This window comes from Dendronephthya gigantea, unplaced genomic scaffold (assembly GCF_004324835.1).
Source record: "Dendronephthya gigantea isolate DGI-Jeju-01 unplaced genomic scaffold, DenGig_1.0 000003F, whole genome shotgun sequence".
NCBI lineage: Eukaryota > Metazoa > Cnidaria > Anthozoa > Malacalcyonacea > Nephtheidae > Dendronephthya > Dendronephthya gigantea.
In genome coordinates this window covers 3,921,260-3,993,348 of record NW_021163013.1, presented here as the reverse complement: position 1 = coordinate 3,993,348, position 72,089 = coordinate 3,921,260, and the positions used below count along the sequence as shown (strand labels likewise).

Here is a 72,089-nt window from a genome sequence, read left to right as displayed (position 1 = left end):
TAGCAAAGATGAACCATGATACAGTCAAGACAAAGCCGTGTAAGAGGAATAATTCATAATCTGCACGCTTATAAATGCTTTCAAAGGGTACGTGCACGCGGTAAGGATGAGCCGCATGTAGTTGTACAATTTTCAGCTTTGTATTCCGTTTATTTGTTTAATTTTCAGCTTTGTATAATTTTCGGCTTTTTATACAAACGCATAAACCTGTGAAAGGCTATTACACCTTTGCTTTAGCGTCAAAAAGTGTTTTTGAAAGTGCAATTTGAATTTTGATATTAAAAATACACACTATACTAAAGTATAAAACAAATTACAGAATAAAAAAACCTTTTGAGGCGGGGTTTTTCTTTGTCTAGGAAGATTTTGTACTGTTTTAATCGTTTGAGACTTGAATCGGTTAAAACTTGAATCGATTTAAAACCGTTACTTAATAGCTGCCATAGTATAATGCAGCAAAATTGAACGGGCAATGTTTACACTAGCTTTATGATTATTTTTGTATTGAATATACTCGTAAAATATAATAAGACTGAGTTGAGTTTTGTCTCATTTCATAATATAAGTTTAGGTCAGGTTAGCTCAGGAAATTGTGTAATTGCGAGGGGGTTGCTGCATGGATGTATTTCTAGTAAAGTGACTTTTAATTTAAACATTTTACGAAGAGAGTCCTATATAATGCAGCGCAGAATAACAGTCATATCATCCTTCAATCAGTATGTGGGAGCTAGAACAGCTTATCGTGGAAAAAATGGTAAACAACCCTGCTTGATACAATCAGAAAACTGATCTTTGCATACGTGAAGACTATTAATTTATTGCATCGAATATAGACATGATATAGTTATGACGTGATTTTGTTCAGTCCGAAATAAAAACCCTTTTTCTTGCAATTCTAAAGTATAGAAACTATTCGCTTCTTATTTGCCTCTTGGGATTCCCAAGAGAACAATGTGAACTTTGGTTACAGCAAAAAACACATGTTTCATACAGAGGATGACTTACTTTGCCTTAATCCTCAACTGCAAAGGACAACAGGCATCGTTTTTAAATTCAACAGTTTTTTCGCGGCGACGTACAGAAACTTCAAGTTTAAAGGTTTTTCCTTGAAGATTGGTAGCCTAGAGAGATCCAAACATGTCATGCTATATAAAGGCCTATTTAGACCACAAGAAAAGTTTTATGCAATTGTCATTCTGACGAATGCAAAAGGGTGCCTATGCTACTATCTTCATTCAATTTTGTTCAGGTTAGAATTCAAAGTGTCACATTTGTACGTGTGTTCAGACATTCACATACGCCAGGGTACGAATATAATCGTATGCGAGAAATCGCATGGTGTAAATGGAGCTTAATATACCCAATATGGCACTCAGGGGGGGGGGGGGTAATTGTGGCAAGTTTTACGTTGATGTTCATAATTTTCCCTAAAGCCCGCAAGTTGGTCTTGCGAACCTTTCATCAGGTAAACGTGTGCAAGTATTTTGTTACTGGGGATGATTAAACTGCGGGTGGGCTGGAAATATAACTGTTATAATTATCTCACCCAACCTGATAAAAGGTCCATTCTCCATTTTGCACCATATCACTGTCTGGAGTTTTGTTACTGGTTTGACAATTCACTGCGTGTTTGTTGGCTCTGTAGTTGTATCCTAAACATGTTGGTTCATCAAGACAATTCCAGGAACACTCAATCTCCGAATGGACAGTATGATTGAATATAATATCTTTATATGCCAATGAGTTGCCTGAAGAATAGAAAAAGTATTTGTTTACATAGATGGCTTGTTTTCGGGGACGTTTTTATAGGTCGTATAAACGTTTTTAAAAATTGGCATTTCCTGTAAGTAACATTCTGGCCATTAGCAGCACTTCAAGGAATTACCTGGCTTCCTTGAGATCAGTGAATTATCGTCCCTTATTTACCGAGGACTTTCCCTCCTTTTTTAATACTTGGCATTACTACCACTTCTTCACAAGGGATTACTACAACTTCTTCACAGGTGATTACTGCCACTAGCTGCTTCACAGGGGATTACTACCACTTCTCCACAGGGGATACCACATCTTCTTGAGAAAGGATGCTGTCACTTCTCCACATGGGGGTTATTCTCACTTCTTTACACGGCATTACAAGCACTTCTTCGCAGAGGATAACTATCACTTCTTCAGACGGATTACCTCCACTTCTTCATAGGGGGATTAGTAACACTTCTTCACAGAGGACTACAACCACTTCTCCATAAAGGATACCACATCTTCTTCAGAAAGGATAACTTCTCCACGTGGGGGTTACTCTCACTTCTTCATACGGGATTACCATCACTTCTTCACAGGGGATTACTAAAATTTCTCAACAGGAGATTACAACCACTTCTTCACAGGAAGTTACTCTCACTTCTTTACAGGGGATGACGAACACTTTTTCACAGGAGATTACCTACGCTTCTTCACAAGGGATAACTATCACTCCATCACAGGGATTACTACAACTTACAATTCGCAGGGGATTACAATAATCCCTAAGGCCCATTAAATTAAGTGGGATTACAATGTCAACATTGATTATATATACTTTTGGAAATATCTATGACTGAAATATTCGAAGATTTTTTTACCAACAACCCAAAGTTTGTTAAGGGTTCTTTTACCCTTGTTTTATTTTTAACGTCTTTCTAGCACGAAAAATCATTGCTAAATTTATGGGAGAAAATATAAAGGGAAAATGCTGGTCTGAAAACTAAAGTGGAATTTATTACTGCTATATTCTTGTTATAAAGATTTAAATACACTAACAGCTACAGGACTACAAGACTATTATTGAATTTCCGAACAGTTGTTATATATGTTATTGTGTCCAGCGGTGTTCATTGCAGACAGAACTATGAGTGGTACTTCATATTATAACACCTCTTCTGGTTCAATTTACAGTCCGTTCCAAGTCTAATAATTTTGATTGTTCTTTAAATATTCTAACCATAATAAATTAACTGTTAACCATTCTACAAGAATAACACACTATATTTCCTAGATTAATCTCTTTGATTGTTTGATCGTTCTATTTGAACCTCGCAAACTAATGGTAGGGGCCTTGATACTATCAGAAGCCTTGATACTATAAGAGCCATGTTCTCTGACTTTGAAGCGCTGTTGAAGGAGTACATCTTCTCTAACTTTGGCTGTAGATGGAGATAGCTATTCTTTAACTTTCGTTGTAGATAAAGTAGGCGCCATAGTACAAGAGGGAATAGAAGTTACTTCTGCTTTACAGTTGATCAACATGACCACTCCACACTCTAACATCTGGTAACACTACCGCGTAAGAATACGGGCCATTTCTGTCAGAAACAGATACCGATTGCTATTTAGTCTGTGGTAGATTATCACGTGCAAGGACAGACTACCCCACTTCAAATTCTCTAAATTTAGCGTGTTGATCACGATAGCTCTTCATTCGTGTTTGGTTTGCTTACACCATACATGCGGTGTCGAGTTTTCCCAATGACAATCTTATTCTTACTTCTCGCTAGAAGAAGAGTTTGGCAGAAGAACATCCTGTAGTAGTGTGGGAGGTGCTTCGGTAAGTCAGAAGGAAGAATTGGAACTTTTGAAGTAAACAAGTTGGAGAATTATCCGTGTTCAGGAAGTTCTTAAATGTCTGCACAAATGTCTCAGCTTGACCGTTAGATGCTAGATGGTATGGAGAGACTAGGACTCATTTTATACCATTTTGTTTTAGGAAGTTATCATACTTGGCGGATTGAAACCTAGGACAATTGTAACTCACGATTTGCTCTGGTAGACCATATCGACCAAAGACGCACCTCAACGCATTGTAGCTAGCTTCAGCTGTTGTTATCTTCATAGGACCGATTACACTTGGGGTGTGCATCTGCCACTACCAAGTAATGATTTCCCCCATGACTTGCAAAGTCAAAATGGATCTTTTTGCACGGGTGGGGTGGCTATTCCCTTTAACTGGAGGTGATGCTTTGCTACTTGCGCACTGTTGGCATGCGTTGACGGTCTCTTGGTGCCATCGTGACTTCATTCTGACGATTCCTGAATGCGCTTCGTGTAATACGTTTAATATATACATTTCCAGCTGATCTGGGTATAAAAATCACCCAATCAGAAGCCAGATCTTCGACAAAACTGAATTATCATTTCCTTCATTGCATATGACTTCGACACTCAAAAATATCAAGCAATTTTATTATATTTATGTAAAAACACGTTTATTTTTTACCACCTGTAAATTAGAATTATTAATTTTTCACCCTTTATACTATTAGTTAGAAGAATAAGGAGAAGTAACACCAGGCGCATGATAACTCAGTTTTGTTGAGACGCTTTATGACGTCATGATCTCAGATCAGCTGGTTGTTTGGAACATTGAAGGAATGATCACGCGTATCTCCCAAAGTAGACATTTTGTTCAATGGAATTCTCGCTTCTTCGCAGGAAGTAGGGTTTGAGTTCCGGGTCATCATATGCTTGGCTCCATCCCTTCCGATGTAAAAACAAACACTTTCGCTAGTATTCTGTCCCGTGCTTTTTCTCTTGCTATTTCCTTAGGGCCTGTTTATATGATCCTGTCTAGCCGGGACGGGATGTTTTCATCCCGCTTAGTCGGGAAACTCGCCTAGGCGGGATAGCGTTACTAAATGTCATACTATACCATAGCCATAATATACTAAATAAAATATAATATAGACTGATTTGAGTTTTGCGTCATTTCATAATATACGTTTAGTTCAGGTTGGGTCAAGAAATTGTGCACTTGGTTTGAAATAGCGATGGGTTGCTGCATGTATGTATTTCTAGTAAGGGAATTATTATCATTTATAGACCTGGAGCGAGGGGAATTCGACGAAATATTACCCCCAAGGGAAGATATTTCCCGAGGGCTTCGCCCGAGGGATATATCTTCCCGAGGGAGTAATATTTCGTCAAATTGCCCGAGTGGAAGGTCTATAATTCATATATCATATCGAAACAACGTGTAGGCAGCGCAAAAGCTGGGTGAAATGGCTTCTTTTGCCTCCATTTTGAAATTGTTGAAAACCTCGAGTCATATGCGAGGCATCCACGCGGGGTATTCGACTTTTATAGCATAATGTGAAAAAATTCGATGGAACTCCATGATTAATTTACTGATCACGTGGTACAAATCGAGCTTTCTGATTGGATGATTTACAGTTGAGATATAATATTTAATAATTCCGTATATGTAAAATAAAAGTACAGACATGCATGTCGGTGTTACGCTGTTATAAAATTTGTCAAAGGTAAGATGTAGACAAACAATATAGCATCAAATGTGGTATAACAACTGCCTAAATAGACAAAACACTTCTCGACGTTTCGATCTAAGGGCCTTCGTCAGGAGAGTTAGTATGAAAATAAACAAGGGAGAATACATGTTTTGTTTGGGGGCAAAACACGTAATAAAAATGGGCAAATTGATTGGAATACGTTACATTGCCAAAGAGACGCCGGGCTGTAGGCTAAGAATAGCCTGCAATGAGGGAAGCCTGATCAGCAAAGCAATGGTAGCCATATTCCTATGGGTGCATGAAGTACCTTAAATGAAAGAGGGTCTTTCATTTGTGCCAGAGAGATGGAGAGTGCCAAGACTGTAGACGAGTCGCATTTCTTGTCGTTTGCGGCTATCGTTAGTACCGGAAATGGGGCAGAGGGCTCTAATTTTCTTGTCCGTGACACAAGTTAAAGTGTCTGGCAACAGGCTTGGTGTTATCGTGGTTGTTAACCGACCTACGGTGTTCGCCAAACCTTACCCTTAGAGATCTTCCAGTTTTGCCGATATATAGTAAACCACATTTTGTTACATAAGATGCAATAAAATGATGTTGGAGGAGAGGCATGTGAAATCGTGCCCGATGAAAAACTGTGATTTGGGAACCGAAATAACAGTGCTGGAATCGGCAAATGAGCATGTTTAACATTGGCCAATGCCACATGGGAATGTGCCATTGGGCTCTGAAGAGTTTTGCCGTGGAGAGCTGTAAACCAATGTGTCTTGTCAAATTCCAATCAATTTATCAACTGTCATGTCTTATAAGAAATACTCCCTGCTATTGCTCAGTCGTACCATATGTCAATTCTTTTAAGTCCGTCTAATTATCACCAACGTCTTAATACTATTACCAAATCTTGGAATAGAAAGCGGAAGCCATCCAATATGCAAGCGTTCGGCCGATTCCTCTTGGACCTTAATTGGAACTTCTTTCCTATTTACCTTCATGCCAGGAGATGTTTGACCTATTTTACGATATCATCCTCATGGGTTTGGACACTATATTTCCCAGAGAAGCTGTGAAGATGCACTGTAGAGACAAAGCGTGGCTTACCCCAGAGATTAAATCTCTCATTTCCCAAAGACAAAAGGCTTTTGCCTTGAGAAATAAAGCTGAATACAATAAATTGCGAAAAAAATAATTTACACTGTGAAGCAAGCTAAACCAAATTTTTTTCAATCCCAGGTAAACTAATTGATGAGTTCAAGACCTAAGAAATGGTGGAACGCTATTAAAAACCTCACTGGTTATTCTTTAAAGCCTTCCTTCTATTCTGTTGAAGTTAAAGGGAGATATTTGGAGGGAAGGAATTTAGCAGCTGCTATTAATACTTACTTTCTTGAGGCCAGCAAATCCTTACCACCACTTTCATCGAGTGTTAAATTACCTACCGAAGATCGTACTGCTCCATTATGTGTCTCCAGTGTTGACATTGAAACTCGTTTAAAAGCAGTTCAAACCAACAAAGCCTCAGGTCCTCCTCACTTCCAAATTAGATCCTCAATAGTTTTTTAATTGAGTTGGCGGAGCCAGCTACAACAATCTTTAACGCTTCCATCAGACAAGCACAAGTCCCTAAACAGTGGAAGGATACAAATGTGAACCCCGTTCCGTAGTCATCTCTAGTTAATGACCTAAACGCCGACCTGCGACCTATATCATTAACAATAAGTCTGTCCAAGATTCTTGAATCCTTTATAAACCAATGGATTATGAATGACATTTATTCTAAATTGGACCCAAGGCAATTTGGTTCGTTGAAAGGTAGTTCGACAACTGATGCTCTGATTAGCATGCTCCACTGTTGGTACTCAAAAACAGATGGTAATGGTGAGGCCGTTCGTGTCTTTCGCCTGGACTTTAGTAAGGCCTTCGATAAAATCAACCATAAAATCCTAATTGAAAAGATTCTGCTGCTTAATGTCGATAATCTTTTAATAAACTGGGTCATCGATTTTTTAACACAAAGAAGGCAGAAGGTAAAGCTGGGCACTAAACTATCCGATTGGTCCTCGGTCAATGGAGGAGTCCCACAAGGTACAATCCTCGGACCCCTCCTCTTCCTCTTCATGGTTAATAATGATCTAGCCTCAAACTATAAAGAAAGATGGTAGTATGTCGACGATACTAGTCTCTCTGAATCAATTGAGCAAGGTGGTCAAAGTAATATGCAGTCTATTGTCGACAAAATCGATGAGTGGTGCACTGAAAATGGTATGGTCCTGAATCACTCCAAATGTGAAGACCTAATCATCTCATTTGCTAATGACGCGCCGAATTTCCAGCATTTGCTTATCGAGGATCAATGTGTATATGCACAGGATTGAAGATTTAATTTAAGCACGAGATTCAAAGTGTAAGACAAAGCAGACAAAGTGAACGTATCACGCGGTTTGTCATAGTTGTCATATGATAATTTGTATAACAATCATAAGGTTAATATATTAGCATATGTAAATTTGTATATATATCCGTATCCATATAAAAGCATGTTCTTTTCCTAGTTTATTACATTTTACGATATAACCGTCTGGTGAGTTAGTCGTTATTATATTTATATTCATTCGAATTATAACATGGTGTCAGGTGTGGGATATAAAGTTGCTCACTCAGTCGGTGTCACTTTATAAGTCCCTGTATATAGTGTTTTTAAAACATATATATTCGCACGCCACCCAAGCGATAACAGAAGTCACAAAAACGTTCGAAAGCCATGGCCGAGTTAGCGGGTTTACCCGTTCCAAAGATGGATTGGCATTCATCGGACGCGCCTCAAGCCTTTAAGAAGTTTAAAGCACTTTGTGAGTTGTATTTCGCCGGTCCACGTAAGGGTAAAAGCGAAGCAGAGCAAATCAGCTATTTGTTGATTTGGTCGGGCGAAGAAGGCATTGAACTCGTCTCAACGTGGTCTCTTTCTGAAGACGAAAAGAAGAAAATAGACACATACTGGACAAGATTTGAGAGCTATGTATCTCTGAAGAGCAATTTTCGATTGGCAAGATATAAGCTATTAAGAGTTATGATGCAAGAAAAAGATGGAACTGTTGATGCGTTTCTTAAAAGAATACGAATCGTGGTTAGTGAGTGCAAATTTGCCAACACTGATGAACAGATTTTTGATGCCCTCGTGTTTGGATCTAACGGTCAGCGTGTTCAATCAAAGCTACTTGAATATGATGAGACACTTGCTCTCAATAAGGCTATCGATATCGCGAGAACCGAGGAGGCAACGTCTTCACAACTTCAAGATATCAGAGGAGAAAAGTCAGTAAACGCGTTACAGCAGAATAATAATAACAAGCGATTTATACAGAATAAGCGTAGGCAGTGGAAAGATGTCTGTGGCAACTGTGGAGGCAAGCATGACCTATCGCGAAAGTCATCGTGTCCAGCTCAAGGAACTAAATGTCGAGAGTGCGGCATGTTAAATCATTGGCGGGAAATGTGTCGTTCCAGTAAGCCATCGGACTCAAAAGACAAACAAGAACGTAAAAATCAGGACGATCTGACCGATCTGTTAATGCTATCAAGGAAGAAGAGGTAGATGAACCTGCTCAAGATGCATCGCAGTTGTATTTTCATTCACTTTCCATTAACAACGTCAACGAGAGTAAAAATCAGTCTATGCTCAAGGTTCAAGTCGATGTGGATCACATCAAGAAGTCATTGCAATGCAAAGTGGACACTGGAGCCGAAGAAAATGTTATTCCTGTGGGTACCTACAAGCAATTATTTCCTAAGTCGCCTTACGATTTCAGTGGTGTGCCTATTGGTTTGGTCTCGTCATCCACGAGAATTACTGCTTTTGGTCAGGGCCGTAACAAGAACGATAATTGGGGGGGGTGTTTATTCATATATTCAGTTTTGCCCGACGGATTTCCATTGTGAGCTATTGCACTTACAAAAGAAATCCACAGGGCAGAACTGAATATATGAATAAACACCCCCCAATTATCGTTCTAGTTACGGCCCTGCTTTTGGTGGTCAGGCAATAGAGCACTTTGGAACATGCAAGCTCGCTTTGTCACACAACGATCGTTCCGGTTTGTATTCATTCCATGTTGTGAACACTACTGGTCCTACGATACTTGGGTTATCAACCTGCACTGATATGAAGCTAGTGACCCTGAACTACAGCCTACAATGTGCATCTACTGGCAATGCAAGCCACGGTGGCAATTCGGAGGCCAAAGCAAATCTACTAACGCAGTATGCGGATTGTTTTGAAGGGATCGGTTGTTTTCAAGGAGAATATCACATCACCCTAGGTCCAGCAGTTTGTCTAGTTATCTATCCTCCAAGACGGGTGCCAGAAGCGTTACGAGAGCCCTTAAAGAAAGAGCTTGAATCACTCGTAAGTCAAGGAATCATAGCCAGAGTCGATGAACCAACTGATTGGGTGAATTCTTTGGTGTGCGTGACGAAAAGTAATGATTCCCTGCGATTGTGCCTGGACCCCAAGGATCTCAACTGTGCGACCAAGCGACCACATCATTGTACGCCTACACTTGATGAAATATTACTAAAGTTGAATGGTGCAAAGTACTTCTCCATAGTTGACGCTCGTAGCGGATATTGGAACATTCAACTTGATCATGAAAGTTCGGTATACACTACGTTTTATACACCCCATGGGAGATATCGGTTTCTGAGATTACCATTTGGATTGATCTGCGCCCAGGACATTTTCCAGAAGAAAGTTGATGAAGCGTTTGGTGATCTACCTGGAGTTGCTGGTATAGCGGATGACATTATCGTATTTGGTTTTAAGGAAGATCGTAGTGATCATGATTCCAATCTAAAAGCTGTTATGAAGCAAGCTCGGGAAACTGGTGTCAAGTTTAATCCAGAGAAGTGTAAGATAGGATGCACTGAACTGCCTTTTTTTGGGCATATCATCTGCGCTGATGGTCTAAAGATGGACCCTAGAAAGACACAAGCATTTGTCAATATGGATCCTTCAAAAAGCTTAGCAGACCTCCAGACCTTTCTTGGCATGATCCAGTATCTTAGTCGTTTCATTCCAAACCTGGCCTCAGTTTCAGCTAATCTTTAAGACTTGACCAAGAAGAACAACCACTTCATTTGGGGCCCGGAACATCAATCTGCTGTTGAGAAGATTAAGGTTATGATCACGTCACCTAGATATCTTCAGTACTTCGACGGTAGTCAACCAGTCACTATCCAAGTCGTTGCTTCTCAGCGTGGTCTTGACGCAACCTTGATTCAAGAAAATGGGCCGGTAGAATATCGTAGCAAGCTTCTTACGGACACAGAAACCCGATACTCCAATATTGAGAGAGAGATGCTAGCAGTCGTTTATGGGCTGGAAAAATTTTATTATTATGCATATGGCCGTAATGTTGTTGTGACAACAGACCATAAGCCACTTGAAACCATCTTCAAGAAGCATTTGTCCACTACACCACCTCGGATTGCAAGGATGATGCTACGTATTATGATGTCGATATAAAGTATTTTCCAGGCTAGAATGTACCTATGGCAGACGCCCTTTCACGGCTTGACCCTTGCGAAGGTGACACAATTGAAGGGGTCGATGTATCCATCCACGAGTTCCAAGTTCACCTGAATGCAAGTCCAACTAGAGTTAAGCAGATCAAGAATGAAACCGCTAAAGACCCAGAACTTCATTCTCTCAAGGCGTTTGTCACCCAAGGATGGCCTGAGAAGAGAGTGGAATGTCCCAGCCATTTGCATCCGTGTTGGAACTATCGTGATGAGTTAACAGTTTTTGATGGAATGATTCTAAAGGGCACTAGGATCTTGATTCCTAAGAGTTTACAAACTGAAGTGTTGGATCAGCTCCACTACGCTCACCAAGGAATCCAGAAATGTAAGCTCAGAGCTAAGGGGTGAGTCTTCTGGGTGAATATAAACGCTGATCTAGAAGAAATGGTAAAAGGTTGCAGTCCATGTCAACATAACCAAAGGATGAATGTTAGAGAACCTTTTACGCCGCATGACGTCCCACAAAAACCGTGGCACACCCTTGGATGTGACTTATTCTTTTGGAATAATTCGTCGTACTTGCTGATTTGTGATTGTTTCAGTAAATTTCCGTTGGTGCGAAAACTCAGCAATTTGGAGTCGTCCACAACAATTGCACACTTGAAAAGGATCTTTGAAGAACATGGAATCACTGATACCTGGATCACAGGAGATGATACGCACTTTATGTCTGCAGCGTTCCAGGAATTCTGTCGTGTCTATGGGTTTGCTCATGTTGCTACCAGTCCGTATTATCCTCAGTCAAATGGTTTTATTGAACGAACTGGGCAAACGGTGAAGAACCTGTTTCAGAAGTGTAAAGAATCTGGTGCAGATCCTCAATTGGCTATGCTATGTCTTCGCACCACACCAGTAGATCATTCCATTCCTTCACCTACGGAGTTGCTCAACTCGAGAGCATACCAATCGAATCTTCCCGCTATATCCAGATCACAATTGTCTTCATCAGTTGACATCGATGTGGCTGTAAAGCTACAGGAGCGACAAGATCGACAGAAATTACACAATGATAAGTCCTCGAAGTCTCTTCCACCAGTGTATCCGAAGGATTCGGTTCGTGTGCTCAACCCTCAAAAACAAAGAAGTGGGAGCCAGCAGTGGTCCAGAGCGCCAGGGAGACCCCAAAGTCTTATGTTGTGAAATTAACCAATGACACTGAAAAGAAATCACCGGCACATTCGTCCAACAGGGAAAAATTTTGGAACAAGGTAATTAAACATGCCCTCATCATCGTTGCCTGACCTTGTAAGCCCTTCTGATGTTGATAACAGTACAGCCAATGGACCTAAAGAACCTTCATCTCCACCTAAACCACAGGAAGATCCAAGGACCCCACCACTTCGACGTTCATCCGGGATGGTTAAGCCCCCAGAGAGACCTAATTTATGAACTGTTTGTTTTCTTTTATAGAAATTAAGGAAAGACACTTTTTTTAAGAAAACAGAGATTACCAAGAAAAAAAAGTTATAGAGTTCATAATCTAATGACGATTAACAATATTTTAATAATCGTAGATTTGCTTAGTTAAAATAACTATGACATAGCACCACTTACTAATATAGTAATATATATATATATATATATATATATATATATATATATATATATATATATATATATATAATATATATATATATATATAATATATATATATATACAGTAGGAGGCAAAAGTTTGAGTCCAGTGACTGTATTTCATTGTTTTAGCAGCATATATTAATATTCTACAGAAAACCTTACCGATAAGTGAACTACAAAAAAGTACACGAGTAAACAGAAAAATACATGCTGTACAACAACTATGAGACGTTATGATATTCATTTTACGTATGTTAATGTGCAAAAATGCATTTCATGTCAATGCTTAGTGTCCCTCTTTTTGCTCTTGAAATGACGTTTATTCTTGCTGGCATAGACTCCATAGGTTTCTTAATGTCGCACGTTTAATACCTTGCCAGAATTCGTTGACCACTTGCCTCAAGTCATTCTGGCTGGCGGGTCGTGCCTCGCCCTTTTCCGGTTAAAACGGTCCTACAAGTACTCGATAGGTTCAGATCTGGAATTTGAGGTGGAAAGCCATGAGAACGAGATCACCAAAACGAGTTTGCTTCTAAACGATTTCTGGCACATAGAAGATGTGCAGGTGTTTATGGGGATTATCATGTAGTTACACACGCGATCATCCTTGTACCAGATGAAATTCCATGTCCTTGAAGAATTGGATGATACTTTACTTAATTAGGATCCTATTATATCTTTCAATATTGCCAAACCGAGCATGACGGAAGAAGCTAAAAGTTTGCTTGAGTAGGATTTAGTTTCTTCGAACCTCTCCAAGGTTAGTGCATACCACCTTTTAAATTCTCACTTTTTTCTGCGATCTTACGAGGAAAGAATCCCTCAATACTTAATGCAAACTATTTGTCCTTGTGCACCATCACTTTGCCCTTTTTCCCACCAATCTTGGGCAGTGTAAAGGAATAAGAACTTTATTTTGTTATAATTTAGATCATTAGGACCAAAACAGTGTGTAATTAATATGGTTTACAGTACTGAAACACTAATACGCATGTCTTACTCGAATACACTGCCAGGGTTTAATACTGGAATTCTACAACGACTGGACTCAAACTTTGCCTCCTACTGTATATATATATATTATTATATATATATATATATATATATATATATTATATATATATATATATATATATATATATATATATATATATATATATATATATATAATATATATTATATATATATATAAAATACAGTTCATACTCATTTAGATAATTACGGAACCTAAATGTTGTTGATCGCGACATTGAGAAGCACATAGTACCGTTTAAAAAGTAGAGAAGTTCAATTGTTTAAAAATGTAAATAAACCGTGTTATATTTCAAACAAATTTAAATATAGTAACGACTAACTCACCAGATGGTTATATATGACATCCCTTCTTTTTTTTAAAATATATATATATATATATATATATATATATATATATATATATATATTTATATATATATATATATATATATATATGTATATATATATATATATATATATATATATATATATATATATATATATATATATATATATATATATATATATATATATATATTTTAAAAAAAAGAAGGGATGTCATATATAACCATCTGGTGAGTTAGTCGTTACTATATGCTTATCCCAGCTCATCTTTCCGTCTAGTTCTACTCCCAAACAACGAAAAGAGGAGTAGCGAGTAACAGGTTTATCACTAATCATTACTGGATCATTCCCAACTTTGAGTCTCAAATTATAAAAAGATCCTATAAACATTGCTTTTGTCTTTTTTGTATGAACCTGTAATTTGTTTTGGGGGGCTAGTTGGTCTTAAAATTTTTACTAAACCCACACCTTGCAAACCACAACCAACACACTCTGTAATCAGATCAAAATTTAGCCTTGGAAAAAGAGCAAAATGCCAAGTGTTTTAGAAAACGGGCCGTTTATTGAAAAATCATGGGTGGGGCCTAGTAATTTCCCAAGGGGTAAGCAAAAGTGTCATTTTTTTAACAAATATGTTAGAGGGTTTAGCATTTTGCTCACTTTGAGAAAATTTTGGAATGTTTTAATAAAGAGTCTTAAAAGACTCTCGGAAACACATTTACTGCCTCATTTTGCCAATTTTCCACTAATTGAACCTACTTATTTGCTGACAAAATATCAATTTTATCTCGACAAAGGGATTGGACCTCAGTTCTAATTAAATTTAACATAGTAATTTCAAATCAATCACTTTCGGAGTAACTAACACAGCAAGTAATTTTAAGGGTGCTGAGGCAGCGGGGAAGCTTGCCCTATATATGCTCATGGAAATTGAATGTATCTTACAAGTCTAACTTTTCCAAGTCTAACTTTTCCAAGTTATCTTACAAGTCTAACTTTTCCAAGTTAAGATTGTCTAGTTTGTTGATATTTGTTTTGTTCATATAATTTTCAATAATTGAATAAAAACAGACTTTGTAAGCTAAAGTGCCTTACCTGTTATGCTACCCCCCGCCTGTCCTTGATTGCTTCCGGTGCCTATAAGTAATTTCTGGCAGATATGCTAATAGTGCCTAGGCTGGCAAGCCAGGGTGCATTTGAAGAGCGTTACGCCGAAGATCTTCGGCGTGGACGCAAAAAAATCCTGGCAAAGATCGTTTTAGCGTTCTGGCATATAATAAAATATCGATACTCGATAAAATGGCGTAATTTGGCGTCACAGCATCCTCAACAAACATAACAAACGTAAATTTACGCCAAAAGTCGGTAAATAAACACCGTTCTTGTGTAATAAAGCACCAATTTGGTGTAAGCATTATCACTATAATTTTGTGTTGAATGAGAGCTTGGGCGTGCATGCATTGAAAGCTTTTGTCGGAAAAAAATTGCAAATGGATTATCTTTTTTTATATTCCTAAATAACTGGGCAAAGAGTCCCAAGTCAGGAGCAAAAAGCAATTGCTTTCTTAAAATAAGTAAAGCCCCATCCAAAGTCTTGGAAAAAAAATTTGTTCTTTGTTTATATCTTTCTTTTCAAACGCGACGGTTTTGACGGTCTTATTTCAACATTCTGGAAAAAAAATCCCGTAACGCTGTAACTCGCGCAGAGATATGTTGATAGGATTGCACCACGCTTTCGATGCATGCCGGGATAGCATCGCTTCGCAGATCACACGACGCACGTTGTTGTTTGTTGTTTTGCAAAGTATAAATCGACTGTATTTCAATCGACTGTATTTTGCAAAGTATAAATCGAAGTATTTTGAATTTATATTAAATTATGAACCATTTTTTTACTTTCACAGAAGACTGAAAAGAGACAAACTCTAGCCATGCTAAATTTGCCTATTACATGAAGTTTTTCATCCATCAACTTTTAGTCGCACACGGGCCTCGCCTCTTTTGGCTTTCCCTTCGTGAAACACCAAACTCCCAATTTTTTTTAGTCCCAGATGAGTCAGATTTCAGTCAATGATCTTGTTCTCAGGTCAGTCTGTATATTATATTATATATATTATATATATATATATATGTATATATATATATATATATATATATATATATATATATATATATATATATATATATATAATATATATATATATATATATATATATATATATAGTCTATATATTATATATATATATATATAAATATATATATATATATATATATATATATATATATATATATATATATATATTATTTATATTTATATATATATATAGACACATATTTTAAATAAAAGATTCAAGAAATTTAAAGTTCGTCTCCATGAGCAAAGTGTCTATCAGTCGTTCTTTTCGAGTTGTTACAGTGCGATGAGAGTACAACAGCAATCTGGAGGACAGGCAAATGAAACTCTTGCAAGGACAACAAAACTTTATTGGTGTTTGCCATCTGTTAAGAACTGTGAAGCCATTATCAAGGAGAGTTTCCAACTGTACCTAAAAGGGGTGAGGACATGAAACCACACAGGCAGCGTGCTTTTTTTTCCGAAAAGTACTGCGTTTCTAAAGTTGTTGATAGGGTGGACTCCGATGTTGGCCGTTGTCCAATTCTTCTGAATGCTGATCATTGCTGATTATTGATTAAACATAGATAAATGAAAGCACACGAGGGCCGCCCTTAGAAGCTTAATTTGGAGAAATGCATATTCCTATACTTATGTTTAAATAATCTTAAAAACAACCGCTTTCAAAAGAAAACAGTCGGAATAAGACGTCGGAATAAATGAAAGAACACACCCCAAATTAAGCTTCTAGCGCTGGTTTTGCGCTGGCTGCGCATGATACAATCTTGAATTAAATACTTCACCTTGCCTAAGGCTAAGAGTTCTATTTTTCTATCATTTATATTCTGTTCTTGTTTGCAATATTATTTGCATCATTTTTCATTACAGACTTACTATAAATAATTTTAATCTCCGATTTACAAAACAATGTGCCTGGCGTTTCATATATTAATTTTTTTTTAATATTTGACAACATGGCATGTTAGCGTGAAGCTTATATGCTACTAGTGTATCTTCGGCGTAGGTTTAAAATAGAATGCGCCCTGGCTGGCAAGTGACAGCAGGAACTGTAAGTTAATCCTTATATTCTATTATGCACAATAATGTACTTGTATTGTATTAATTATTCTAAAATGAATTTTATTGTAAAAAAAAATTAAACTACAAAGTCTACGCATATATACTGAATGTGCATGTAAACTTAACGTATTTTTAAAATATACACTCCTTATGTTTGGTCGCCATATTGGATACTGTGGCCACGTACGAGTTGGAGGCCTGGGGACGAGGTGCTCTGCCATATCTGAAATAGCCTTCAACCCCAAACTCACATCGCACATTAAAAGTTAAAATTAGATTAAAAATTACCGACAACACCTTTTTCAGGGGCGGATCTAGGGGTAATCACACCAATCACGCGACTAACGTAAAAATTCCGCACTAATTTAATTCAAGTGAAATATATGAAAGAGAAATAATATTTATTTTTCCGATAATATTTATTTTTCCGAACGCAGTCCAGTTGTAAATTTGCAGCGGCATAATTAATTTTCTGGCCGAATGAATTAAATTAACACTGATCTCTCTTCATTTCTCCGCTCTGAATTCAAATTTTAAACTGCACAATTGTGATCGTTCTGGAGGTTGGTTAGGGGCGTTTCTGGTCAATCTGATTGGCCCATTCGGTGGTTTCCAAGGAGACAAAAATGGTGATCGTTTTGGAGGTTTGGTCTGATCGTTTTAGAGGTTGGTTATGGGCGTTTTTCATCAATCTGATCGGTCAGATCGATAGTTTTCATGGCGACACAAATTGTGATCGTTTTGGAGGTTGGTCTGATCTTCATTTCTTAATTCTTATTGGCTGTTTAATTCCTTACCGATCACGACCGATCAAGCGATCAGAGTCAGAGACTAGCCTCCTCCGCAGGCATCTCTTATGTATTTATATTATGCATTTATATTTGACCGTGAATAATATCACCGATCATGACCGATCAGAGCCCGTGTTTTGCAGTCGAATGTATAGTTCTTTGTAAGGGAATTCAAGGAAAAACCGGTATAGAGCAGTTTTAATGGGGGCGCTATATTCATGACACTATTAAATAACATGTCGTCGAGAGATGGATGTTTTCGTATTAAATATACTCGCATGTGTTCGACGAATTGAGAAGTGTACTGTTACAAGGTAAATTATCCAATGTTGATGTTTATGTAAACTATACTCTGATAATACTATAAGTTCATATAAACAATGGTCCGATAATTTAACTATGTTATTGTTAGCTTATATATTTTACCTAGGCTTCGAGGCTGCTGTTATTAGCATATATTTGCATTCGCCCGTCGCCCGTCAAATCGATTTAGAATTTCGAGCTTATTCATATTCTCATTAATTTTGTTGTATTGATTATTCGCATTACCCAGATTCTTCTTGCTGGCATTGTATAGATTGTGAGCTAGTGTAATAATCTGTAATTTGCAGTTAGAGATTTAGATTTAGAAAGCTATGGATATTTGGGAAATCATTTTAATAATTATATAAATATAAAGCAACTTCGCTTTGACCAAATTCAATGATAACGTAATAAACCTGTGTTCTTACATTTCACTAGACAATAACATTTTGAGCTGAAAATTTCTTGAGAGGTCTGTTCGAAGGGGTAAATTTCTACCATTATTGAGATTTGACTATTGCTATAAAAACATGCATTTTATACCCACAAAACGTCCCTTTTTTATACCATCCATTTCAGTGCCTACATAATGTTTTGTGTGGCATTCAATAGCTGTGCCCTAGGAATTTAGCAGACTATATAGTGTGGCATTCAATAGCTGTGCCCTAGGAATTTAGCAGACTATAACCTGGTATTAAGCTTGGAAAGCCTCATAAATTTCATAAATCTGGCGGGGGGAGGACGACTGGCGACGAAAATTGGCCTACGAAAATTTTGACTAACGTAAAAAAATTCCTAGATCCGCCCCTGACCTTTTTATTGACCATTTAAAACTAACAAATAAACAAATTCTAATTACTACTTCTTTGGGTTGACTGTCCAGATATAAGATCAAATCGCACACTAGTTTAATTGGTTAGGGCCCTTACTCTAATAAGCGCATTAGCCACCAGTCGCAGACCCAGAATAAATTAAATTTAAAGTACCTTATTAATGACGCTATATTTTTATGGATATGATATCTCATTGACTTTGAGTGAAATTTCGATTCTCTTAGATTTTTTATATCAAGTACTTTTCAGGAGTAATAAAAACTTCATGAATTAGCAGAAGACCCTGGGAACGAGGATGGCATTACCTCAAGGCTTTGCAGCACATATGTCAGTTTCATTTTTACGAAAGATTTCCCATTCAGTCCATTTGCCGGTGTACATTTTATTACGTATAGAAGTTGGATTATGAGGCAGATTATTATCCACGTGTAACCTCAATGTGGTTCCACCGACCATTAAGAATTTTTTAGAGCATGACCAGTGCTGGCCAGACACACGCTTATTACAACAGGAAACACGCACCAGGCTATATGATTTAATCTCGCCTTCAACATCCAGGCATTTACACGAGTTTTTGTTCATCAGTTGATTTCCTCCATTTATCCACGACCATTCTTGCTTAGCGTCATTTGCATTACAGCGCTTTCCTACAACGATGTCATCGGTTCCGGCCGATAAACATATCTTTTTTTTACCATTTTGAATGCGAAAATCTAAAAATATATGTATTATGGTGATAAAATAATTATATAGTCGAGTTTCGAATACATCTCGTTGAACGAAAAAAGCTATAGACGTGATACGTCTCCTGTTTTATTCATACACAGATCACTAATGGTCTAGATGTTTTAAGTTCTCCCTTAAATATAATTAAATCTCAATTTGCATGTCTTTATAGTTAGTGCATGTAGAAACATGGTCACGTTTCTTGATGTTTGTGGCAGTGTTCCATGCAAGAATGCGATAAAAGATCACGAGGACCTTTTATCTAATTCAGGGAACTGTATTCACTTAATAAATGACCCCTTAAGGCAGTTCAAACGAATTTCATTGAATCATATCTATTTTTTGCGTCCAAATGACGCGATTAATTCCAACAAATTCTGTCGAGTCGCTTCGTAACAACATTTGGAAAAGAAAACTGGGGAAAATCCTACACAGAAACCGCGGCGACCATTTTGCTTTTTACATCTTAGTGATGTTAATTTGAAAAATGGCATATGGTAAAACGCGGACTGGACTGGACTCGTAAAACGCGGACTGGACTGGATTAGTAAAACGTGGACTGGACTAGATTAGTAAAACGCAGACTGGACTAGATTAGTAAAACACGGACTGGACTGGATTAGTAAAACACGGACTGGACTAGATTAGTAAAACGCGGACTGTACTAGATTAGTAAAACACGGACTGGACTAGATTAGTAAAACACGGGCTGGACTAGATTAGTAAAACGCGCACTGAACTAGATTAGTAAAACAAGGACTGAACTAGATTAGTAAAACGCGTACTGGACTAGAACTCAAACAGATAGAAAATTTTTCATCCACCAACGGCAGTTTTTCACCGTTATGGTGCAAACTATCGTGCTCTCCGTAAAACAGTTTTCTGGCATGCATTGAGAAATTTTTGGGCAAACTATAGATTATGTCAAATCACAATTAAAGAAATTTTATCGAGTCCAGTCCGCATTTACTAATTTAGTCCAGTTCGTGTTTTACTAATTTAGTCCAGTCCGCGTGTTACTAATTTTAGTTCAGTCCGCGTTTTACTAATCTAGTCCAGTTTGCGTTTTACTAATTTAATCCAGTCCGCGTTTTACTAAACTAGGCTAGTCCGCGTTTTACTAATTTAGTCCAGTCCGCGTTTTACTAATCTAGTCCTGTCCGCGTTTTACTAATTTAGTCCAGTCCGCGTTTTACCATATGCCTTGAAAAATTACAAATTTTGAAATTTGAGCTCTACTTTGTACTGTTGAAAATCTTTAAACACGTCAGATTTTCCGCTACGCTGGTCCAAATCTCACACTCTGGGACATATAATTTCACATTTATTCAGGAACCAACACTTTACAATAATTCACGCTCAAACACACAACTAACTTACAACAATGATTTTAACCCATATTTATAATAACAAAACAGGATGCTTTACCAAAAAATGATGCATTTCCTTGACGCATCTCTTACAGAACTACAGGATGTTTTTCTGATCTTTTCGTGCCACTACAACCCACACTTTTGTCCGCTTACCTCCACTTCCTATGCTATATGATACTACACTATTAACATTTACATAACAACCTTTTATAATAATACATATACAATTCACGACCTGAACACTATATATTTGCGCATACTATGTAAATGACTGTTTCTTACGGTCGGTATACTCAACCATGCGTTAACCTAAATTCCGCAAAATATACACTTACCATTTCCTTTTTGTTCTTTAGGGAGGTTTTTGAACGTTCCCCACTGAGATTGATTCTCCTTGCAACCCTGAAACAAGTGTTCATCATAATATAAATAAAACCGCCGAAAAGCTAATTAAGCTAGCATTCTTTCAACGAGACCTTATGTCGGTTACATTACATTATTGCGATAAGAGATAAAAAGAGAGATTCATTAAAAAAGCGAAATCGAGAATTTCGAGAATCGTGTTGCCTTCGATTATAAATAATTTCATATCAATCACTCATTTTAATTTTAACCAGAGAGGTGCTGAAATCACCTAACACTCGCCTGCACTGTTTGTCTAGAATAAGGCTAAATTAAACTCTGTATGAAAGGTATCTGTATGAAGCATGTAGTATTGAGTCATGACGGTGCAAGTCATGCAGTCGATTGCAATCACACCAATGCCAGAATTTTGTCCAGATGCTAAACTCGGTACAAGCATTGCGACAAAATGGAATAACTGGCAATCCGATTTTGACATGTATCTAACCGCAAGTGGAATTACAGACTCAACAAGAAAACGTGCGTTGCTACTACAGGGTGTATCAGAAAAAACTAGAAGATTTTAAAATGTTCAGAAAACTATCATTTTATCAAGATATCTCAAAAATATATTTACGTCTAAGTATTTTAGCATCTTCTGGCTTATCTAAGAGTAAAAACTAGCAGAAAAATTAACCTCGAAAAGCGGGAGAACGGTTTGTAAAAGCCTCATTTTTAACCGCTTGTGCAAAGAAAATGAGACGTTGAAAATCCAAGTTCAGTTCAAGAGATGAAAGTTTGGAATCTTTTGTGCAATGTATCACAATTTCAAAAAATATGATAAACATTAGGTCCGCCGCGAAACGTTTCAAAATTGGATTTTTTTTCCCCGTTTACTCCGCTCTCTCGTAACTTTTTACACGCAAGAATGATTACATGCATGAGTGATAGTTGGAATGACGTAATTACGAGCACTCTTTGTTAAATGAAAACAATAAAACAAGAGTATTCATTGTTTGTTATGTTTAAGTACGTCATTCCAACTATCACTCATGCATGTAATCATTCTTGCATGTAAAAAGTTACGAGAGAGCGGAGTAAACAGGGAAAAAAATCCAATTTTGAAACGTTTCGCGGCGGACCTGATGTTTATCAAATTTTTTGAAATTGCGATAAATTCCACAAAAGATTCCAAACTTTCACCTCTTTAACTGAACTTGGATTTTGAACGTCTCATTTTCTTTGCACAAGCGGTTAAAAATGAGGCTTTTACAAACCGTTCTCCCGCTTTTCGAGGTTAATTTTTCTGCTAGTTTTTACTCTTAGATAAGCCAGAAGATGCTAAAATACTTAGACGTAAATATATTTTTGAGATATCTTGATAAAATGATAGTTTTCTGAACATTTTAAAATCTTCTATTTTTTTCTGATACACCCTGTATATCAGGCTGGCTCGCGAGTGCGCGAAATCTTCAAACAAATTCCAGATACAGGAACTGGCGCAGATTACGAACTCGCCAAGGCAAAACTAAAAGCCCATTTTGACCCGCAGAAAAACAAGCGATATGAAGTATATACCGTTTTCGGCAAGCTAAACAAGAAAGCGGCGAGACTTTGGACCAATTTCATACGAGATTGCGCACAATGGCAGAGACGTGTGAGTTTACAGCCATCGCGTTTGAAATTGAAGAACAAATCCTTATTGGCGGCAAATCGTCGAAAATACGTAAACGAGCTCTACGTGATCCAACGTTTGATTTAAAAGCTATGCTTATCGAAGGACGTCGAGACGAACAAAGTACCTTTCAGACGAAGGAAATCGAATCAAAAGAAACAAAGGACGGAGAAATGAATCGAATAGAACAACAATGTCGGAACAATACTAATAACACTTCCAAATCCAAATGTAGAAATTGCGGTCGTGATTTTCCCCATACAAGCGTGTGTCCAGCGCGCGGCAAATCGTGCATGTAACAAGTGTGGGAAACTAAACCATTTCGCAACGATGTGTCGATCAACACAGAAACCCGAACGACCACAGAGAAGGGAACACAAAAGTAAACAGAAATACGGACAGAGGCATGTTAAAACGCTAGACACTGAACAACAATCTAGCTCTGACGAAGAGTACATATACGCAGTTAGTGATACGAAAGTGGACAACAAGTTAGTGTCACCATAGGTGGTAGTAAACTAAAAACAGCTGTAGACACCGGGGCGACGATAAACGTCATCGATTATAACACGTTCGAGAAGATGAAAGACATTAAACTGAAACGTACGAATGTGAAAGCCTTTGCATACAATAGTACAAATCCGGTAGAATTTGTCGGCAAATTTGACGCAGTCATCGAAACAAAGAAGCGTATGACAACTGCTACGATTTATGTTGTTAAAGCACAACAGTGTGGCAATTTGTTATCACTAAACACTGCACAAGAACTTGGACTTGTTAGTCTACATTTAGACAAACTTTCAACAAAACAACGCGATAAATCACATCAAAAGCACTCGACGGTATTTACGGGACTCGGTAAATTCAGGACGCCCAAATCAAGCTAGACATTGATGAAACGAAAATACCCAAAGCACAACCACAACGACGCATACCCTACCACATCCGAGAAAGGGTAAAAACAGCAACACGAGCTCGAAGAACAAGATATAATAGAACGGGTACCCGACGATGAAGCGACTCCCTGGGTTTCACCTATAGTTACGGTCCCAAAGAAAGATGGCCAAGTTCGCATTTGTGTCGACATGAGATTACCGAACGAAGCGATTCGAAGAGTACGACACCCAATACCGACTGTGGACGATATAAGCCTCTCATTGAATGGTGCACAGTATTTTTCTAAATTAGACCTAAGTCAAGCGCGTATCATCAGCAGCTTGAATTAGATGAACAATCGAGGTACATTACAACCTTTAGTACGCACCTAGGCTTATACAGATATAAGCGACTAAATTACGGAACTAATACCGCGGCAGAGATGTTCCAACATACGCTCCAAACAGCACTCCAAGGACTTCCAGGAGTTAAGAATATCGCAGACGATATTGTTATTTTTGGTTCAACAAGACGAGAACATGACGAAAACCTAGACAAATGCCTTCAACGCCTTACCGCGAAAGGACTACGATTGAACCAAAGCAAATGTGTTTTTCTAAAAGACGAACTCTCATTCTTTGGACAGATATTTACGAAAGAGGGGACGAGACCTGATCCCAAGAAAGTCAACGATTTATTGAAAGCACCAAAACCGATGAACACGCACGAAGTTCGTAGCTTCCTCGGAATGGCGAACTATAGCAGCAAATATATACAAAACTTTGCTACTATCACAGCTTCCCTAAGAGAGTTAACGAAGAAAAACATTCGTTTTGAGTGGTCGGAAGTACATCAAGCAGCTTTGACGAGCTCAAGCAGAAACTTACCTCCGCACCTTGCATGTCGTATTTTGAGAAACGAAAAGACACCTGCGTCACCGTAGATGCTAGTCCTGTAGGCATCTCCGCCATTCTATCACAGAAACCGCAACACAAAGACGCCGATCATCAACAAGTTATCGCATATGCAAGTCGTGCATTGACAGATACTGAAAAACGCTATTCGCAGACAGAAAAAGAAGCGCTTGCCATTGTCTGGGCAGTTGAACACTTTCATTTGTTTCTTTTTAGAAGTGAGTTTACACTGGTGACGGACCATAAGCCTCTCGAGATAATCTACGGTAAACGAACAGCCAAAACCTCAGCACGTATTGAAAGATGGGTTCTCCGTTTGCAACCCTACGCATTTAAGATTGTGTACAAAGCCGGTAGTAGCAATCCTGCAGACTACATGTCACGACACCCCACAGCGGAAAGTTGTCGAAAACAAGAACGAATGACAGAACAATACATTAATTTCATTGCACATCACAGTGTGCCAAAAACAATGACTTTGACAGAAATCCTCGAAGCCACCAACGCTGATGCTACGTTGACACAAGTTCGGGACGCTATACGCACAAACGAATGGGACGCACCTGCCGTTAAACCTTATACGCCCGTGAAAGACCAGCTGACCACGACCCAACACGGTATGATACTGCGAGGAACGAGGATCGTGATCCCTTCGGGTTTCACAACAGCGAGCAATAGACTTAGCACATCAGACACACCTGGGCATAGACAAGACCAAAAGCCTCATACGCGAAAAGGTATGGTTTCCTCAAATTGACAATCTGGTAAAGACCACAATTGAACGTTGAATCCCATGTCAGGCAGTGGGACGACCAAACCCACCTGAACCCATTACGACTACATCTATGCCAACACACCCATGGACAACCTTACATGTTGACTTCTATGGACCTTTGCCTACGACAGAATATCTACTCGTAGTCATTGATCGATACTCTCGATTTCCCGAAGTAGAAGTGGTACACTCCACGAGAGCATCAGCAGTGATACCAAAACTGGATAAAATCTTTGCGACCCACGGTATTCCAGACGAAATCATCTCAGACCACCATTCAACGGTTCTGACTACAAACGATACTTAGAGACCTTCGGAATAACACCCAAGTTCTCCACCCCGTTATGGCCCCAAGGTAATGCACAAGCAGAACGCTTCATGCAATGTCTCAGAAAAGTATTGCAAACAGCAAAACTTCAAAGTCGACCGTGGAGACAAGAATTGAGTCGTTTTTTATTACAATATCGTACAACACCTCACAGTTCGACTGGTGTTCCACCTTCCGAGTTATTGTTCAACCGAAAAGTTCGAGGAACATTACCCGTACTGTACAAGAAAATTGTTGTGAACAGACACAACGAAGCGCGTGAAAGAGAAAGAAAACGCCAAGAATATAATGAAGCGTACATAAACAACCGACGAAACACCAAGAAAAGCAACATCACCGTTGGAGCCATGTATTGGTTAAACAGCCAAAACAAAACAAGTTAACATCCCATTTTAATACAACACCATATCAGGTTGTATACAGAAAGAAGACTGTGATAAAAGCACGGAGTAAAGATGGTCATGTAATAGAACGGAACATTTCCCATTTCAAGAAAATTCCGAAAAGTAATGGAAGTGAATCGGACAGTGATGATACGAGCGAGAACAACGAAGCTGACAATGAAGAGAACGTGAGAGATACACACTACAATGAAGAAAGAAGAGAGGGTACAGTCAGAAGATCTACCAGAGCGAGGAGAATACCAGAAAGATATGGACAAACATTACCATCAGACATTATTAATAGAGTGGATAATTTAGGACACAAATGCACATAGTGATTACATTTGATTGAACTGATTTAGAAGTAACGTTTAATTTAAATAAGGAGAATGGTGTAGTATTGAGCTAGTTAATAGTTAATACTAATATAATGATTGACACTTAGTCGAATATATATAGGAAGACAATAATAGCAATATAGGAGTTAGTGAGTGAGGGATTCGGTAACAGACAACAGCACAATAAAGAATATATGAACATCAAAGCGTGTATTAAAATAATAGCATAAAGAGAATATTAAAAAGCACAAATTACCGATCTTTTATTACAAATTACAAGGCTAAAATCCGCGTTGGAAGGTAATATTAAGCACAAACTTCAGATATTAGTTGTGACCTCAGAATAACTGGCCAAAACTGGCCTCGGAATTACATTAGTTTTATTTGTGACCAATATTTCTTCCGTTTCTCGCAATCCGCGCACGTGATATCAACAGGTAAGTTAACGGACCAGGCAAAAGTCCCTGCTTTAAGCCGGGCGCACACACAACGATTTTACGGTAGTTGGTCCATTCAGGTTTAGACATATAGGCAGCCCTTGCCCAGACATGTTTTCCTTCTCGCGGCGCTCGCGCCTCGCGCGTGTACGCGAGTCTACTTGGTCTAATATTATGACCAAGTATGGATCGCCAGTCGCCACATTTTGATGAAAACATCCATCTAGACAATCTAGACAGGAATCGGCCGACTAAAATCGTCGTGTGTGCGCCTAGCTTTATGAAATAAACAAGATTGGATTTTTATATCTGCACAAAAAAGGATTATGCATCAAACAACGAAAAGGTATGTACATAAATCTTATAGGTGCTTTAATAATATATTTGCATGTGTATCTACATAAATAATATGCAAATATATGTCACATGCGTTGCCATTTGCCTTTGCATTCCGAGCCTATCGGCTTTCTACTTATAAATACTTATGTGCTAAAGCTTGTAATTGCGAATTATCTGACAATATTCTTTAAACTTTAACGTTGGACTATGTTTTATATATTTTCACTCCCTGAATGATTTCTATATTAAGCGATTGAATTTTGATACGGCATGTCACAACACAATCTCATATTAAATTTATAATTGTACATGTAAAATACAAACAAATGGTAGCATACAGGTGAAAATATTTGAAAGTTTCTCATTTGGCTTAGGGTTGTACAAATAGTTTCGTTAAATATGATTCAGCTACAACTTTGAACTAATAATGGGAAAATAAAAGTGGCATCTTAACATTCTACTTATCATGTAGTGTGGACGGGGACGAAGACGGGGACGGGGACGGGGACGCGGACGCCAAGACTATAGCAATAGCTCTCTTACACTAAAGTGCAGGCGAGCTAAAAATGACGAAAGATATTAGAACAATTTTTAGGAACAGGCGAATGATTTTGCAATGTTTGCTTTAATCATGCAGGGTTACAAATTGCCCGACTTTCCCCTGATTTCATGAAAAATTGCTATAATTCAATGGCATTGTATCGGTATAACCATAACCTTATAGCTGATCTATTCTATTCCATTCTAGTTCTGGACTTGAAAGAAACATTATAGCGCCAATGATGTATAGGGGGAAATATCTTTCTTTGTATGCATGGATGTTTCTGAACGAGAAAGTTTAATTGAACAAAAGTGGGGAACTCTTAGCAAACAAAAGCGAGCAAACATGCCATATCACAGCTGCATCCTCAACAGTGTTAACTTTTCTTTTTTACCCATGGTTGCCAATAGCAATTTCAATTTTTCAATTACAGATATAATAATTAGACAGTTGCATGCGAAAAACAAAAGTATATGCGTTTTTCGTCAACCCCGGTAAGTAGTGTACTCACACAAAATGTTTTCATGTCTTGGTGAAGTGTCCACTCTCCCTTCGCAAAAACTTCAACATCTTTTTGTGAAGTACTACTGCTGATTTGACAGTTTATTTCATCTCGTGCTAATTTAGGTCTGTGGTTGTAAGCCACACACATTTGTTCTTCCAGGCAATTTAAGGAGCATTCAATTTCAGAATGAACAACATAACTTGATATGACATCGTCATTTGATAACGGGTTGCCTGTTAAGAAGAAAATAATTCTAAACTTTTTGCCATGATTTTGTAATCCTAGAGAATTTCATGATCAACTGTGTTGAACGCTGCGGACAAGCCCATTATTTTGAGTAAGAATGTTATTATGAGCCTTGTGTGCTGTGAAAGCATTTATGTGTTTAATGTTTTACCAGGTGTCCAAAAAAGTAAACCCATTTAATTCAAAATAACTTCCTATCGAAATGAAAAAACTTTCATTGGTTAGAGGATAGACTAACTTAGATTTTAATGTTTTATGAACTTATCGTAGTATTTTTTAGGAATATTCAGCGAGATATTACTTTTCAAAATCGGTACATTATTTCGGGATATGTCTACTGTATATAAGAAACAGAACTTTATACATTAAATGTCTACTGATTTTTTTTTTTAATCGGGATATGTGCATGTCTACTTTATATATGCAAAATATGCTCTATTACTCTTACTTCACTACATAAATATTTGTATACATAATATTATGTCATTCATCATCGTTTCAACATAGAAATTTTTTTTCAACTGATGTTCATTTTTTGCGGAGTTTCTATATTGTTTTATATTTTACTGCGAGATTATAAATACCAAGTTTATACCGAAAACATACTATTTCTTATTCACACGTCCCATTAAACAAGGTAAACGCATGGATTGTGTCAAACTGATAAATCATCGATGACAACATTGCTACTCACCGTTTTTCCTCACTGTTTTGAAATATTTTTGATAATCAAAAGATGATTTCGATGATTTTGCTGCGGTGTAGCAATTTATACCTTTCAGCAACAAGAATTGAACCAAAATTATATACATTGGCACTCGTTCAGTTTAGTGACTTTAAACTAGAGATGAGCGGTTGAACGTCAGTCCACGCAGTGAAACTCAACACACGAGTAGAGATGTAACGTACGTCTGTAAATACGGAAAGATAGAGAGAAATATTAACACCTGCGTCTATTGTTATGGACACACATCTATCATTATGAAAGTTTTATATTGATAGTATTATTAATATTTAATTTATATATACTCAAACAAATAAACTTGTTCTATTGTCATACTGTATAATTATAACCCGCAAGCTAAAATAATTGTTTTTAAGATTTAAAAATATTCAAATGTTAAAGAACTTCAATATCAATGATAAATCTTATATATAATCAATGACAAATAGCTACTGCAATATTAAAAACAATTACACACTGGCACTCTTGCCCATAGACATTCAAAATCACACTAATATCCACAGCTACAGGCAATCATCATGCAGAAAACAAAAATAATTGCGAAAACTCAATAATTTAAAATTGTACTATTTGCCACTGTCATTCTCATGAGAAAAATTAAATTGAAGTTCCATACATTTTAGTCCCTTATTATTTATTGATTACAGAAGACATATAATAGATAAGTGCAGTAATAAAAAGAATTAAGTCGTGCAATTATTGCCAAACCAATTCGTTTGATTTTGGCATAAATTCCAAATCCAAAATCTAAATCCTTATATATGTCATATTTGGAAAAGAGAAATTAATCAATCAAAATAACTTATTTTCCTGCAAATTTTAATAAAATAAGTAATAAATTAGAATCATGTAAAACTTTTCGCGTGAAAGAAAAGCGTGCGCAAAATAGGGTTGTCATCTCGTGCATAATTATGTGTACAAATTAAGCTGCACAGCCTTCACTGACGAGGCGTTATCATCATAATATATTATATATATATATATATATATATATATATATATATATATATATATATATATATATATATATATATATTGAAAGACTAGCTTAGCTACTCTGAGTTTCACGCTATAAAGCGATCGTCAGGCTAATGACAGGTCTAGTTGCTATTTTCTATATTTACATCGTGATATAAGGTATCGGGTTACGTGTCTACATCGAGTGAAAAGTTCAGAGCGTTTGTTCAGCAGAGATTTAGTTTAGCGTTTCATAATGTATAGCTTCTCTTCAAGGCAGAGGTTACATCTTCTTGAGCCGGCTTTGTAGGCTGGGACGGTTTTCAGGAGGGACCATGTTATAGAGAATATAGAGAATGCTTTCTTAGCTTCCTTCATATATATATACATATATATATATATATATATATATATATATATATATATATATATATATATATATATATATATATATACATATATATATATATATATATATATATATATATGATATATATATATGATATATATATATATATATATATATATATATATATATATATATATATATATATATATATATATATATATATATATATAAATATATATGGTTATATGGTATATATAACCAGCAAACTACAATATTTGTTTTTAAAATTGATAAATATTCAAATTTCCAAAAATTTCAATATCCATGATAAATTTTACAATCTATATGGCAAAAACTGCAATATCATGGTCTCAGGGGAGTGCGATTTCGGCATTACACACTAGCAGCACTCTTGCCCATGGAAATTAAAAATCACTTTAATATAGCATTTGCCCTTCATTAAGGGAAAACAATACTGAATTACGCTTATTGCATATACTTAATAGTGCGATTCTAACTTCAATAACATCAATAAAATGTCAATTGGGCGTCATGGGAGCTCAATAAAACAACGATTTAATTCACGCCAACTTTTAACGTTCAAATGTGAGAGTCAAGTAATAATAGCATGTAGGGAAGAATCATTAGTGCGATACGAATAACAATAAGGAAAAACCATTGATTAATAAATTTTAAATAATAGTGTATTTTCAATTAACTGAAGTTTACATTTTTATTATGATTACCATTCAATGACAAAGTTTTTGCAAGACCCAGACAAACAGTTCATTTAATCATTCTTGAATATTTTCTCTCGCTAGGCATCGTGGCATCAATTGAAACCAATGCACTTTTTGATGGTAACGAAGAACGGAGCATTCTCTGCCGTGTATTTTACGTCTTCTTCCGCAGCCATAATATGGATGCTATGATAAAAATCGATCCAGTGAACGTCTTTTTATCCTGACATGCATTCCCATGTGTGTTGAACTTTCACATTTCTGCCTAAATTTACAATGGCACGAACGAGAGTTAAATTAAAAATACATTATTACTTTTAAATAATATATGGGTTTTCTTATTGCTATTCGTATCGCACTAATAATTCTTCCTACATGCTATTGTTATTTGACTTTCACATTAATTTTGAGCGTTAAAAAATGGCATAAATTAAATCGTTTTTTTATTTAACTTCCATTACTCCAAATTGACATTTTGTCATCGCTGTTATTGAAATTATTGAAGCGCATTACATATTAAGTATTCATAAGCGTTTACTTTATTCAGTATTGTCTCTCCCTTAATGAAGGGCAAATGCTGTAGCCAATACAGCTATGGCCAATCAACATACAGAAAACAAAAAGAATTTCGAAGTTAAATCATTATAAATTTCACTAATTTCAAATTTTACTATTTGCCACTGAAATTGTCATGAAAAAAATGATATTGAAGTTCCATACATTTTAGTCCCTTGTTGATAACAGAAGACATATAATTAATAAGTAATAAAAAGAAATAAGTCGTGCAATTGTTACCAAACCAATTCGTTTGATTTTGACATTGAATCCAAATCCAAAGTCTAAATCCTTATAAATGTCATATTTGAAAAAGAGAGATTGAACAATGAAATTAACTTATTTTCCCGCAAATTTTAATAAAATTAATAAAAATTTGGAAATATGTAAATTTTTCCCCGGTAAAGAAAACGCGTAAGAGGAAAGTAGCCTTCAGTGAAAGCAAATGTATATACCTGCGTAAAATAGGGTTGTCATCTTCTGTAGATTATCACAAAAATGTGACACAAGTTTGCTTTTTAGAGTCAAAATAGTTTATATACTTTGCCTAAGTTAGCGGGAATACGGGGCCGGCTTATTTTATTTTATACTTAGCAAAAGTCAGAGAAGAAGGTCAGTCAAGTGGAATCAGCCCAGATGAAGATGAGATTGACTCGCTATTAGAGGAAATTTGTGATAAAGAAAATGGATGCTTAACCCTCCTATTACATCCAATAAAAAGAAAGCAGAAAATGACAGAACCACAGCTAATTAAATAAGACTTCAAACCATGGAAACTGTAAGAGAGACTACTAAAAGAAAGGAGAAAAATGAAAGGGAGCATACAATTGTTATTGCAAAACCAAAGCCAAATGCAGCAACACAATCAAGAACAGAAGAGACAACAGCAACTTCAAGAACAACAGCATGCACAAACCATGCGACAAATGTTCCAATAACAACAAATGCAGAGTCAGGCCTTGATAGCTCTCTTAGAAAAATTTGCTAACAAATAGGACACATGAAGGCATGCATGTACACTTCCGTAAGTTGTGTTATTATTTATAGCTTTTTTAACTGTTAAATTTAGAATATAAAAGCTCCTCTATTTTATTTTCTGGACAATATGGACAATGACAATGTTAAAAAAAATTGGAAATACAGAACTATTAACCCATTTAAATTAATGTTTGCAATTCCAACGTAATAAATACAAGTTTGTTAAACTATACTCTTAACATTTGCATTTGGTTGGTCAGATTTCCTTCTCGAAATGATGCCTGTAGGTACACCCTTGAGGGATATGCTGGATCCCAAAAAAAAATTTGGATCGCCTCTTGTCGAAAAAGCTTCTGCGTTCTGTTTCTAAGGTCTGCAGCAGTCCTGACTCAGCCAACATTACCAGCATGCTGTCTTTTCCTGTAATTTAGTGTAAATTCCTCTCCTAGCAACATTAAAATACAGTCCAATTCATTTTTAAATTACCCTCTTTAAGAATGCCTTAAAATAACTTTAAAATTGCAGTACGTTTATTATACCCCACTCTTCAACATCTCCTTTCCGTGCGTGTCCTTAAGTATATCTGGAACGTATATAGCCTCTAAAGGGTTTTCATTTTAACCTACAGGTCCATATAAGCTTTGCAATCATTCCGTTTGGGACAACAACAGACTGAAATTTCGGGGAATGTGCTTTCCTGTGTCCTTTAAAAACCAGCCTCTGGTTTTGTCTAGGCCTGCAGATCGGACGGACTGTTTCATCATTGTACCCAAAACAGTTTTGTTATTGGGCACCTTTTTGATGAATGGATGTTGCGTAAACTTCTCAGAAGGCTGTTGTTCCATTCAGTTATGCGGTGGTTATGAGTTTCGTAGATGTAGTTTAACACATGATTTGTAATCATGCATATATTTCGGAAACAGATCTTCTGAATAGGGTTATCACATCGCCGTACCTGCAAGGATAGGCGAATCGCTTCATCAACATACGCAAGCCCTCCATATCATCAGCAACACTTCGCTGGTACATCTTGAACGAGGAAGGAATCTGTAGAGCATTAGCTGATGAATGAAAATATTTTTTTCCACTCGAAAATTAGCCTTGCTTTCAGCCTCCAACAGATCGTTGAAATCGAACTTGGGGGCGTCTTGTGGGTGAAATCTGGATTTTTGAAGTGAAAATAATCGTACAATAACACACATTCATCGCTTGAGATAATTTCATCAGCATAAGAGTAGGCTATAATTTCACGAAATTTCCTAAATGACATTTTGTTCACGTCCCCGTTTGTTTTTGCTTAATGATTTGTTTTTCGCGCTAAAACATCGTCCTCGGTCCCGTCTTTCGCGGTTAAATGGAGTCGCGTCGTTGTGAGATTGTTGTCTGCTCAAGTTCGCTACGCTTTCTTGGGGGCATTTCATCTAATAGTTTAAGAATTAATATTGAATTTGGTGCAATATTTTTATTCAAACTGAGGTTTTGGGTTATTTAACACAGAGGGCACACAATTCTGGCGATATTTCGACTTTATTCCAAAGTCATTCTCAAACTAATTATCTATTTACGAGCGTTCTTCGATGTTTCATCAGGGTGAGTAAAGAAGTAAAAAAATTATAAAACTGTGTGTGAGGTTTTAATAGTATTGGCTCGGTTTGAATTGCCTATATCAGAACGGCCTATATCACTTGTGGGATCTTTACAGATTTGAATAGGACTTGAAAAATTAGTTTGTAAGTTCTACAACCCTTTTTGATGTAATCAAATAGTTTCGAAAATACGTCGGTTGGGGGGACTGGGACTCAGGAATGATTTGCAAACACGCCGTCTTTTATAATGTAAAAATGAAGAGTTTCACTGGCGATATAGTTTGCACTTTTCAAGAACAAAATGCGGGAACGGTGCGTTGTGTATGGCTGTAGCAACTGGGCGAGTTTTTCTCAAAATATTTTACGTTATTGGAAGATCGAAGTAAAATTACAATTGATTATATTATGTTTGACAAGAACTCCATTCCTGAGTCCCAGGTCCTCGAGCACGACGGAAATTTAGGCAAATCGTCATGTTTAGATGTAAATATTTCCGAAACTATTTAATTAAATCAAAAAGGGTTGTAGAACTTATAAACTATTTTTTCAAGCTCTATTCTAATCCGTAAAGATCCCACACGTGATATAGGCACTTTAAATTGTGAGCGTGTACTTAGTAAGCTTTTTTTATTTAAGTTAAAGCAGCTGACGGCGTTGCACCTATACTTTCTATTCACTTAATTGTTCTCCTGATTCAAAGTAGGAATGATTTCAATCATGTTAGGGGAATTTTACCTTTGCTGTTGCTTGTAATTGCAAACATTGTCATTATTGAATTCAAAGAAATGTTCCCCGACGAATTGCGAGATAATCGTATAAGAAGTTAGTTTGTTTCGCATATATTTGCTTCAAGTGCATGGTCGTGAAGATTTATTTAGGTTTTATCAACACCATGTTAATTGTAGAAGCTATAGCTTACACTTGCTTCCATCATCGTACAACTCATTGCAACTTTATGAAATAAATATACAGATAAATTGCAGCAAAAAAAACCACAAAACACAAACTCCATGAAAGCATCACCAGAAATGCAGCCCATGTAACATGGGTGCCAAGCATGCGCGACTTATGGGTAATTTAGGTATTCGATATATGGAGTCATCTCTAAGAATGGGGAATCATTAAAATTTGCTTTCTATCTAGCCCGCAATCGAACTGTCAAGTTTCCACGTCCAAAACATCATCAATTTTATCGATCTTTAATCACTGAAAATTTGTGGGCAACTTGAAATGCCTATGTATATGTTCCCGAGAAGGAATATTTTTTATGATGGGCACCGTATGGGAAAGAATATAGTATATTACTGATATTAGACTCATCTTAGGCACCGTAAGGCCCGTTTACACTTGCAATTTTGCCGCGATTTCATGCGCGATTTTCTTCTTTTGAAAGATATAAACGAGTGAATTAGTTATGGATGTTCGAATAGGAAATTGCACACATCAGGGCATTAGCAACTAATTACTCGTTCACATCTATCTATAAGGAAGAAAATCGCACATAAAATCCCAGCAACAGGCCTAGACAATTCACATATCAGTTCGTTGCGGGCGGGCTTCGGCAAATGTCCACGTCAGATCTGGCTCGTAAAGGCCCTAGTTTTATTTACATCGCATTTTAGGTTCCCCCAACGCGATGGGGTTTGTCAATTTCGCAAAGTGATATTTGATTGCCATTATTTTTTTAGCTGTTGCCGGAGTCGACCTTGTTTTCTTTCCACGGGTGAATTCCTAATATATGAATGAATCTCTTAACGCTAGCGCCAATCTTAAGGTCTTCTGTAAGCTGTATTTCTCTAAAGAAAGCGTATGACAATCTCCACGGGATGATTCACGCACAATAATAAGTTTATATATTTTATTCACTCCCTCCTTCTCCCATATATAGACTTAATTACCCTAAGGGATGTAGTGTTGATATCCAGTGGCGTAGCCAACATGACGATTTTCTCCCGCTATCAAATTTCGAGTTTTTATAATTGTTCATTTCCCTAGAAATGTAATTTTTTCACAATCAATGAACACCAAAATATTGGCATAGCGCGGGACAAATCGTCAGGCTGGCTACGCTACTGTTGATGTTCTATATTTTCTTTTTAAGATATAGAAAACTTTTTCCGTGTTTCTATACAGTTATAGAAATACGCGTGGAAGCTTGGGAGAACAAGAAATAGCCAGTGGGAAAACAAGCCCATTGGGCGAGTTTTACTACTTTATTTCGAGTTCTCCCAAACTTCCACAGGTGTTTCTATTACTGTATAGAAACACAGGAAAAATGTTTTTTAATTCGCTATAATCTAACTCAATAAAAAGATTTGGTACAAATATTGTAATTCGATTTAATTACAAATTCTCATTACATCGCTTGGCTTCTCAAGTTCGGCGGGAAAATTCCCGTGTCACTATACGTTATAGAAACACGCTCTTTGACCAATCAGCGCGCGCGTACTATAAATGTTATATTATAAATTAACTACGTTTATAAATGTTATACTATACCATAGCCATAATATACTCAATAAAATATAATATAGACTGATTTGAGTTTTGCGTCATTTCATAATATACGTTTAGTTCAGGTTAGGTCAAGAAATTGTGTACTTGGTTTGAAATAGCGAGGGCTTGCTGCAGGCATGTATTTCTAGTAAAGGGTTTTATTAATAATTCCGTAAATGTAAAATAAAAGTAGAGACATGCATGTCGGTGTTACGCTGTTATAAAATTTGTCAAAGGTAAGATATAGACTAACAATATGTTGTAGATTTTCTCAGTCCTAAATGTTTCCACGCTCTCCTGTTACTCACTTTATTTTTGATAAGTTTACTTCCATTGCGCGACTTAAGATTCATCAATATAAAGATTACTCAGTACTATTTCGGATGAAATAACTTATAATCTCAATAAATAACGACTATTTTAACTGCCAAAAGAATTTATTTTGAAATCCGATTCCCAGTAATTAAATTCGTTTATAAACAATTATTGGATGAGGTTTTTGTGATATTTTCCGATTTATTTTGACTTTCAACTTACCCTTCCTCCCCAGCGTTATACTATTGGAGAGAATCTTAATTAGCATGGCATGCATAATGGCAATGAAGGCAATTAGTTCTGGGCGCCACGTCCAAAAAAATCAGTCCTCATACGGGCCCCTAAATTATCTAGATATGTATGGATTGGCCATAAAGAAAACATGCAAATCACAGCAAGAACGCCCAAAAGAAAAATTCAAAGTTATCATACAGGCAAATTGACTTGTTAAAGAATTTCCATATTTTTCTCAGTTTGTTCCTCGCAAATTTTCTCAAAATCGCAATTCAGTATGTTGATCTGTTTGTATGACCTTTGCAATATTGTATGACATGTACGAACCTGAAATTTTAGGAAGCATTAAAAATATTAAATGCAATGTCATGTTTTGTCTCGTCATCGCCCACATATCGACAGAATAGTGATTGTAAAAAAATTGTAATATCAAACAGTTAGCTATAAACAGGATCAGTTTCACTGAAGCATCGCTTTTAATTCCTGGAATTCGTCACGCTTTTTAGCATTTACTTGAAATTTCCTAGTGTAAATCCGCTGTGAGGTGAATGAGAGCTAGACGGAAGAATTTGATTCATAATGATTTTGTTGACTTAGAAGCGACGTCGCTATATGTAGAACAAATTGACCCGTCGACTTTAAGTTTGATTAAGGCTCTATTTAATTATGGATGTAATAACAAACAGTATACTAAAAAATGGTAATCAGGTATAAAAGTTGACCAGCATACAACAATTTTAGTCTCAGAAATGTGATATTATTCCAAGGAACTTTGCTGTGTTCAGCACGAATTTTTTGACCGGAAGTTTTCGATTTAATGGTGACCAGCTTGTTTGAATCATGAGCGTATTTGTTTTGACATTCAAACTATTCATGACTAAGTCCACATGTCATTCATTACTTATAGGAAAGATTCCTTGCATCAGCAAATACTAGCAACGCGGACAAGGAGTAACAATATGAAAGGAAAATCCTGTTTTGTTACTCTGTTTGTCATCCTATCGATACAATGGAGCAGACAGGAATCGTTGTGCGGCAGTAGGTATCTGTTATTATAGAGGTCTCCCGCAATATTTTTTTATATATAAAACTAGTCTCATCAGCTCGTTTCGATTTCGTTATGAAATACTTGTAAATCTCTATTTTAAAACATGTTGAACCCTCACTTTATAGCAATAAAGTATATACGATAGGTATAGTTATAGCGTATCTTGGTATATCTACTATAATTACGGTCGTATTGTGTGTTTATTCCACATATACAGTAAGTATGAACGGTAAATGCCGTTGTCTGGTGTATGTCGTAACCACTTGTTAATACGCGCTGGGAACTCAAACCAAATCGTAATTTGTATCTTGGCATACATAAAGTCAACTCAAACATGTCCTAAATGCGGATAACCATTCTTATTCATTCAATGAGTGTATCTATGTATTGCATACAATATACTTTCACTTTAAACGTTAACTTTATAAACGCCATTCCTGAAACGCAGTCTAGACAGTCATGCATTCTTGGCTTATATTGCCGTTGGCAAATTTGCAACTGCATTCCAGGGTGGGTTAAAAAAAGTTCTTAACTTCTTAAAAACAAGTTGTCATACTAAACGGTGTGTTAGTGAAAATAATGTTATTTCAAGTAAGTCAAGTAACTGCGATGCGAATAAACAGGACATCCTGGCAAACAAAATATGAATGAAACAAGACACAGGTAGAAACACTGAATTTTCGACTGTATTTCAAAGCCATCTTAAGACAGAATAAAATACACAATACTTTACAACGCAAATATACAACACAAAGAGAGAGAGAGAGAGCGCACGTGTCAATCCAGTGTGGGCGGAAGGTGTGTTAAAAAAGGAAAGACAGAAATAAAGACCCGACAAATAGAAAATTGTCGAGTAGATGTAATAGAAAGGTCTGTTATGTTTAGTTAGGCGTACTTCACGAAGGGCGAGAACATAACACTGAATATTTCACCTCAATTATGCATACCGGTCGTCTTATATGCACTTGTTTGTGTGATACTTTCTTCATATTACATGCATGCAAACAAACTGCGGCGTGCGACTAGACTGCAAAGTTCGTTTATGTTACTTTTCGTCCTTTCGTGATGTCGTTTAAGCTGCCGAGTTTGAGAAAAGCCGCATTGTCGTTGTTAAATGCAGTGAAGACTTCTACAAACACTGAAAGACATGTAAATAGATATTCTAGTTATAGAAATTGAACTTCCTGTTGTTCTTAATCTAATTTACCATGACTAAAATCTTTATTACGATATCGAAAATTGATATTTATCCGGTTATCCGGTTATCCGGCTATCCGGTTATCCGGTTATACGATCCAGTAAATCTCTTTGAGGCTGATTTACTCAAGTTCTTATATTTTGATTGACATTGTGTTTCGCATAGTGATAGATAACAACGTGTACGTATAGTGATGTGGGCTGTGCAGTACGTCACCAGACCTTGCACCACGCATGCAAGAACTATACAATATAATATATTCATAGTAGAATGCGGAGCAAGTTATCACTGTGAGGAACTTGCATACGGCACTATACTTTATATATTTCAAATTACTTTCAGCGATTGCATGTGCGTATACATTGAATTATTGATAATGTTCGGCATTATGTCAATTTTATTTTACCTTTGTTTTGTCATTTAGTAAACAGAAAAGTCCGTAGTTGATATAGAAAGAAAATAGTAAAGTACGAAAAAGCCCGAAAACTTGTCACAATTATTATCAAGCGCACTAATCGTATTGTTTTCCCTGTACACTTCCGTTGAAATTATTAAAATACACTTAATTGTTATAATGCGCGAGAACTGAAATCTTCTGACTCGATGGGTTGGTTAATACTTAATTATTTTATTCCGTGCCATCCAGGGGCTGGTTGTTCAAAAGCTGCGGTTAGCTTAACACTTGGTTAAATCAAATCTTTACATTAATTTTTCAAATCGCTTCTTTACAAAGATGAATATATTTTTCTAAAAGTATTTTCTGGACCAACAAAAGCCATATTTTGTAAAGGTTTCAAAACGAACAGCGGTTCAAAAGCGCTTAAACCAAAACACTGGATTAAAATTTAACCAATAAGGCAAAGGGTTAGCGGTAACCTAGCTTTTATCAACTGGCCCCTTTAACACGAGGATTATTTAGAGGCAAGGAAATACGTAGTTTGGCTAATATAGAGGCTGAAATCGGTTTAAACATGGGCTTCTAAAGCCCCGTTTATAGCCCCGTTTACACTACACTCGATTATTAGCACGGCATGGCTAAAATGGGTTACCGTGCCCATTTCATCTGCGCTTGGCCTTTGTTTTGGTAGCCTGAACAATTTTCAAATTGTGTACGGGATACAATTTTAACTGTGGGGTACCGATAAATCGAGTGTAGTGAAAAACGTTGACACGGCACGGCTGAAATGAATACCCGTGCCCATATCATTTGCGCTCGGCCTTGATAGCCTCAACACCAATAAAATAGAGCACAGGTACCAATTTTGGCCGTGCCGACGGTGCCGTGTCAAGTGTAGCGTATGGGAAACAATAGCCTAATAATCTGGAGCAAAAATCTTGTCATCTAACTTGTCATTTCACTAACTACTGAGGAAATCTGCTGTAATCGTATTCCAATTAAGTTTCTAACAATTTTATTACATAGAGAACGCAAGAGCACCTCCAGGTGGATGCTGCCCAAAGCGATTTAGTGCAGATTGCTGTCCGTTTGCGGGCGACAATGAAACAATCCTTCCTTGTGAGGACCGCCCTACATCCTCTACAAGCTCCAGCAGGGGTCTTTTAGGTGGCCATTTATTTGACCCAAGGACTGCGTGCGTCCATTCTTGGAAAACTCAGGCATGCGCAGGTGGATTCTTCCTGAATTCGACAACCGGAAAACCCCAACCTTGTCCACGTGGTACGTATTACCGTAGACAATCCAAGAGATGTGGCCTGGAAACGCTATTGCTTTTGCACGCAGTTTTTTATGATAATTTAACTTTGTTTAATGTAAGACGATGTTGGAAAATGCAATGAGTGCGCAGTTAGTTGATTTATTGTTTCAAATATATTAAAGTAAAATATATTAAATATATCATAGTCAAATCTATTAAACTAAGCTTCATTTCACCGGAAGTATAACGCTTGCGATACATATATAATAACCTTTATTCGTCATTGTTTCAAACTCTCGACTTCATGCATCCATGAATAGAAACGCTGTCGATAAAATATTTTTAAATCTATTTCGCTAATAATGTTTCCTCAAATGCTTCCCTATTTTTGCTCCCATTGAAACATTGTTGGGAGAATTTTCTTACCGGAAGTAAAATGATTTGCAGATTTAGATTTTTTCCTCGTTGTTGCTTACTGTTGATCAAAGTGTCCATTGTTTGCAGTTTACTAAAGTTTGTCAACTTTAGAAACATATGTCGAAACAATGTCAGGAAGAATATTCCTAGCATGTCCAGATAAATATGATAAATTTCGCAGAAAGTTCGTAATATTCTCATGCATGCGACCTTATGCTGTTTTGAAACAACAAGAAATCAGTTTTGAAGTCTGTAATAATTTTATAGGGTTCTTTTGCCCTCATGATCTTCTGTGCATTATTCCATGTCCATCCGGCGCCTATTGCATCCCCAAAAAGAGGTATAATGAAACCGTAAGTATTGCATTCCTAATATTCTTGCTTAAATCATCACTTTGTGGGGACACCACATGTATAATGTATTCATATAGTAATATGCAAATAAAAAATTCCATAGTTTTCCTACAAACTGGTGATTTAATAAGTTAAGCCGTAAATATTCCAATCATTTGAGAAACAAGAAAGACTGCGTGTGGTCAGTAATTTTCAGTTAAAAATTCATTTAAAGTTTTCACTCCACTTCTGCTTTTACCAAAATTTTTCGCCCTCTTTAAAAAACGGCTTCGCCTCCAACCTTTTTATGACTTCGGTCCGGTTTTCCCTCTTCCGGACCCTGCAGCCGGTAAATAACATATGTACCATGTAGTAAACTAATCACGGTTGGGTGGCCTGGGGGTTATTGTACATATATATTTATCTAGTAAACTAATCACGGTGGGGTGGAGCTTATTGAAAATATATATATTTATCAAAATACATTCAATAAAACCTAATGTGTTCGTGTAATCGTGTTAACTTGAACTAACAACTAACTACGTGGAACGAAAATATTAATGCTATTGTTCATCTGAACGTGGCACGTGTTTACAGATGATACTGGCGTCATCAGTGGATAATCTGAATATTAATGTTTATCTTAGCACATTTGCCTACTTTTAAATCGACAGGAAAAAATGAAATGCAACGGTCTCGGTGTTTGCTGTGGCAAGAACGACCCACCTCTTATAATGAATATAACGGGAGGGAAAAAATGCAATAGTATTAAGGATGAGAATTGCGCGTGTGGTGGAACATCAAAACCTGAGCCTTGTCCTGGTGGCTATTACTGTCCAACAACTGATGTTAAGATTGAGTGTAGCTCCGGTCACTATTGCCGTCCAGGAAGTGTTCAAGCTGATCCATGTCCGGTAAGCATGTCCATTTTGAACGATTCAGGTTTAATTCAAGCAGTAAGCTCTGAATGAATGTGAAGTAGGAATTTCTAGCAGTAATGACCTACACAGACCACCTAGCCTGTAAATAACGTTAACGTACATTTACTTTTTTTATTCATGCGCCTGCTGTGCCTGTGACCTAATCGCTCCCCTTCATGTTCACCGATAATACGATGAAAATTTGAATGAGCTTTTGTTTGGTTTTTTGACTCTCAACTTGATATTCATTCTGTTTTTGTAGTGGCTTACGGATTGCGATAGAGGAAGTTCAGCTCCAATCGCCAACTTCATTGCTCCTTTACTGAACCTCATCGTCTTAATCATATTCATTTGTCTCGTTCTACTTTATCGCAATAAGCAAACGGTGAAATTTTACTGGGGATTATACTTCGTCCCTCGTAAAGGAAGGGAACGCTCTTCAACGAGAAGCTTTCATGTCAACGAAGCGATAGCTCATAGTACTATCAAACTTGGAAACCTTGGAGATATGGATGATACTGATGAGGATATTAAGCCAAAGTCGTATACAATCGACATCAGCTTCGAGAATCTCGGTTTGACTTTGAAAACGGTAAGTTGTGCAATCTCTTCCGGAAAAGGGGTATCGTACGTATCACACTGAACTCTAATACCACTCGAAGGATATAACTCAGAGGAAGAGAATACTTTCATTTCCATTTAATTAAGTAAAAGGAAGAAATGTTTCACTGGGGTTTTTTACGTTCAAAACATCACGAAATGTGATAAATTATATTATTTACTTTTAAAGTTAATAAAAAAGATTTTGGACACATTTGAACGTATAACCATACAAAAATCATCAAATAGGCCTAAGAGCATGTAAAACAAATATTTATAGACTTTTTTAGTCATGGTAAACTGAATGTAAATTAACGTATTCCGTTGTTTTAAAATCATTCGTCAAATATACCTGGCTGTTCAGGAAAGAATAGCACAACACGTTTTGGTTTGATACGGTTTTGCATATTTTTGTCCAATGTTCAAGGTTACTGAAGTCCATTAGTTCCAGGTTAAATTAGCTACTCGCTGTTTTTGAGCTGTTTTCTTAAAAACGTCATTTTACAGTAGCGCAGACAGCCTGACGATTTTATCCCGCCATGCAAATTTTAGGTTAATATCTTTATTCATTTCCTTAGAAATTCATTCTTTTCACAGTCAATGCCGAACTGTGATTATTAGCATACAAAATACAGTAGTCCCCCGCTAACTCGAACTCGCTTAACTCGAACTCCTCGCTAACTCAAACTAAATCCAATTCCCCTTGAATTTGACAGTGTTTTTTATAGTAATTTACTCCGCTTAACTCAAACTCCTTGCTAATTCGAACAATTTTTTCCCCTTGTCGCATATATCCGGTTAACTCGAACTTTGATTTCGAATCATAGATCAGCAAACTTTAAAATGTGAGAAGATAGCATTTTGACAACTGGAAATTATCGAATAACAACAAGTTAATCGGTGTATGAATGTATAATTGATTTTAAATTTCATAAGATTTTTTGGAGTGCCAAGGCCGTTATTGATCTAGCTTTTTTAGTTCCTTTTGTATTCTTTCGAACTTTTTAATTTTAAAACGTCGTCCACTCTCGGTGACCATTCATATTGGTAGGTATGATATCTCTTTAAGATTGATTCGATAGGATTTTATACCTTATTGTATTACTTAAAATAAACGTAATCTGACACCAACTCCGGTTAACTCGAACCCGGCCCCGGTTACTCGAACAATTTTTCTTTCCCCTTCGGAGTTCGAGTTAGCGAGAAGATACTGTATTAGCATTGCAGGGCTAAATTGTCAGACTGCATAGCTGCGCCATTGTAATTTCGGCTTAAACTTGAACTACTCCAACCAAAATCCTTGTGACGAATTTCGATTGCTTTTAAAAGATGTAGCTAATTTCTAATGTAGTGAGATATATTTTGTAGGCAAAGGATAATGGTAAAGTTGTGTTAAGTGGAGTTACAGGTCATATAAATTCCGGTGAAGTAACGGCTGTCATGGGACCTTCCGGGGCTGGAAAAACAACATTCCTCAACACGCTCAGTGGCAAGGCATACTACGGGGTAATTTGTACTACAAAACTTATATAGCGAACTTGGGTCATCAATTTGTAGAAGACATCACGTGTGTATTTGTTATAGGCCGAGCTTTTTGTCTGTTAACCGTGGCCTCCACCACTGCAAGTACTAACTCCAGTTTACCAAAATCTAAACGTTACTTCTTATCACGGTTTTCAAAGTAGCCCAACAGTTCCCATCTATCTTGCAGGTCGCTGTTGTATGTTGTCATTATATAGTATATATTTACCTAAGATCATATCTTGCACATATACTGTACATCGCTTAAACATGACCAAAAATAAACTATGTTGCCGTGCGAAAGCCTTGTTTTAAAACGTTTATACTTATCCGCCGATCCTATCAGTCATAACGAAAAACCGTTTTTGTGATAGCCAATAGTTCCTATACAAAGATCCAGCTAGAACCATAGCTAGAAGCTTAATTGGGGTGTGTATATTCATAAATTCATCTTATGCCCGACTGATTTCTTTTGTACGCTATTGTTCCTGCGGTAGATAAACATGAGTATATCAATATACACCACCCCCCCCCCCAAATTGAGCGGTCTTGCTACGGCCCTGCATTCAGCTTTTCAAAACGAGTCCATGCCCCTCGGAACCGCTCAGGAACAAGTGATTAAATTTATTGTATATTTTTTTATTTCAGAATGCCAGGGGGCAAATAATGTTTAACAACAAATTGGTAAAAGGAGTAAAAAAACTCCGAACAATCACCGGATTTGTTCCTCAGGTATGTACCCTTTTTCTTTTAATAATTATCATTATCATCGTCATCGTCATCGTCATCGTCATCATCATCGTCATCGTCATCGTCATCGTCATCGTCATCGTCATCGTCATCGTCATCGTCATCGTCATCGTCATCGTCATCGTCATCGTCATCGTCATCGTCATCGTCATCGTCATCGTCATCGTCATCGTCATCGTCATCGTCATCGTCATCGTCATCGTCATCGTCATCGTCATCATCATCATCGTCATCGTCATCGTCATCGTCATCGTCATCATCTGGCTGATCAGATGTTTCTCCGCGCAAGCAAGCTTAGTTTTTCACTCTCTTACTTTCTATAGGAGGACACGATGCACAGGAATTTGACAGTCCGTGAAGTTTTGTTTTATCAAGCTAAGTTACGTTTACCTGAAGGAACCGATTCTAACACTATCGATAAAAAGATACATCAGGTAATGTTGGTGTGTTTACGGTGATGATATATACATGCCTGGGGCATCCCGATAAAATATCAGAACTGGCGATTTCTTGCAGCTTCAATATACGTTATAAGCCGAGGGTAACCGGAACAGGCCCTGCTGGAGAATGCGCGAAAATGGCGCATCAGTTTCATGCATCTGAAAATTTGCATTTTCGCTGAGCATTTTGAATAAATTAAGTCACGTTTCGGAATCCAACATTTCGCTCGAGAACGTTTGCGAAGTTCAGGTTTTAGAAATACCCATTTTCCAATTAGAACTGCCCATTTTGGAAAATAAGAGGCCTTGGGCGATTGAGCGCTAGGACACGCAAAAAAATTTTTGACGCTATTTTATTCACGATTATATAAACAGACATAAAATCAAACTTGTACCCTGGGTACTTGGTTAACGAAAAATTAAAATATTTGAAAATTCCAGGGACGTCGCCGTATACGTCTAGCGCAGAAAACCTCTGAATAAGCTTACTAAAGATGGTAAATTTGTTCTGTTATTTAGACACTCCATATTTTAGAAATTTTGCAAGTCGCAGATTCCCTTATTGGCGACGAGGTAAGTGACATTATTCATGTTATCAAGGTTTTCACACGAATATTCAGCCTCTTTGCAGAAACTAGGCTCATGCATGCATGATTTGAAGTGAATGGCCAATAAGAACTGTTGTTTATTTTACGTATTCCAGTTCGTCACTACTGGAAGCTAAGATTTAGGTCACCAGAAATCAGTGTTCCACAAACCTATTGTACCGGATGTGTCCCAAATACTCAATTCTTAACAATACATGTGCGTACGCCTAAAAGACATTTCCAAAGTGTCGACCAAACCTTTTTATACTCCTTGTATCTGGCTTGGATATGAGGATTTTCTTCTTCTTAATTATATCAGAATTAAGATTAACTTAATGATATCGAAAATGAAATCAATATGTGGATTAACAAGGCCGTTGTGTGATGGATGAATCATCCATCACCCAACGGCTCTGTTAACCCACATAACTAAGCCAGCATGAAACGTCGATCACGTATATGATCATACCTAAACTTGTAGGAAGCGCGAGGTATTTCTGGTGGACAACGCAAAAGAGTAAACATTGGAATGGAATTGATTGCAGATCCAACATTGTTGTTCCTTGATGAGCCTACAAGGTTCGGAATTAAACATTTTTTTATGTCATGGATTGTTAGGTTGCTATATGCAGTTGCTAAAAAGCCAGTATTATCAGTCAGCTTGACATTAAGGCAAACACACGAATATTTAGTTATTGTAGGGTGATTATACAAGTCTTAAAATAAGTTAGAGCTATTATAATATTATTTGTTATATCCAGTAGCGTAGCAAGCATGGTAAGTCGGGTGGACATATTCATATACTGTGTTCGTGTTTTACATTATTCATTTTTTTCAAATTGATTGTTTTTACACCGTCTGTGAACATGAATATGAGTATGTCCACCCTACTAATCGATGCCGGCAACGCCACTGGTTATAACAAATGATATTACTTCCTCGTGCAGTGGCCTGGATAGCACTTCAAGTTTATCTGTGTTGAAGTCTTTGAGGGCTGTTGCTGAGCATGGAAAATTAACAGTCTTGTGCGTGATTCATCAGCCTCGTTTCGAAATATTCGGTGAGTGTAATTCGTCAATATTCGTATCGTGATTGTTTGATTTGAGTGTTTGATTGTTCGTGCAGTAGTTTTAGGTCGCGTCTGGTAAAAGCGTGCACATGCTACATGTTTTAAATGATGTCTAAAATTTATAACAAAATTTCATTCATCTAGAAATGTTTCACAACATCTTGCTTCTCGGTAAAGGAGGTAAGACGGTCTATCAAGGAACTGTGCCTGGTGCTGCTGACTATTTCTCGTCTCTCGGCTTCAAAACTCCAGCTAATGTCAACCCCGCCGACTTTTACATGGATGTAATCGGAGGTTCAGTAAATGAAAAGGACATTGATCTATTTGAAGCCTGGAATAAAAATTTTGATGAAGGAACTGCTTCTAAAGACCGAAGGGCTACATTGTCCTGTTGTGGAGACGAGGGTATGTGCGAAATAATTTTACTAAAGCATAGATTATGTATGGATTGCACAAACGTTGAGAGGTTGTCTATGCATGTTTAGCATTTTTTGTACTCTCTTTAGAAGAAAAATACGGAAAAATTGCATCTCTTTTTGGCCTGTTGTTTACGATTAGGTTTTGCGCACTAAAAACCGCCAAAATGCCAAACTAATTCACTTTCTATACTATGGATATAGTATTGACACGGTATTAGTGTAGCGACATGCAGAATATTTTCATAGTATGGATTTTAAGAAAAAAATTCCAATTAATTTCTCTCAGTGTTAACATAGTGATAAATAACATATTTCAAATAATTATCGTTTTCCAGTGACACGTGCGTTGCCCAACCCGTTCTGTCAATTCGTAACGTTTACTCGACGAGAGTTTTTGCTCCAGTTGCGGTTGGTAAAAACATTATTCATTGACGTTTTTCTCGTGTTCTTCGCTGGTGGTGTTCTTGGAGCATTGTACCTGGAGGTAGGCTATGCCTGTTGCCGCGATCTAAAGACGGTTTTCCACTCGGCGCAATTTTTCGATGGAACGAAATATTTTGCTCGATTTTGTTTCCAACTGTGAGCAGTGAAAGGAATCCTCTACAGTCGAATTCTCACATGCAATTAAAAAAAAAGCAAAAAATTTCATTTTATCGAAACATTCCGCCCAGTGGAAAACCGGCTGTATGCATACCCTCGAAAATCAAAACGGCGGACATATCATTTTACCTGTGATGTAGAATTATTCAAGAGTTAGAGCAATTCCGATTTTATATTAATTTATTTTCGACTGACAGGTGTCGTTGAGAAAATTTACAGCCCTTACCCGTATGAGTGGAATGGCCATAGGTCTGACATCCATGTTATCATCGTTGAGATGTTTTGGAAATCACAGAACTACGTTTTGGAGGTTATTTTATATAATATATTTTGATGTGCTTTGGGCTTCAGACAATTGTTATCTGGAATTTTTATTAAATTTCACACTTTCGTTTTCACCGATGAAAGAATGAACAACATCATTTTGATCCCCAATCAATGTTTTATTCTTTTTTCATATACATACAGCTATTTGCAAGGCACCGTTAACCGTGAAGTTTATACCACGTTTGTTTACGTTTCAAATGTTTGGGTTTTACCGGAAACGTTGAATGTTAAACTATAAACCAATCACGTTACACTGTGATGCTTCGACGGTTTTGGCAGGTCCCGCCCCACTGTCCAAATATCACAGTATAACGTGATTGCCTGATTGGTTCATAGTTTAACATTCAACTTAAATCAAACGTTTGAAACGGAAGCAAACGTGATAAAAACTTCAGGGATAACGGTGGCTTGCAAATCGCTGTATCAGCTAATAGACCCTTTCGACAAATTACGTCCCAACATTATCGTTATAGATTTAGAACCACCTTAACAACTATAAAAACTCCAAATGTTGCAGTTTTCTGGCCAACTTTTTCCGTCCTGCTTACTTGAAATAAATATCACACTATATCATTATTTAACATTGATTTTTTTAATGTTTTATTAATACCACAGCACAATAGTTCGTCTAAGTAGATTCCAGTGTTGAAAAAGACTAACATCTTTGTTTTCAATCTTTCAGGGAAAGTGCCGCAGGAGTTAACCGCGTTAGTTATTTTTTAGCAGTAAATTTTGCCCAACTTCCAATCTTGGCATTGATGCCGCTGGTGTATCTCAGTTTACTTTACACTCTCACTTCACCAAGATGTAGGTACTAGGTATACTATAGCTTCTGGGCAAGACCTAGAGGGTACTTTGGAGAAATGCTACTGATATGGCCGTAGCTAGACCGCTTAATTGGGGGGGGGTGTATATTCATGTATTCATGTTCACATACGATAGGAACAATAGCATACAAAAGAAATCATTCGGGCATAAGACGAATATATGAATATGCACCCCCCCTCCCCCCAATTAAGCTTCTAGCAACGGCCCTGATGCTACATTACTAGTACTAGTCAAACATTTCCATGGCTGTTTTTAATACGCATGTGGTTTTGATCAATAGACCATCCCGAGGAGATATAACATCCCGAGGAGATCAGGGCCGTAGCTACAAGCTTAATTCATGGGGTGCATACATATTCAAGTACTTTTCTTTTGCCTGACTGATTTCGTTAGAAAGCTATGTCCATTCATTATGTAAACCCGAATAAATGAAATAACCACCCCCCCCCAATAAAGCGGTTCAGCTACACCACTGGATGAGGTTCTGTTTCATAAAACATTGGGAGCGAAAATTCTATGAAAGAAAAATCTATGGCTTAATTTCCGGCCTTTTTTTGAATTTTTTATAGCTGCGCGAGGCATCCGCACAGAATACATGCATGCATAGTTAAAACGAGGAAACTCGATTATTCATTGCTGGCTCATTTTTTATTGCTACGTTAGATAGAAGTTACAGTTGAAATATATCATACACAGTTTTATTACTTCCTCTCCAATACGCTACTTGCTTTCCCGGAACCGATAAACCAGTCCCGTGATAAACAATTTGCGTGAAAATCTAAAACGTTCTTTATATTATACCCTAGCCTACTTCTCAGCCCATTATGCCGGAGTTTTCTGTGCTCAGTTATGCTGTTCTGGTATTGGTTATGCCATTTCAACGATATTTAATCCCAAGAGTTCTCAAATGGCCTCAGTAGTTGTTGTTTTGGTCATGGCCATGGTGTCAGGTGAGTAAGATATCAATCCGGCATTAATGAGGCGAATAAATGAATACCCAGATGACCTGATTATAAAAGTCAACCAGTCAAAAGGCAGATCCTCGACTGAATTATTGTTTCCTTCGTCTCATCTGACTTTAATGCTAGGAGTATTTCTATTATTTTTAACCTAACGGTAAATTATAATTTAAAATTTTCGCCCGTCATGTTTTTGTTTAAAAAACGGGAACAAATAATTGCAGGCGCATGATAACTCTTTGTCGAGCCGCCTCAGGTCATGCATTATCTCAGGTCAACTGGACGCAATGAAATTTTTGCAACTTACAATGCACGCATTTCTGCTTTTGAGAGGTCTAAATTTGGTAATTACAAAACCTTTGCTATTCACACTTCATTTGAAATTTTTTCGACGAAACGAAATTTTTCATCTAATAGATATTATTTTAATTTTGATAATTCGACCGTAGCGGATTCCTTTCACTGGTCGCAATTCAAAAGAGAATCAAGCGAAAAATTTCGTTCCATCGAAAAATTTCGCCTGGTGGAAAACCGGCTTAACACGGCCTTAATTCTTCGCTCGCTTTATGGAAATATAGGTTCCTCTCCGACATTGTGTAAACTTGATGAATTGAAATTCTTTGGACCACTTGGTTATAACCTATCTTACATCCGATGGTTTGTTGAGGCCATGTTCGAGAAAGAAGCTTTACGATATCCAGACGTTGTTCGACCAGTACGAGATGCAATTGCGTTCTCTGACCATTATTCCTTGGATGACAATTATGCTTTTTGTTTAGGAATGATGATTTTCATGGCTGTAGTGTACCGCGTGATTGCATTGCTTTTTTTGCTTTTTACTAACCGTGGAAAGCAGCAATAGATTAAATTATTTCGCAAAAAGCATCATCAATTGCACCACCTCAGAAAACCTATGGAATGATTTAAAATATTACGCGACAAAACAAAAATCACGCATAATTAAATTATATGACTCTTCATCATATTTTCATATTCATAAAGCTAGTTCACATTTTATACTAAACTTTGTATTTGTTTAATAATCATTTCAAAAGAGATATAATTTCATAAAGAAAGATGTAATATAAACATTAGCATAGCTAGAGTAAAGAATTCACCATTATACAAATTATTAATATCATTTAGTATACACCCGACTATTGTCTATTACAAATCCTACATTCTGATTGGCTACTCAACAATTGTAATAATAATAATTTATAATAATAATAATTTAATCAGTTATGGTTAAATTATGGACAATTTTTAGTGAGGATTCAATAACCTGTATAGCTTACCTCAGGGAACCTACGGCAGGTTACCAATCGTTCAGCTTCAAAAATGCCAAGGGTTTTTGAAGAATACTTTCTTTTCGGCTTTCTTTCATAAAATTCGAGGTCCAATGTGCTTATATTAGCCAAAACTTTGTATGGAACTCTTTTTTTATTATTTCGAGCAGCCATTTTACATGCGTTTGAATAATTACAGTGGATACCCGCTGACCGTATTACGCGGGAGCAAAATGTCCACGATTTCTGGCAATGGTGGCTTTGTGCCACGAACCCACCTTTTTTACAAGAGAGGGCATGATTGATGTTAAAGCGATCTCCACACGCACAATGACTTGGTAAATCGTTCAAAGTTAAATTGTATCTCATTCGTAACGAGTCTCTAAATTCTTGCTTATTGAGGGCTAGACCTTGATCTTTGAGTGGAATCGCATTTAGCCAGAAACTCGCTCCTTTGTCTCGGGATTGCTTTACCAAGAACAGTAGGTCTGGAGAAAGTATTGCACCAATGTTATCCATTATTGACTTAACAATTTCCGCTTTGTTTGCTTGCTGCATTCGCTTCAGATCATCTATAGACTACTCTATCGGTTCCAGAGCCTCACTCTGCCGTTTAATTGAATTTACATGTTGATTAGTAAATAATTTTGAGGCTGCATATTGCAAGGGAGCTTCTATTCTCAAATTCGGTACGCCTAATCCCCCTTGAGCCGTCGTTAGGGTCACAAGTTCACGAATTTCACTCGCAAGGGGTTCTTCTTGACCAAAAAATTGTTGTAAGAGAATGTCATTCAATGTTTCATTTATCGGTTCTACGTACTCTTCGAAGGCCTCAATTGTTCGCATGAAGTAGGTAAAATAAATTTTGATTTGTATGCTTCCGTAAGGGCAATGTAGGCTGCATGAGGTTGGCTTTTCGCGATTTCCGTGAGTGATGAGATATCTTGTACCCATACTTGAATTTTCCCCTTCGCTTTCTCAGGATTTATTTTGGCATGTCCTAATTTCTCGATACTTGAACTATCTATTAGAATTGCTTGCTGTGCGGGGTGTTGAAAGGCGACGGTACATGACTCGTTTTCCATACAGCTTGATTTCATTTTGAGCTTAGAGAATTTACGAAGCTTACATTTCTGATGACTTGTTTTTCTATGTCTTTCTATTCAAACAACAATTACACTCGCCCCAATTTATTTTCTTCAGGCATGGTTCGCAGCTACCACATTTTCTCCTTCTTTTCTTAACAACACTTTTCTCTAAATCGACAATATTCCGATCAAGATTGACACTCCTTTTGCCTCGCTGTCGCAGCTGACCGCCAAAGTTTGTTCATGACTTTCAAGGTTCACTTGTTCATGACCTTCTACATTCGTCGTAACTGGATCGTAATTTTCGATTGTAGAAACATCGGTAATATTTTCTACATCATTTTCTACTACTGTAGTTGTATTAAATTTTCAGGCAAATCACAAGAATTTTGGCTGATATTTTTTGAAATCGCTGAGCCCAAATTTTCATGACCGTCCGCCATGACAACACATTGAATAATGTATGTGACCGTATTCATCTATACGTCACAGTTTCGTCTCCCAAGAGTTGTGGTGCACCGCTGGATATCTCTGACTAATTCTCCGATGCACGATTCGATTTCGCTGGAATGATAAGGCAATTCCTCCAAGAGGAATATTTTGCAAGGAACGAATGCTTTTCATAAATGCTTTTTAAATCATCCAAAGAAACCTATTACAACTGCAAAAAAGGTAGAAAATCCTGTTTTAAAGATCTCGCGTTGGCCTACGCGTGTACCAAATTTCTTGAAACCGACTTTGACAGCTTGTGCAACACAGTCCATATTTTGACTGAGGCTGATTAAATCGTTTTTTGCCTTTTTTGGGCTGTTATTAATAAAAAAATTCCTACAATTGAAAAAGCTAGCATCTTGGATATTTTAGTGCTAGCTGCGCCAGAGAACGTAAATGTACTTAGGGAGTTAGAGTTTCTAAAATTTTTGCCAAACTAGGAAATACAAATTTTTCTCTCGACCAACCAAAAGCTGAATAGTTCACACTAGCGCATGCGCATTACGAGGAGACAGTCCACTGCGTGAGGTCCATTGCATAATGGTGGACGGCTTTGATTGCTATTTGCACATCGGGGGTGTAAATATCATAGCGGAATTAATACCTTCGCTAGGTGCTCCGCACCGGCTCGGGGATTATAATTGAAAGAAGTTGACCGTGATTTTGAGAATTATTAAGGCAGAGGTTGGCGTTATCTGCCAAAGCCGTGAGGGAGATAACGCCAAAAGAGGCCTTAATAATTCTCAATAGCACGCGAAAGCCGAATCAGTTATTATTTATTTTATTATTCACCTGATTAAGTGGCAGTAAAGATGTCGAATAAATTAGTAAATTAATAAATTAGACGTCACAATTACAGAATACGAGGAATTAATAAATTTGTAGATGGCTAACCAATCAAAACGGAGATTATATAATATACAGTGAATAATAAATAGACTATAGTCGACCTAGAACAAGTCTATATTCTTCGATCACCGGCCATAACATTATCATTTAATATATTCAATATACTCTAGCCTGCGTAGCAGTCGCTTTATTTTTTTGATGTCTTGACGATGCGGAAAAACCTCGACGAAAATAAAAGCGAGAAAAAAGGGGCGGGGGGAAAATGCGCGAAGGAAAAATAAAGCGCCTGCAACCGTCCTTAATAAAAATGAATTCTCCGTTCAGATTCTGAACGGAAAATACTGATTGGTCAAAATCTGGCTCAAAGTGTTGTTGCTTCCGGTCCATGCAATTAGCATTCTGAAATAATAAAAATGGCGACAGTAAAAGCATGCTTATTGAACGAAGCGCTGGATCGAATTTTCACAACAACCGGTAGAAGGCTGACCTTAAAAGATGAGCAAGAAGAAGCAATAAAAAGTCTTCTTTCTGGAAGGGATGTCCTCGCGATCTTGCCGACAGGCTTTGGCAAAAGCCTGATTTTTCAGCTATTTGCGATTGCAAAATCAGTCGAAGCAACAAGATACAGCACTAGCCCGGGCACTGTTCTTGTCATTTGTCCTTTGGACAGCATGGTAAAAGACCAGATAACGGAGGCTGAGTCGTATGGGCTTAAAGCCGTATCCCTTAGTACGTGTTCAGAAAATATTTTTGAACAAATGAATGATGTCCCTGATGTTGTGTTCGCCTCTGCCGAAGCAGCGAGTCTAAAGGCATTTAGGGAATCGCTGAATAAGAAACGAAATGTTCACGCTATAGTCGTAGACGAATCACATACTGTGGAAACATGGACAGGGAAGAGGTATAATAATTTCTTGGTAATTAAGAATTTTAGTTGCTATAATTATTATATAGTACATTATATACTGTATACTGTCTCTTATTTCGAGGAATGCAGTTGTTACAGTAAGGGGGTATATTTCTTTACAGAAACAAGAAAGACAAGGCTTTCAGAAGCGCTTATGGGGATTTGTCAATTCTACGATCCTTTTGTAAAAAAGGTTGGTACTATTTGATTCTTTTGCTGTTATTGCTACCGACACTTGCACAAATCTTCTGATATTTTAATAGTGTCCTAAATATAAAACCTAAATTAAAACAGATAGCACTATAAATTGAAATCACTAGCTCCCCTACCCCTTATGATGTCCTAGAACATTTTACTATTATAAGAAGTAAATTTCCCCTCTTTCCATTCAGCCAGTAGAAATCTCCTCTGGGTAGTGAGGATCTTTTCTGTATCAACCCATTTTAAGTATAGACTGTTTATGTTATTTTAGGAACACCATTCCTAGCACTGACTGGCACTGCCGACACGAAAACCCAGGGTACAATTATTAGTCTGTTGTCACTAAAGGACCCAGTGAAGATCTTAATCAGTCCAGAGAGGACAAATTTGCGAATATCGGTGACAAAGTGCAAAAAGGCAACAATACTTCAAAAACTGGATTGGCTGATCGACCTGACTTTGGAAAAGGGGTTGAATATGCCAAAAACAATCATATTTTGTAACATGATGAATGAAATTGCTTCAGTCTGCAACTATTTGCTTTTAAAGATGGGAAAAGATGTTTATTATGAAGCAGCAGATGGTACACGAACCTGCATTGTTGGCATATACCATTCCATGACTTGGGCCGGCACTAAGAAAAAACTGCTTGAATCATTTAAAGGTTGTGGGAATGATAGTATCCAAAGAATTATAATTGCTTCAACAGCACTTAGTATGGGCGTTAACTTTCCTGATGTACACTACGTAATTAACTGGAGGCCACCAAGGACACTCATAGACTATCATCAAGAAGCAGGACGGGCAGGTCGAGATGGACAGCATGCCCATAGTATTATTATTTACCATGGTAACCAGACTGCTCACTGTGAAGATGATGTTAAACATTTTGTTCGTACAGAAGGATGCTATCGTGTGGCAAGTTTAGATCTATTAGTTTTAGATCTTTCATATTAACTAATAGAACTCTATGATTTTGTAGTATGCCATCTGCAACAAGATAATGAACTCTGAACCCAATATCCCAAATAATGAAAACTATGTTCTATATAACCAGAGCAGACAACTTTTTGGAATGGTTTATTTCTTCAGAGGGGGGGTCGGGGGTTTGGGTGTAAATACTCTGGTATGAGTACAGCAATATGATTGTGTACTTTAATAGTGATAGTTTGACCAATTTGTGTATTTTATTCTGATCAACAACCTACCATACAAATGCACTCACTTGTAATAAGGGATTTCTTGTCCTTTAAGCACATCCATTGCTGCCTTTAAAATGTCCTCAGTTGTCTGGCATTCATTCAACTGTTCCATTATAGGTGTAATAATTGACAAACAGTAACTGTATATGTCCTTGTTATAAAACGTGTATTGTTGCATTGATTCCTCATTCATATCTACAGTACGATTCAGTTCCATGTCAACCTCTGCCAATGGCGGCAGCTGTTTGGAAATAATTTCCTGTAGCAACATACAAGCAGACTCATTTTGTTGTACATCTCTTTTCCACATCTGCAGCTTTGCATCGTGTTTCTTCCCCATCTCCTTCTGGAGATTGATCATTCTCTGAGGAGACATGCATATTCCCAGCTTATTGAGCAGGACTGCTCCATCAAATTACACACCACTGTGACACAGCACGGTTGAAACACGGTAGTGAAATGCAGACACTTCTTTATTTCGTTGACGTGCTACTGTTGCAGTGGTTAAAGCAATTGTATTCACGGGGTCCTGGTCACAAATGATCTTTTCTCCGCAGGCTCCACGAACGCATGCATTCCAAAATGGCAAGTATACTTGGACCTCTTTCGCGAGCAGCTTATTGGAAAATGCGATGAGTTGGTCGGGGTTCCGTCCCTTAAGCACTGTGTCTGACTTACAGAACGCTTTGAGCTCTCTATTAACAATCCAGTTTAAAGTCTCAAGTATCTCTTGCAGGGCAAGCTCGTGGGATAAGAACGCGTTTGTTGCTGCTTTCCACTTCTGTAGCGCAATATTCTTAATAATTCCGATTGTTATCTTGTCTTGTGGTGTTGTTACCTTAAAATCGCCATTTGGTGACAAAATCAGAACTTTTACCCTCGTCGTTTCGCTCTCAACGATGTCTTCAATGTTCAAATGAGAGAGTACACTGTCATCGCTTTCTTTATCGTCACAAGAAGATAAAATCAGTCTCTTTGAGACAGATGTCCGAAGCTTGTTCTGATGCGGCGTTTCAACACTTTCTGCCTCTGCAGAAATTCTCCTTGCTTTCCTTGACGGACTTTTTCCTGGAGTCAACGACACGAGACGTTTCGCGGTTGTTTCTTCCGTAGATACAGTTGTTTCTGGTCCAGGTTTATTAATTTCCGATACTAGGAAGATATACAAGTCCGTAAACGTTTTTATTTTTCTGCTACACGATGGACAAACTCTCGTCGACAAGGAGGGAATTTCCTTCAGCTCTATTCCGGACTGCTTGCAAATATTAGCGACAACAAGACCTCTGAATTCCGCTCTATTTGTTTGCTTAAACACGTTAACAAACGACCCCAGAGAACCGTATTTATTTTTAAGAGAGCACTTACATACTCTGCAATAGTCATCAACAGTTGCTTCTTTAGTTTTCCTGCCTTTTCGCGAATAAATTTTAGTCGGAGTTTTTGGAGCTATATCAGCCATTGCATTTGCAAACTTTGACATCTACACACGTGCGCTCGAAGTTTGTTTGTTTTTATTACATATTTGACCCCCACTTCACAGGGTCAAGCTTGCTGCTCGTGTCTGATTGGTCGATTGTTTATCCCGTGATATGTGGGCGGAGATGTTAGATAAGTGGGCGGAATTCATTTTTATTAAGGACGGTTGCAGGCGCTTTATTTTTCCTTCGCGCATTTTTTCCCCGCCCCTTTTTTCTTTTCCCCGCCCCTTTTTTCTCGCTTTTATTTTCGTCGAGGTTTTTCCGCATCGTCAAGACATCCAAAAAATAAAGCGACTGCTACGCAGGCTAAATATACTCGAACTATATGATATTAATAATTTGTATAATGGTGAATTATTAACTCTATGCTATTGATTATATTACATCTTTCTTTATGAAATTGAATGGTGGATCTCTTTTGAAATGAATAATAAACAAATACAAAGTTTAGTATAAAATGTGAACTAGCTTCATGAATATGAAAATATGAGGAAGCTCATATAATTTATGCGTGATTTTTGTTTTGTCGCGTAATATTTTAAACCATTCCAAAAATTTTTTGTTATGTGGTACAATTTATGATGCTTTTTGCGAAATTATTTTAATCTATTGCTGCTTTCCACGGTTAGTAAAAAGCAAGAAAAGCAACGCAATCACGCGGTACACTACAGCCATGAGAAGTATCATTCCTAAACAGAAAGCATAATTGTCATCCAAGGTATAATGGTCAGAGAACGCAATTGCATCTCGTACTGGTCGAACAACGTCTGGATATCGTAAAGCTTCTTTCTCGAACATGGCCTCAACAAACCATCGGATGTAAGATAGGTTATAACCAAGTGGTCCAAAGAATTTCAATTCATCAAGTTTACACAATGTTGGAGAGGAACCTATATTCCCATAAAGCGAGCGAAGAATTAAGGTCGTGTTAAGCCAGTTTTCCACTAAGTGAAATTTTTTGATGGAACGAAATTTTTCGCTCGACTTTCTTTTGAATTGTGACCGAATCCGCTACGGTCGAATTATCAAAATTAAAAATAATATCTATTAGATGAAAAATTTCGTTCCGTCGAAGAATTTTCAAATGAAGTGTGAATAGCAAGGTTTTGTAATTACCAAATTGAGACCTCTCAAAAGCAGAAATGCATGCATTGTAAGTTGCAAAAATTTCATTGCGTCCAGTTGACCTGAGATAATGCATGACGTCCTGAGGCGGCTCGACAAAGAGTTATCATACGCTTGAAATTATTTGTTCCCGTTTTTTAAACAAAAACATGACAGGCGAAAATTTTAAATTATAATTTACAGTTGGGTTAAAAATAATAGAAATACTTAAAATCTCCAAGCATTAAAGTCAGATCAGACGAAGGAAACAATAATTCAGTCGAGGATCTGCCTTTTGACTGGTCGACTTTTATAATCAGGTCATCTGGGTATTCATTTATTCGCCTCATTAACGCCGGATTGATATCTTACTCACCTGACACCATGGCCATGACCAAAACAACAACTACTGAGGCCATTTGAGAACTCTTGGGATTAAATATCGTTGAAATGGCATAACCAATACCAGAACAGCATAACTGAGCACAGAAAACTCCGGCATAATGGGCTGCGAAGTAGGCTAGGGGATAATTATAAAGAATGTTTGAGATTTTCTCGCAAATGAGTTACAGGAAAAATAGCACCGAGGAACTGAGACTTGTTTATCGCGTCCGGGTATGCATGCAAGTAGCGTATTGAAGAGGGAGTAATAAAACTTTGCGTATATATTTCAACTGTGAACTATCTAGCGTAATAACAAAAAAAATTAGTCAGCAATGAATAATCGAGTTTCCTTGTTTTAACTATGCATACATGTATTATGTGCGAATGCTTCGCGCAGCAGTAAAAAAATCCGAAAAAGGTCGGAAATGGACCCTTTTATTGGGGGGGAGTATATTCATATATTCCGGTTTGCATAATGTATGGACATAACTTTCTAAAGAAATCAGTCGGGCATAAGAAAAGTATTTGAATATGCACCTCCCTCCCGAATTAAGATACAGCCCTGGTCTCCTCGGGATGTTATTTTCCGATTGGAAAGCTATGTCAAGCTCTTCCCGGTGTATTCGATCAAAACTACATGCGTATTAAAACAGCCATGGATATGTTGACTACATAGTATACTAGTAATGTAGCATTAATTTCTCTAAAATACACTCTAGGTCTTGCCCATAAGCTATAGTATACCTACATCTGGGTGAAGTGAGAGTGTAAAGTAAACTGAGATACACCAGCGGCATCAATGCCAAGATTGGAAGTTGGGCAAAATTTACTGCTAAAAAATAACTAACGCGGTTAACTCCTGCGGCACTTTCCCTGAAAGATTGAAAACAAAGATGTTAGTCTTTTTCAACACTGAAATCTACTTAGACGAACTATTGTGCTGTGGTATTAATAAAACATTAAAAAAAATCAATGTTAAATAATGATATAGTGTGATATTTATTTCAAGTAAGGGGGACGGAAAAAAGTTGGCCAGAAAATTGCAACATTTGGAGTTCTTATAGTTGCTAAGGTGGTTCTAAATCTATAACGATAATGTTGGGACGTAATTTGTCGAAAGGGTCTATTAGCTGATACAGCGATTTGCAAGCCACCGTTATCCCTGAAGTTTTTTATCACGTTTGCTTCCGTTTCAAACGTTTGATTTAAGTTGAATGTTAAACTATGAACCAATCAGGCAATCACGTTATACTGTGATATTTGGACAGTGGGGCGGGACCTGCCAAAACCGTCGAAGCATCACAGTGTAACGTGATTGGTTTATAGTTTAACATTCAACGTTTCCGGTAAAACCCAAACATTTGAAACGTAAACAAACGTGGTATAAACTTCACGGTTAACGGTGCCTTGCAAATAGCTGTATGTATACGAAACAAAGAATAAAACATTGATTGGGGATCAAAATGATGTTGTTCATTCTTTCATCGGTGAAAACGAAAGTGTGAAATTTAATAAAAATTCCAGATAACAATTCTCTGAAGCCCAAAGCACATTAAAATATATTATATAAAATTACCTCCAAAACGTAGTTCTGTGATTTCCAAAACATCTTAACGATGATAACATGGATGTCAGACCTATGGCCATTCCACTCATACGGGTAAGGGCTGTAAATTTTCTCAACGACACCTGTCAGTCGAAAATAAATTAATATAAAATCGGAATTGCTCTAACTCTTGAATAATTCTACATCACAGGTAAAATGATATGTCCGCCGTTTGGATTTCCGAGGGTGCATATTCTACAGCCGGTTTTCCACTAGGCGGAATGTTTCGATTAAATGAAATTTTTGCTTTTTTTTTAATTGCATGTGAGAATTCGACTGTAGCGGATTCCTTTCACTGCTCACAATTGGAAACAAAATGGAGCGAAAAATTTCGTTCCATCGAAAAATTTCGCGGGAGTGGAAAACCGCCTTTAGATCGCGTAGAAACAACAGGCATAGCCTACCTCCAGGTACAATGCTCCAAGAACACCACCAGCGAAGAACACGAGGAAAACGTCAATGGATAATGTTTTTACCAACCGCAACTGGAGCAAAAACTCTCGTCGAGTAAACGTTAAGAATTGACAGAACGGGTTAGGCAACGCACGTGTCACTGGAAAACGATAATTATTTGAAATAATTTATGTTATTTATTACAATTTTCCGTATCTTTCTTTTGAAGAGAGCACAAAAAAAATGTTAAGCATAGACAACCTTTCAACGTTTGTGCAATCCATACATGATCTATGCTTTAGTAAAATTATTTCGCACATACCCTCGTCTCCACAACAGGACAATGTAGCCTTTCGGTCTGTAGAAGCAGTTCCTTCATCAAAATTTTTATTCCAGGCTTCAAATAGATCAATGTCCTTTTCATTTACCGAACCTCCGATTACATCCATGTAAAAGTCAGCGGGGTTGACATTCGCTGGAGTTTTAAAGCCGAGAGACGAGAAATAGTCAGCAGCACCAGGCACAGTTCCTTGATAGACCGTCTTACCTCCTTTACCGAGAAGCAAGATGTTGTGAAACATTTCTAGATGAATGAAATTTTGTTATAAATTTTAGACATCATTTAAAACATGTAGCATGTGCACACTTTTTCCAGACGCGACCTAAAACTACTGCACGAACAATCAAACACTTAAATCTAACAATCACGATACGAATATTGACGAATTACACCCACCGAATATTTCGAAACGAGGCTGATGAATCACGCACAAGACTGTTAATTTTCCATGCTCAGCAACAGCCCTCAAAGACTTCAACACAGATAAACTTGAAGTGCTATCCAGGCCACTGCACAAGGAAGTAATATTATATGTTATAATCAGTGGCGTTGCCAGCATCGATCAGTAGGGTGGACATATTAATATTCATGTTCAGAGACGGTGTAAAAACAACCAGTTTGAAAATAAATAATGTAAACACGAATACAGTACATGAATATGTCCACCCCACTTATCATGCTTGCTACACTACTGGATATAACAAATAATATTATAATAGCTCTTATTTCAAGACTTGTATCCATCCCACAATAACTCAATATTCGTGTGTTTGCCTTTTGCAATTCACGTATGACTGTCTGTTAATGTCAAGCTGACTGATAATACTGGCTTTTTAGCAACTACTATATAGCAACCTAACAGTCCATGACATGAATTATGTTTAATTCCGAACCTTGTAGGCTCATCAAGGAACAACAATGTTGGATCTGCAATCAACTCCATTCCAATGTTTACTCTTTTGCGTTGTCCACCAGAAATACCTCGCGCTTCCTACAAGTTTAAGTATAATCATATACGTGATGGATGTTTCATGCTGGCTTAGTTATGTGGATTAACAAGGCCGTTGTGTGATGGATGATTTATCCATCATGCACACAACGGCCTTGTTAATCCACATATTGATTTCATTTTCGATATAATTAAGTTAATCTTAATTCTGATATAATTAAGAAGAAGAAAATCCTCATATCCAAGCTACATACAGAGAGTATAAAAAGGTTTGGTCGACACTTTGGAAACGTCTTTTAGGCATACGCACATGCATGTATTGTTAAGAATTGAGTATTTGGGACACATCCGGTACAAAAGGTTTGTGGAACACTGATTTCTGGTGACATAAATCTTAGATTCCAGTAGTGACGAACTGGAGTACGTAAAAAAAGCAACAGTTCCTATTAGCCATTCACTTCAAATCATGCATGCATGTGCCTAGTTTCTGCAAAGAGGCTGAATATTTGCGTGAAAACCTTGATAACATGAATAATGTCACTTACCTCGTCGCCAATAAGGGAATCTGCGACATGCAAAATTTCTAAAATATGGAGTGTCTAAATAACATAACAAATTTACCATCTTGAGTAAGCTTATTCAGAGGTTTTCTGCGCTAGACGTATACGGCGAAGTCCCTGGAATTTTCAAATATTTTAATTTTTCGTTAACCAAGTACCCAGGGTACAAGTTTGATTTTATGTCTGTTTATATAATCGTGAATAAAATAGCGTCAAAAATTTTTTTGCGTGTCCTAGAGCTCAATCGCCCAAAGCCAAGGCAGTTCTAATTGGAAACTGCATGGGTATTTCTAAAACCTGAACTTCGCAAACGTTCTCGAGCGAAATGTTGGATTCGAAAACGTGACTTAATTATTTATTCAAAATGCTCAGCGAAAATGCAAATTTTTAGATGCATGAAACTGATGCGCCATTTTCGCGCATTCTCCAGCAGGGCCTGTTCCGGTTACCCTCGGCTTATAACGTATATTGAAGCTGCAAGAAATCGCCAGTTCTGATATTTTATCGGGATGCCCCAGGCATGTATATATCATCACCGTAAACACACCAACATTACCTGATGTATCTTGTTATCGATAGTTTTAGAATCGGTTCCTTCAGGTAAACGTAACTTAGCTTGATAAAACAAAACTTCACGGACTGTCAAATTCCTGTGCATCGTGTCCTCCTATAGAAGGTAAGAGAGTGAAAAACTAAGCTTGCTTGCTCGGAGAAACATCTGATCAGCCAGATGATGATGATGACGATGACGATGACGATGACGATGATGATGCAGATTATTAAAAGAAAAAGGGTTCACACCTGAGGAACGAATCCGGTGATTGTTCGGAGTTTCTTTACTCCTTTTACCAATTTGTTGTTAAACATTATTTGCCCTCTAGCATTCTAAAATAAAAAAGAAGTAACGTTTAGGTTTTGGTAAACTGGAGTTAGTTGCAGTGATGGAGGCCACGATTAACAGACAGAAAGCTCGGCCTATAACAATTACACGCGTGATGTCTTTTACAAATTGATGACCCAAGTTCGCTCTATAAGCTTTGTAGTACAAATTACCCCGTAGTATGCCTTGCCACTGAGCGTGTTGAGGAATGTTGTTTTTCCAGCCCCGGAAGGTCCCATGACAGCCGTTACTTCACCGGAATTTATATGACCTGTAACTCCACTTAACACAACTTTACCATTATCCTTTGCCTACAAAATATATTTCACTACATTAGAAATTAGCTACATCTTTTAAAAACAATCGAAATTCGTCACAAGGATTTTGGTTGGAGTAGTTCAAGTTTAAGCCGAAATTACAATGGCGCAGCCATGCAGTCTGACAATTTAGCCCTGCAATGCTAATAAAGTATCCTCTCGCTAACTCGAACTCCGAAGGGGAAAGAAAAATTGTTCGAGTTACCGGGGGTTCGAGTTAACCGCAGTTGGTGTCAGATTATACGTTTATTTTAAGTAATACAATAAGGTATAAAGTCCTATCGAATCAATCTTCAAGAGATATCATACCTACTAATATGAATGGTCACCGAGAGCGGACAAAGTTTTAAAATTAAAAAGATCGAAAGAATACAAAAACAAATAAAAAAACTAGATCAATAAAGACCGTGACACTTCAAAAAATCTTATGAAACTTAAAATCAGTTATACATTCATACACCGATTAACTTTTTTTTATTTCGATAGTTTCTAGTTGTCAAAATGCTATTTTCTCACATTTTAAAGTTTGCTGATCTATGATTCGAAATCAAAGTTTGAGTTAACCGGATACATTCAACCGGGGGAAAAAATTGTTCGAATTAACAAGGAGTTCGAGTTAAGTGGAGTAAATTACTATAAAAAACACTGTCAAATTCAAGGGGAATTGGATTAAGTTTGAGTTAGCGAGGAGTTCGAGTAAAGCGAGTTCGAGTTAGCGGGGGACTACTGTATTTTGTATGCTAATAATCACAGTCCGGCATTCACTGTGAAAAGAATGAATTTCTAAGGAAATGAATAAAGATATTAACCTAAAATTTGCATAGCGGGATAAAATCGTCAAGCTGTCTGCGCTACTGTAAAATGAAGTTTTTAAGCAAACAGCTCAAAAAGAGCGAGGAGCTAATTTAACCTTGAACTAATGGACTTAATAACCTTGAACATTGGACAAAAATATGCAAAACCGTATCGAACCAAAAGTGTATCGTGCCATTCTTTGCTGAAACGCCAGGTACATTTAACGAATGATTTTAAAACAACGGAATACGTTAATTTACATTCAGTTTACCATGACTGTAAAAAGTCTATAAATATTTGTTTTACACGCTCTTAGGCCTATTTCATGATTTTTGTATTGTTATACGTTCAAATGTGCGTCCAAAATCTTTTTTATTAATTTTAAAAGTAAATAATATAATTTATCACATTTCATGATGTTTTGAACGTAAAAAACCCAGTGGCGTAGCCAGCCCGACAATTTAGTCATGCTATGCTAATATTTTGGTGTTCATTGAGTGTGAAAACAATGAATTTCTAAAGAAATGAATAATGATGATAACATAAAATTTGCATAGCATGACTAAATCGTCAGGCTGGCTACGCCACTGAAAAAAACCCAGTGAAATATTTCATGCTTTATACTTAATTAAATGGAAATGGAAGTATTTTCTTCCTCTGAGTTATATCCTTCAAGTGCTATTAGAGTTCAGTGTGATACGTACGATACCCCTTTTCCGGAAAAGATTGAACAACTTACCGTTTTCAAAGTCAAACCGAGATTCTCAAAGCTGATGTCGATTGTATACGACTTTGGCTTAATATCCTCATCAGTATCATCCATGTCTCCAAGGTTTCCAAGTTTGATAGTACTATGAGCTATCCCTTCGTTGACATGAAAGCTTCTCGTTGAGGAGCGTTCCCTTCCTTTACGAGGGGCGAAGTATAATCCCCAGTAAAATTTGACCGTTTGCTTATTGCGATAAAGTAGAACGAGACAAATGAATATGATTAAGACGATGAGGTTCAGTAAAGGAGCAATGAAGTTGGCGATTGGAGCTGAACTTCCTCTATCGCAATCCGTAAGCCACTACAAAAACAGAATGAATATCAAGTTGAAAGTCAAAAAACCAAACAAAAGCTCATTCAAATTTTCATCGTATTATCGGTGAACATGAAGGGGAGCGATTAGGTCATAGGCACAGCAGGCGCAGAAATAAATAAATGTACGTTAACGTTATTTACAGGCTAGGTGGTCTGTGTAGGTCAATTACTGCTAGAAATTCCTACTTCACATTCAATCAGAGCTTACTGCTTGAAATAAACCTGAATCGTTCAAAATGGACATGCTTACCGGACATGGATCCGGTTGAACACTTCCTGGACGGCAATAGTGACCGGAGCTACACTCAATCTTAACATCAGTTGTTGGACAGTAATAGCCACCAGGACAAGGCTCAGGTTTTGATGTTCCACCACACGCGCAATTCTCATCCTTAATACCATTGCATTTTTTCACTCCTGTTATATTCATTATAAGAGGTGGGTCGTTCTTGCCACAGCAAACACCGAAACCCTTGCATTTCATTTTTTCCTGTCGATTTCAAAATAGGCAAAGTAAGCATAATGTGTAAGATAAACATTAATATTCAGATTAGCCAATGACGTAAGTCTCATCTGTAACACGTGTCACGGTCAGATGAACAATAGCAATAATACTTTTGTTCCACGTAGTTAGTTGTTATTCTATATTCAGGATTACACGAACACGTTAGTTCACCATTACACGAACACATTAGGTTTTGTTGAGAGTATTTTGATAAATATATATATTTTAATAACCCCCAGGCCACCCCACCGTGATTAGACGTTTACTACATGGTATATATGTTATTTACCGGCTGCAAGGTCCGGAAGAGGGAAAACCGGACTGAAACCATAAAAAGGTTCGAGGCCAAACCGTTTTTAAAGAGGGCGAAAAATTTTAGTAAAAGCAAAGTGAGTGAAAAGTTTAAATCAATTTTTAACTGAAAATTTGACCACACGCAGTCCTTCTTGTTTCTGAAATCATTGGAATATTTACGACTTAATTTATTAAATCACCAGTTTTTAGGAAAACCATGGAATTTTTTATTTGCATATCATGAATACATTATACATGTGGTGTCCCCACAAAGTGATCATTTAGGTAAGAATATTAAGAATGCAATACTTACGGTTTCATTACGCTTCTTTTTGGGGATGCAATAGGCGCCGGATGGACATGGAATAATGCACAGAAAATCATGAGGGCAAAAGAACCCTATAAAATTATTACAGACTTCAAAACTGATTTCTCGTTGTTTCAAAACAGCAAGGTCGAGTGGTTGAGAATATTACGAACTTTCTGAAAAATTTATCATATTTATCTGGGCATGCTAGGAATATTCTTCTTGACATTGTTTCGACATATGTTTCTAAAGTTGACAAACTTTAGTAAACTGCAAACAATGGACACTTTGGTAAACTGTAAGCAGCAAGGAGGAAAAAATCTAAAGTTGACAAACTTTAGTAAACTGCAAACAATGGACACTTTGGTAAACTGTAAGCAACAAGGAGGAAAAAATCGCAAGCGTTACTTCCGGTGAAATGAAACTTAGTTTAATATATTTGACTATATAATATATTTAATATATTATACTTTAATATGTTTGACACAATAAATCAACTAACTGCGCACTCATCGCATCTTCCAACATCGTTTTACGTTAAACAAAGTTAAATTATCATAAAAAAAAACTTCGTGCAAAAGCAATTCATAGCGTTTCCAGGCCATGTCTCCTGGATTGTCTATGGTAATACGTACCACGTGGACAGCGTTGGGGTTTCTTAGTTGTCGAATTCAGGAAGAATCCACCTGCGCATGCCTGAGTATTCCAGGAATGGACGCACGCAATCCTTGGGTCAAATGACAGGCCACCTAAAACCCCCCTGCTGGAGCTTGCAGAGGATGTAGGCGGTCCTCACAAGGGCGGATTGTCTTTATCGCCCGCAAACGGACAACAATCTGCAATAAATCGCTTTGGGCAGCATCCACCTGGAGGTGCTCTTGCCTCCTCTATGTAATAAAATTGTTAGCAACTTAATTGGAATACGATTACAGCAGATTTCCTCAGTAGTTAGTGAAATCACAAGATAAGAAGACTTTTGGTCCAGATTATTAGGCTATTGTTTCCCATATAAACCAATACTGAAACCCTTCATGCGTAGACCGCTCGCGAAATTTTAAGCGCCTTTAACGGGTTGGGAAGTTTAAATTGGCATGTAACCAAGATTTCATCCAATTAACATGTTTCTGTTCAACCGTTTTAAAGCCCGTTTACACTACACTCGGCACAGCTAGGCTAAAATTGGTACCCGTACCCAATTTTCTTAGAGTTCAGGCTACCAAAACAAAGGTCGAACACAACTGAAATGGGCACGGGTACCCATTTTAGCCGTGCTGCATGTGCCAATAAATTGAGTGTAGCGTAAACGGGGGTTTAGAAGCCAATGTTTAAACCCATGCAGTTCAGCCTCTATATTTGCCAAACTCCGTATTTCATTGTCTCTGAATCATCCTCGTGTTAAGGGGGCCAGTTGTTCAAAACTAGGTTATACCGCTAACCCTTGGCCTTATTGGCTAAATTTTATTCCAGTGTTTTAGTTTAGAGTTAAGCGCTTCTGAACCGCTGTTCGTTTTGAAACCTTTACAAAATATGGCTTTTATTGGTCCAGAAAATATTTATAGTAAAAGATATCTTTGTAAAGAAGCGATTTGAAAAATTAATGTCAAGATTTTATTTAACCAAGTGTTAAGCTAACCGCAGCTTTTGAACAACCGGCCCCTGGATGCACGGAATAGAATAATTAATTATTAACCAAGCCATCGAGTCAGAAGATTTCAGTTCTTCCGCATTATAACAATTAAGTGTATTTTAATAATTTCAATGGAAGTGTACAGGGAAAACAATACGATTAGTGCGCTTGATAATGGTTCTGACAAGTTTTCGGGTTTTTTCGTACTTCACTATTTTCTTTCTATATCAACTACGGACTTTCTGTTTACTAAATGGCAAAACAAAGGTCAAATAAAATTGACATAATGCCGAACATTATCAATAATTACCTCGCGTGCGTAGCGCAGCGAGGTCTTAATTTGCCCAGCGTTTATTTTTCTGTCGTGTCGAGAATTTTATTGGTTGAGGCCAGTTGAGGCCAAGATCCGGCGCCATATTTGAATGAATGCGAAATTAAGCGCCATATATAAAACTGAATGCGAAATTAAGCGCGTGATCGTGGCGTGATGGCCACGACGCATGATCTGCTCGCCGGCTCACCCTGCTGTTTTCAATCTCATTGCTTCTCTATTCCTGATCAATAGCGAGCAATTTCGACAAGCTCTTTGAGAAATATGGCTATCCTAGTATCCTTCGTTTGTTTTTCAACGACAATCCCTTGACTCGCCAGGGAGCTGTATGTAACACAGAAAGGCGAGGAGACGGTCAACGTGCTGTCGACAATTCCTTGACATGCCAGGAAGCTTTATGCAATGGAAGAGAAAGGCATGGAGATAGCCAACGTGCTATCGATAATCCCTTGACTCGCCAGGGAGCTGTATGTAATCGCAGAGAAAGGCGAGGAGACGGTCAACGTGCTGTCGACAATTCCTGATGGTTCAGCGTTTCGCTTTCAGCCAGCAAGGAGTCTCGCTGTCACGTTGATATGGGCATCCCCGTGTTTTGGGTATCCCCATGCTCAGATCCCTAGTGATATGCGCATCCCCGGTGGGCATGCTGAAACACTGAATGTCGATGACTATAATAGCCGACGCTCCTCATGAGTCATGCACGCGAGGTTAATGCCTAGCGGGCATCTTGTTTAATATATATGCACATGCCATCGCTGAAAGTGGTTTGAAATATATATAGTACCATAAAGTATAGTACCGCAAGTTCATCACTGTGATAACTTGCGCCGCATTCTACTATGAATGTATTATAATTTTTGTATAGTTCTTGTATGCCTAGTGCAAGGTCTGGTGACGTACTGCTATACATATCACTATATACGTACACTTTGTAATAAACATTTTTATATACATAAGAGAGTGTTCCATCTCAGTGTTATTTTCTTTATTCCTTGCTTGTGCTTCAGATAGATTTTTAGTCAAGATTTTTTCGAATTTGAAAGACTGTTTTCTCAAACACTCTGCATGCGCACATTTAATTTAGCATCGACGGGTGTTCAAAAAGCTAAATAGTAGAATTCACTGAATTCAGACACAGTACAATTTTAAAATTAGCTTGGAACCGGAACTGAACGATTATTATATGATTGTACACGAAAATCGTTAATGCGAAACACAATCTGAATCAAAATACAAAGAGATTTACTCTGAATCAAAATACAAAGAGATTTACTGGTTCGTAAAAATATCAAAAAGATCAAACCTTCATGTTAATACCGAATTCGCAAGGAATTGGTTTTGGGCCCACTGTGTTCAGAAAGGATATCGTATACGCGACGATAATTTTCGGTGGCCGCATTAAGGTCGACACAGACCGGACGCGAAGCGGCAATGCGAAGCGAATTTTCAGTTTTAAGAAGCATATAAATTAAATTCTGGGATCAAAATTTGGAATCTATGGACGCTATAGAGCAGTCAAAGTGTATTGTTATATAGGTGCTGTGTATTTTAAATGTGATTGGTTCATTCGTATAGTCACATGACTTTAAATAAATGCAATGTTTCCCGCCAGGGAAACAAGTGAAAAATTGTTGCCCGCATATTATCATAACAAAGTTTTTTGAAATGAAATTGTCGTGTAACAAATATGTCTTGTTCCTATATAACAAAACACTTAACGTTCGCTACACCTCGGGAAATAGTGAGTTTCGTTTTCCCTCGAGTCTCAATATTTTCCTC

General features: G+C 37.3%; 4 protein-coding genes across 4 annotated transcripts; 2 read left to right on the top strand and 2 right to left on the bottom strand.

Moving 5' to 3' along the window:
- The first annotated feature begins 8,034 nt into the window (after positions 1–8,034).
- LOC114540431 lies at positions 8,035–10,377 on the top strand. The gene is made up of 2 exons (XM_028560617.1): positions 8,035–8,861; positions 9,285–10,377. The coding sequence occupies exons 1-2, from the start codon at positions 8,035–8,037 to the stop codon at positions 10,375–10,377; spliced, it is 1,920 nt and encodes a 639-aa protein (XP_028416418.1).
- An 8,835-nt stretch (positions 10,378–19,212) lies between these two features.
- On the bottom strand, positions 19,213–28,605 carry LOC114540419. Its single transcript, XM_028560609.1, has 3 exons — positions 28,465–28,605; positions 21,341–21,407; positions 19,213–19,619 (listed from the first exon to the last, which is right to left on the bottom strand). Exons 1-3 carry the CDS (start codon positions 28,603–28,605, stop codon positions 19,213–19,215), a joined length of 615 nt encoding a protein of 204 aa, XP_028416410.1.
- A 10,020-nt stretch (positions 28,606–38,625) lies between these two features.
- On the top strand, positions 38,626–52,284 carry LOC114541325 (ABC transporter G family member 24-like). Its single transcript, XM_028561263.1, has 17 exons — positions 38,626–38,697; positions 41,329–41,583; positions 42,245–42,330; positions 42,984–43,223; positions 43,492–43,821; positions 45,198–45,335; positions 45,999–46,082; positions 46,424–46,534; positions 47,060–47,113; positions 47,609–47,706; positions 48,075–48,187; positions 48,341–48,601; positions 48,951–49,099; positions 49,413–49,525; positions 50,225–50,349; positions 51,177–51,320; positions 51,908–52,284. The coding sequence occupies exons 4-17, from the start codon at positions 42,990–42,992 to the stop codon at positions 52,189–52,191; spliced, it is 2,238 nt and encodes a 745-aa protein (XP_028417064.1). The 5' UTR covers positions 38,626–38,697; positions 41,329–41,583; positions 42,245–42,330; positions 42,984–42,989; the 3' UTR covers positions 52,192–52,284.
- Positions 52,285–59,350: 7,066 nt separating this feature from the next.
- Positions 59,351–69,116, bottom strand: LOC114541234 (ABC transporter G family member 24-like). The gene is made up of 16 exons (XM_028561218.1): positions 68,988–69,116; positions 68,359–68,444; positions 67,497–67,736; positions 66,903–67,232; positions 65,225–65,362; positions 64,973–65,056; positions 64,728–64,838; positions 64,157–64,210; positions 63,556–63,653; positions 63,059–63,171; positions 62,645–62,905; positions 62,334–62,482; positions 61,900–62,012; positions 61,072–61,196; positions 60,316–60,459; positions 59,351–59,725 (listed from the first exon to the last, which is right to left on the bottom strand). Exons 3-16 carry the CDS (start codon positions 67,728–67,730, stop codon positions 59,442–59,444), a joined length of 2,238 nt encoding a protein of 745 aa, XP_028417019.1. The 5' UTR covers positions 67,731–67,736; positions 68,359–68,444; positions 68,988–69,116; the 3' UTR covers positions 59,351–59,441.
- Positions 69,117–72,089: the final 2,973 nt, after the last annotated feature.

Bases quoted from the DNA above. Each gene is read 5' to 3' on its own strand.
- LOC114540431 (XM_028560617.1), top strand. From the start codon at position 8,035: ATGGCCGAGTTAGCGGGTTTACCCGTTCCAAAGATGGATTGGCATTCA. The intron at 8,862-9,284 runs GTAGATGAACCT...TTATCGTTCTAG, and splicing joins ATGCTATCAAGGAAGAAGAG to TTACGGCCCTGCTTTTGGTG.
- LOC114541234 (XM_028561218.1), bottom strand. From the start codon at position 67,730: ATGAAATGCAAGGGTTTCGGTGTTTGCTGTGGCAAGAACGACCCACCT. The intron at 64,211-64,727 runs GTAATGTTGGTG...TATGTTATTTAG, and splicing joins TCGATAACAAGATACATCAG to ACACTCCATATTTTAGAAAT. The intron at 60,460-61,071 runs GTAGGTATACTA...ATTATCCCCTAG, and splicing joins CACTCTCACTTCACCCAGAT to CCTACTTCGCAGCCCATTAT.
- LOC114540419 (XM_028560609.1), bottom strand. From the start codon at position 28,605: ATGTGTGTGGCTTACAACCACAGACCTAAATTAGCACGAGATGAAATA. The intron at 21,408-28,464 runs GTGAGTACACTA...CACTTGTTTCAG, and splicing joins AAGACATGAAAACATTTTGT to GGTTGCAAGGAGAATCAATC. The intron at 19,620-21,340 runs GTAAGTGTATAT...ATATATTTTTAG, and splicing joins TAAAGAACAAAAAGGAAATG to ATTTTCGCATTCAAAATGGT.
- LOC114541325 (XM_028561263.1), top strand. From the start codon at position 42,990: ATGAAATGCAACGGTCTCGGTGTTTGCTGTGGCAAGAACGACCCACCT. The intron at 47,707-48,074 runs GTTCGGAATTAA...TTCCTCGTGCAG, and splicing joins TTCCTTGATGAGCCTACAAG to TGGCCTGGATAGCACTTCAA. The intron at 51,321-51,907 runs GTGAGTAAGATA...ATGGAAATATAG, and splicing joins GGTCATGGCCATGGTGTCAG to GTTCCTCTCCGACATTGTGT.